This window comes from Lycium barbarum, chromosome 6 (assembly GCF_019175385.1).
Source record: "Lycium barbarum isolate Lr01 chromosome 6, ASM1917538v2, whole genome shotgun sequence".
In the NCBI taxonomy this organism is placed as follows: Eukaryota; Viridiplantae; Streptophyta; class Magnoliopsida; order Solanales; family Solanaceae; genus Lycium; species Lycium barbarum.
The window spans coordinates 45,059,533-45,131,621 of record NC_083342.1 but is presented as its reverse complement, the minus strand read 5'-3'; the positions used below and the strand labels follow the sequence as shown (position 1 = coordinate 45,131,621).

General features: G+C 38.1%; 1 protein-coding gene and 2 long non-coding RNA genes across 17 annotated transcripts; 1 reads left to right on the top strand and 2 right to left on the bottom strand.

The window, feature by feature from the left end:
• Positions 1-30,757: 30,757 nt before the first annotated feature.
• Positions 30,758-39,179, bottom strand: LOC132643862 (uncharacterized). 6 transcript variants are annotated; one of them, XM_060360385.1, is made up of 5 exons: positions 39,048-39,179; positions 36,522-36,588; positions 35,492-35,580; positions 33,760-34,868; positions 30,758-32,817 (listed from the first exon to the last, which is right to left on the bottom strand). In XM_060360385.1, exon 4 carries the CDS (start codon positions 34,864-34,866, stop codon positions 33,793-33,795), a length of 1,074 nt encoding a protein of 357 aa, XP_060216368.1. In that variant the 5' UTR covers positions 34,867-34,868; positions 35,492-35,580; positions 36,522-36,588; positions 39,048-39,179; the 3' UTR covers positions 30,758-32,817; positions 33,760-33,792. The 6 variants fall into 6 exon arrangements, with proteins under 6 accessions (XP_060216368.1, XP_060216365.1, XP_060216370.1 ...); XM_060360382.1 differs by lacking the exon at positions 39,048-39,179 and adding an exon at positions 38,685-38,826; XM_060360387.1 differs by lacking the exon at positions 35,492-35,580.
• On the top strand, positions 38,733-44,298 carry LOC132643863 (uncharacterized). Of its 10 annotated transcripts, XR_009583782.1 has the most exons (5): positions 38,733-38,872; positions 40,180-40,248; positions 40,376-40,924; positions 42,278-42,334; positions 42,442-44,298. It is a non-coding gene; the product is annotated as an uncharacterized LOC132643863 (long non-coding RNA). The 10 variants fall into 10 exon arrangements; XR_009583780.1 differs by having other exon boundaries at positions 40,180-40,924; XR_009583781.1 differs by having other exon boundaries at positions 38,735-38,872; positions 39,587-40,924.
• Positions 44,299-47,433: 3,135 nt separating this feature from the next.
• On the bottom strand, positions 47,434-56,780 carry LOC132643861 (uncharacterized). Its single transcript, XR_009583778.1, has 2 exons — positions 56,147-56,780; positions 47,434-55,984 (listed from the first exon to the last, which is right to left on the bottom strand). It is a non-coding gene; the product is annotated as an uncharacterized LOC132643861 (long non-coding RNA).
• Between the last annotated feature and the right edge of the window lie 15,309 nt (positions 56,781-72,089).

Here is a 72,089-nt window from a genome sequence, read left to right as displayed (position 1 = left end):
TTTAAGCCTCTAAGAGCACTAATACGCATCAACTGGTCGGGACAGTGGCCCCGACGTACCCATAGCCATAGTCTGTATATATATATATATGCACGCATCCTATTTAATGACTCTGACCAGCAACTCCGGAGAATGGAGTGCGAACATCCCTGCTGAACTTAGGTATCCTACTGAGGAAGGTACACCAATCCGTCTATCGTACCTGTGGGCATGATCACACCGCACAAAATGCGTCAGTACGAAATATGTACCGAGTATGTAAGGCGGTAAGCGTAAACATAACATAAGCATAAGAGATACAGATAATCATGGAAAGAGATCTAGAGACAACCTGAAACTCTGAATGAGGCCACTGAGGGCGACCATGATCATAACATAAATGTAAATGCATGCCCGTAAAATCATTCCTCACTGTGGAGGCATATATCATATCATATAACAATAATAAATTTGTCACGACCCAACCCCATTGGCCGTAACTAGTGCCCGAGATGGACACTCGTACATATTTATTAGCCAAAATCTACTTGCGTTTGGCTTATTAAGGGCTTTTATACATACAAGGCAATACGTCATTTAAAATCGTCACTTACATTATCGCACACAAGCCGGTCAAGCTATCGTAGTGTAGGGAAGTGCCAAACATAAACCATACTACCATAACTGGACAATAGCGACCCACGACCCACATACATGTCTACAGGCCTCTAAGAGTAACATCAACATCATATGGCGGGACAGGGCCCCACCGTACCCTAATTAGACATATGCATATACATATATATACAACAGAAGGATCTGTACCAAAAGTAGAGGCTCCGGAACAAGGGAGCACTTCAAAGTAGCAAAATAGATGTCCTAAGCTGGCGGATCACCGCAATGAGCGTCTGTACCTGCGGGCATGAAACGCAGCCCCTGAAGAAAAGGGGGTCAGTACGGAATATGTACTGAGTATGTAAGGCATGAAATACAGTAAACAAAGCCATAATCTGAACAAGGAATACAAAAGTAAGTACACTATCCAGAATACCAAAATGTATACTTTTAAAACACAAATCATGCATGTCGAGGGGATATGTCACATCGGGCCCATTATAGGACTCGGTGGACAAAATATGGTCGCCACCTCGTCACTGGCGCCATAGCACATCATACTCCGGAATAGGGAATAGCTCCGAAACACATCATACTCCAGAACACATCATACCCCAGAACACATCATACTCCAGAACCCATCATACTCCAGAACATATATATACATATAACAGATCCCGGCCCTCTAATGAGGGACACGGTGAACAATGCAGTGGAAGGCGCACGATAACGTATCCTGGCCCGGGCTCAGTGAAGGACATATTGAGGCATCCACGAGTAGAGTAGTGAGAAACTATATGCACACAAATCAATTTTTTTAAGACTCGATGGATAAGTACACAAAACGACACTTGAAGGATCGTAAACACGTTTCGGGTCAATCCGAATTTGCATAAGAAAGTTATGACCATCATTTACTACAGAACCCTCTACGAACATTTTAAAGCAATCCGAGACCGTTTACAAAAGTTAGGGACATTATTACTTATAGAACTCTTTATACTTTGCTTGTTATGCAATCAAACAATAAGCTCGACTATACTAAGTGTACTCATATTAAGAAGTGAAAAAGAATCGTAAACAAGCTCGGAATTAAAGATTAGAGTTACCCCAAGATACGTATCATACCTTACTTGGCTCTAGGACATGCCAAAGAAAGAAAGGGTAAGCCTTACATACCTTGCCCGCTTCCTAAGCTAATCCGAACTTAAGTCCCGGCTTTCGCAAGATCTACAACAATATAGTAGGTACCAAACATTAGCTATAGACACTTAAGAGTCCAATCCTAAACTAACACTTTGTTCACAGAAATTTCGGCAGCATTTCCCCTGTAAATACAACCAACCCCGAGAATCTAACTCGGCCAAATCATCAACAACAATACCAACAACCATATTTCCAACTTTCACAATCAATTTAAAATGCATTCTAACTCTAGTAACTCTCTTTTTACATAATTCAACAGCATTTCATTTACATTCATTTTACCCCCATACAATCAAGTCAACATTAATGCTCACACGTTCAAGTACTAACCTAAGACCTTTCACACCAAACTCAAGAACACTTCAAACAATCCGCGCAATGACCAAAACAGCCCAACCAATGTACAACACCACCCGAAACCTCACAACACCACCAAGGACAACAACACATTCTTTTCTTCCAAATTCATAAACTACACTAACAATCCGCACGTCAACAACATTATTCTCATGAATATGAGAAATGATATAAAAGTCACGTTAGCTTCTAAAACAGCCCCGAACGGTTACAACTTCAACTTAAATCATTAACTTTCATTTTAAACATAGAATCCATACCAAAAATACTAAATAAAAATTATTTCATCACTCCTATACAACACACACCTACACGGCCCAACACCAACACATAGGGTTTCATGAATTTCATTTATTTCTACATACTACAACATGCACAAACCACCCATAACATATGAGAAAGGAGATTAAACCTCACCTTTTTCCACTTATCTTCTTACTTGGCTAGGGTTGTAAATCGCCACAAGGAATGGTTTGATTGCTCCAACAACTACTCTACGTTAATAAGGGCCTTCCAATTGGTCGGAATATTAGAAGAAAATAATTTTTTGATCAAGATTTGAGGGCTTCAATATTTGGCTACCATGGCCGAATGGTGCTCTTCTTTTTTTCTTCTTCAAGTTTCTTCAAACTTCTTAAGTTGAAAATGATGAATAAATTGGTCATCTCTCATATATATATACTTAGTTACTACAAATACCAAGTGGACACATGTCCCCACCCATGGCTTGAAGCAATTAGCCAAGCCATGGGGTGGGGTCCACACGGCCACAAGTGACCTTATCATGAACCTTCTTGAATTGTTTGTGAATTTCCCTTTTTACCCCTAGCCTTTCTCAACATTTCCATACTAATAAACAACTTGTGTATTAAAATAAATCGGAAAATATCCTTGCCCTTAACTTATCGCGGTTATCTTGAAATATCCGAATGTACAAAATACGGGATATAACAAAATCCCTCTGTGGGGTGAGCTCATCATCTCTGCCCAACTGATTAGTGGCAATGCACAGCTACGTGCCTACCCGGCCGCCTACAACACGGCTCGGTAAAGAAGGAAACATGTCTAGGTGCACATATAAGTGCCTACCCGGCCGACTATAGCGCGGCTCGATAATGAAAATAAATTCATATATATAAGTGCAATGAAAGACTGACCTCAGAAGAAATATCATGGAAAGAGTCGGGGTGACCTATCGTCGTTATCCTCCGACTATCATTATTGTCGCTACGTTTATCATTATTTGATCATTGGGTCAAAGAAGTAAAAGTACAAGGAAACATCTTGTTATGAATTATTCACGAAGCCAAAGTCTCTTATGAAATATGATCGACACAAATTTTATCAGAAAGAGTGTGCCATCGAGAGGTTCGTCACCTTGGAGCAATAGACAAGCAGATAAGGATTAACTCAATTAGAGGAAGTACAATCAACTCAACTTTGACGTGAAGAGTACCATAACTAATATCATTCTTCATTCGATAAACAAGAGGGACACGAAATATGAAAGGTGCTTCAATACAAGCTACTCATGAGAAAACGGTAAACTTAACCATTTTGGGACATAATCGATGCAAGTTGAACGGAAAGTCTTTTAATCGATAGCCAAAAGGAGATGTGGACCATAATTTGGTACAAGTCATAGATGAGTATGTATCAGCTCAATTATCATGGAACGCGATCGATCCAAGTTAGCGGAATAATTTTTCAATGAAAGGTCATTTGAATTCTAGTCATGCCACAAAGAGAATAGAAAGCCCTACATACCTCGTCGATGGAGTTATATATGTTTCCCGAGTCCTCGAACGCCTTACGAATGATCTCCTACATAATACGGACTATTCAAGATAAAAACCAAGGTCATAGCTTATAGAGATCTTCATTTAGACATTTAATCGAGCAACTCATGGGCATGAATTTATAGGCCCTTTTGTAGCGAAATTTTCCCGTAAAACGCTACCAAATTCTACTTTTATACTTATCCTCTTCAATAAGATCCCATCTATATCACCATAACTCCAAACAACACAACAGTATCATATAAAACAGCCCAACAAATAAGCTAAGTTCATGAAAGTTTCATAAGAATATAGAAGAGCTTGTTCTATGGGGTTTTCCACTAATTTCTATGATCAATTACTTGTAGAAGTTCAAAGAGATCAAAAGGAAGTTAAAATATACCTTAGATCATGAAAATCACTTCAAACCCCAAGTTACTTCAAAGCAAGGTTTTCCTCCAAAAGGCAAAATAGTGAAGAAATCACAATTTCGAAGTTTCCATGTTGTTCTTCATGTTAAAGTTGGTATATTTTCTCTTGGTTTGGATTGAGACTGATGGAGGATTAATTGGAGAGGGTTTGAGGGTTTTATAGGTTGGGGATGGTGAGAAAATGGAAGAAAAATTCGTGCAAGGGCCTATATATACTTGGGCAAATTTAAAGCAGCAAACTGTTCCGTGACAGTTTATGTCCCTGAACGGAAACGCGAATATCTCTTTACTCCGATGTTGTATCGACGAACGGTAAAATGTTATGGAAACTAGACTTGTATACCTTCGATTTGGTAGGTGGTTCACCCCGTAATTCCAAGTATATTGAGAGAAAAGCTCTGAGACATATGACCCAAATTTCAGTGAAATTTACAAGCTTAACTTGCGACGCCCTTTGTCGACTTTCGTATTACAACTCATTTGACTTCCAAACTTAACAAGAGACCATTATACAATTCAAATACTTCATATCATTACTTACTTAGCATGTGGAGCACTCCTAATCTCACCCAAAAGTACAAGTTATCGTATTCCCAACTTGCTGACTTTTGACGAAACTCGTGCTTCTTTGATTCATTCACCCTCCAAATCTTCCGCTACTTACTAATATTATTTAGAGACTCTTGTAACCTTTTTTATTAATAAAATCAATCCCTTTTATCCTCAACATAATTTCTTTTGAACTTGTGTCGACTAACTCATGATGCGACTTTAACGTGCAAAAAAACATTCGGGGTGTAACATTGAACTTGCGACTTGGAATGAGTTGTTGATGCTCTTCCAAATGACAGTTCGTAGAATATTCTTGGATTTTTTTTTCTTGATTAGAAGCTGAGAAGATGTATCCTGATACGTTGGGCCGCCTTATGTGTCAAAGCTGACTCTAGCTGTCTTAGAGATTGAACATTCTTCTTTTCCCTAACCAGAGATGGAACTCCATTCTTGAATACCAATTCTGCGCTTGCGGACGAACCTGCAAGCCATCAAAGACAAACAAAAACGAAAAAAAAAAATCTGCCCCAGTTTGTACTAGGAAAATTTTGTGAGTATTAGCAAAATCATAAACCACTTGGGACTATACTCGGAGGATTCAACCCGAAATTTAAAAATATGACTTTATTTTGAGGTAGTCAACCTGAAAGCATGACTATATTCTGAGGTAGTCAACTTAAAATTTAAAAATATGACTGTATTTGGAGGTAGTCAACCTTAAATTTAAAAATATGACTTTATTTTGAGGTAGTCAACCTAAAATTTAAAAATATGAATTTATTGTGAGGCAGTCAACCTAAAAATATGACTTTATTTGGAAGTAGTCAACCTGAAATTTAAAAACATGACTTTATTTTGAGGTAGTCAACCTATGAAAATATGATTCTATTCAGAGGTAGTCAACCTGAAATTTAAATACGTGACTGTATTCTGAGGTAGTCAACCTTAAAATATGACTTTATTTGGAGGTAGTCAACCTGAAATTTAAAAAACATGACTTTATTCTGAGGCAGTCAACCTATGAAAATATGACTTTATTCGGAGGTAGTCAACTTGAAATTTAAATACGTGACTGTATTCTGAGGTAGTCAACCTATGAAAATATGACAATATTCTGAGGTAGTCAACCTATGAAAATATGAGAAAAGCAGGGATTGTTGTTTCCTAAAATGCAACCAGGGAATGTCGTACCTGTGAAGGCATGAAAAGAAATAGGAGTTTTTGTTCCTTAAAATGCAACCAAGGAATGCCGTACCCTGTGAAGTCATGAAATAAGATTTAGGGGTTCTCGTTCCCTAAAATGCAACCAGGGAGTGTTGTACCCTGTGAAGACATGAAAAGAAATAGGAGTTTTTGTTCCCTAAAATGCAACCAGGGGATGTTATACCCTGTGAAGTCACGAAAAAATGTAGGGGTTTTTGTTCCCTCAAATGCAAATAGGGAGTGTTGTACCCCGTGAAGACATGAAAAGAAATAGGGGGTTTTGTTCCCTAAAATACAACCAGGGAATGTCGTACCCTGTGAAGGCATCATAAAAAAAGTAGGGGTTTTTGTTCCCTAAAATGCAATCAGGAGATGTTGTACGCTCTGTGAAGTCATGAAAAAAAGTAGGGGTTTTTATTCCCTCAAATGTAACCATGGAGTGTCGTACCCGGTGAAGTCATGAAAAAAAAGTAAGGGGTTTTGTTCCCTAAAATGCAACCAGGGATTGTTGTACCCTGTGAAGTCATAAAATAAGATTTAGGGGTTCTCGTTCCCTAAAATGCAACCAGGGAGTTTCGTACCCTGTGAAGGCATGAAAAAAAAGGTAGGGGTTTTAGTTCCCTAAAATGCAACCAGGGGATGTTGTACCCTGTGAAGGCATGAAAAAAGATTTAGGGGTTTTAGTTCCCTAAAATGCAACTAGGGGATGTTGTATCGTGTGAAGTCATGAAAGAAAAAAAAAAGTAGGGGTTTTGTTCCCTAAAATGCAACCAGGGATTGTTGTACCCTGTGAAGGCATGAAAAGAAGTAGGGGTTTTAGTTCCCTAAAATGCAACCAGGGTATGTTGTATCCTGTGAAGGCATGAAAAAAATAGGGGTTTTTGTTTCCTAAAATGCAACCAGGGATTGTTGTATCCTGTGAAATCATAAAATAAAGAGTAGAGTTTTTTTTATTTTTAAATACCCCAGTTTTTGAAACTAAGGAACTTTGAAACTCTTTTTTTGGTTTTTTTTTTTTGGATCTTTTCTTAATTGAAATTTCTAAAATACATTGTCCCAATTTTGAAACTAAGGACTTTGAAATTCCTTTTTTTATTATTTTTCTTTTTATTTTATTTTTTGTTTTGTTTTGAAATGATTTTTTTTCAAAAAAAAAAAAAAAAAGTCCCAGTTTGGATCTTTTGGGGATATGAGACTTATTATTGAGTGAGACCGAGCCCCAGTGTAGGACTGCCTACGTATCTTGTTGTAGCAAGAATCAGGTCAAATGTAGTTCATAAAAACTACATTTTTTTTTTGTTTTAGCTTCCTCTTTTTTTTTTTTTCCTTTTTTTTTTAAGCATATCTTGACTTTAGTTGGCACCAACTATTAGTATTATGTATGGAAAATCACCACCGATTACTTTTGAATGAATCAGAGGTCAACTTGAAAGTGATTCCTATAGTTTCAAATGGTACCTCAAATATACTTTAGTATTAACAAGATCTATTCATCTTGCATCAATCAAAGGTTTTGAATTCTTCCTATCCTCGTGTTTCAAGTGCCCTTACCACAAGTAAAGTCCTAATTCACACTCAATAGAAGTATTTGGATCTTACTACGCTGCAAAAGCAAACTCACACTCAGAAGGATGTTCAATGCATGCAATTGAGATACCATATGCTTGGGCTTCATGTAAGTATCCACTAATGTGAGAACATTCAGAATGAGATCAAGTAGGACTTGTTATTGGCTTGTAATGTAGGCTTACAAATGGGTAGGATATATATTTGGGATAAAGTGACTATTCCCTCCTTGAGCATAACACTATACCTTTTTTTTTTTTGGCATTTTTGCACTTAATCTTCATTTGCTTTGTTGCTGCTTTTTTTTCTTTAACTTTTCTCCTCTTTTTTTTTTTTTTTTTTTTTTTGAGCTTTTCTCCATTTTTTGGAGTTTTTCTTCCTTTTTTTTTCTTTTTTTTTGCAGCTTTTTCTTTTATATTTTTGTAATTTCTTGGACTTTCACATTTTCACCTGTCCACTTTTTCAGCTTAAATTTTGTTAATGTGCTTAGGGAGGTGGGGCATAAAAGAGGGATAGTGCACTTATGCACTCGAAAGGATATAGGCTAAATTGTGGTTTATCCAAAGAAAAGGTTTTAGGCTCAACAGGGTAACACTAGGGATCATATGTCATTTGGTAGGCTTGAAGGACACAATCGGGTCAAAGAAAGCCTACAATCCTTTCTCAAACTAAGTGTTGCTCAATATTTCACCTCAACAAACATTCGGGTCAAGTTCTAGATCAACAAAGCAATGTCATTGAATTTTCAATCCAAAGATCACCACACAATTCACATGAAGCGATGAGGTCGGATTAATTTTGACTATAAATTTTAGCAAAAGGATTTCTCAAGCGTCACTTAGGTATAATCAAGAGGTACCAAAAGAATCTATGGTTCACAACAAAGTTGGTCTTCTCTATCATCCAAATTATTTAACATTTGTTTTTTTTTATCATGCACACTCCTAAATATGTTGTTACCAACCAAGTCAAGAGATTTTTTTAATTCCTTTTTTTGTGGGACCGAACCCAAAGCGAAGGGTTGCCTACGTATCTTGTTGAATCAAGAATCAAGTCAGACGTAGTTCATGAAAAAATTATACAAACATTTTTTTTAAAGTTTGGGATAAGGAAATAGAAGATCTTTTTTTTTTTTTTGTATAAGAATAACAACTCTTTTTTAGATTTTTTCTTTTAAAAAAAAAGGAATACTGAACCCGAGAAGGGCTGCCTACGTATCTCATCGGGATGAGAATCAGGTGTGCGTAGTTCGTGAAGATAATGGAAACGTATTATTTTCTTGAATTTCTCTTTTTTTTTCTTTATAAGAAAAGAAATTTTCTTTTTCAATATTTGAAGGAATGAATAAAGAAGGAATAAAAGAAAATATTTTTGGTATTTTTTAGAGTTTGAATTTTCTACAAAGAGTAACCCTAAAAAAATAAGGTAAAATCTTTTTGGATTTTCTGATTAACGAATAAAACTCTTTTTTTTTTAGAATTTTTGAATAATGATCACCGAACCCGAGAAGGGCTGCTTACGTATCTCATCGAGATGAGAATCAGGTGTGCGTAGTTCGTGAAGATAATGGAAACGTATTATTTTCTTGAATTTCTCTTTTTTTATTCTTTATAAGAAAAGAAATTTTCTTTTTCAATATTTGAAGGAATGAATAAAGAAGGAATAAAAGAAAATATTTTTGGTATTTTTTAGTGTTTGAATTTTCTACAAAGAGTAACCCTAAAAAATAAGGTAAAATCTTTTTGGATTTTCTGAATAACGAATAAAACTCTTTTTTTTTATTTTAGTATTTTTGAATAATGATCACCGAACCCTAGAAGGGCTGCCTACGTATCTCATCGAGATGAGAATCAGGTGTGTGTAGTTCGTGAAGACTACTACAATAAAGGATTTTTATTTTATTTTAAAAAGACTCGTTTTTTTTTTCTCTTGGGAATTTGTTGTGAAAAGACGAAGACTAGACTCTTTCTGGTTGTTTATTAAAAAAAATGGGTATATAATAAATCTCTTTCTTTTATTTTACCAAATCACCCTAAAAGCCGATCAACAATGAATAGTCATTCCAAATAATATTGCAGATAGCACATATGATGCACAATTTGGTAAAGAGAAACAGGTACCCGTCTTAGACGGACTAAGCCTCTGTGTCGAGCCCCACTAGGTCAAATGCAAGTGATGCAAACAAAGCATGGCCTATTAGGAGTACCATGTTTGTGTTCCAGTTCTACTAAGGTTAAACCTGAAAGAGAAAGGTATCTAGACTGGCTGTAAAACGAGCGGACAACTCGAGTCGGGCGAGGGACAACGTACCGGTAGCAGCGCTTTCTGGCTTTGTTATGGATCCTCCCCGTCCTAAACATGTGTGACTACAAATCCTTCACCAAGGACCAAGGGCCCACTGGCTTTATCTCCGCAGAAGTGGGGTGCGTAGTCGCAATTCCCGTTTTTTTTGGTAAAGTGTATTATTGAAGACTCAGAGCGGGTGCGCGAGAGAAGACAATTATATTGCAGTTCACCTCAAAGCAGTAAATAAGCAGGCATAGAGCACATTAGTCTCATATATACAAAATATCCAAGAAAAAATAACACAAGTCAAACATAAGTCAATATACAAAGCTCGAATTCTGGTTATCCCCAACGGAGTCGCCATCTGTCACACTCCTTTTTTCCCACCCCTCGCTTAGAGTGTTTAAAAAGAGTTTTTACAATTGAAGTGACAATTTGAAAAGGGACTAAGTTATTTATTCAGAGTCGCCACTTGAAATTGAGTTTTGGCGTTCCATGTCACCTTATGAATCCCTAATCAAAAGGAAGTTGACTCTATTTTTGTTGGTCTGCGAAAACAAAAGTCCGAGTAAGGAATTCTATTGACCGAGGGGAAGGTATGAGACACCCGTCGAGTCCCGTGGTTTTAGCACGGTCGCTTTTATTGACTAATGTTTGGCTTAAATTATTTATGGAAAAAATGTATTTACTAGCTATGCCTATGGTTTGCTAAAAATTGTTGAACTTTTATTAATCTTAAATAAGACGCATAGTTGCGACCTCAGCTTCGACATACACCCATCAAGGCGTGTAAACGCGACCTCAACTTGCATACCACACCTAGAATTTTGATCCTAATGAAAATATTATCATTATACCTTGTATCCTTATATATGAGATGCGAGTCCAAAATACACTCAGGTGTAAATTAAACATGATCCATTACGTTATTAACTAGGATTTTAATATATCTATTGATCAATATTTGAGAAAAGAGACCCTTTAACACCAAGGCAACATTTATTATCTTAAATACTGCAAACCCCCTTAGTTGTGTTAAGAAAAAAAAAATTACTGTACCACAAACATGAGATTGAAAAATATTAGTATTAAAGCTAAGCAAATTCTGAATGAACAAAATATTATGGAATCAACAAAAGGTCAATCCTTTTTACTCAACTTTTATTAAAAGAATCATTTTTACCTTTTACTTTTAAAAGGCATCAGTAGTGCTCTTTTCTTTATTATTATTATTATTATTATTATTATTATTATTATTATTATATAATATGTTTGTTTTTTGTGAGGGATCGTGTGAGAGGAAGGAGGAGAAAAAAAAGGGAATGGGGATAAGGGATAGTAACGTGAAGTGAAGGGTGTTTAGGATTTGGTTATTTGGTGAGAGTTTTAGAGGGGTGGGGGAAACGGTTAGATTAGGGATTTTGGTTAGGGTAATTTAGGTTTGCAGATATGTTAGTGTCTTTTTTTTTTAGATTGCTATTTTGATTTTCTTCATAAGATAAAAATAGTGATAAGAAATATTAACTAACTAAACATAAAAAGTTAAATGACTAAACATAGAAAAGTTAAATAGCTAGCCCAAAATAAAATGTAACTAGGAAAACTACTAAAAATCACTAGCTCATTATTAAATCCTAAATTAGAAGAAAACATATTTTTTGTAAATTTTCTTTTTTTTTTTTGAAAAATGAAAACCAAACTTATCCTAAAATGTGACTCTTATTTTTGAAGTTTTCAATTTCTAAAATAACACTTACTAAAAAAAGACATAAAAAATTAAAGTATCTAATCTAGACCTAAAACAAATATCTAAACGTTAAACTGGTGTAAAAACTTAAATTCGGTCAAAAATTAGGTGTTCACAATAAGTGAGATTATTGAAGAACAAAATTACACGAGTCAAACTAGAGATTCAAAGTCGTGCTAGAATATTGTTCAAACATTTCATTATCCTGGAAAATTCTTAAATTGGAGCCTGGAACAGAATCAACAGTTGTGCTGGAACAAATAATGAAAGCACTACATACACTCCTCTCTCGACCTCCAAAAGCAAATCACAAACCTACAAAACAAAGATTGAAGACAACCATAGAAGTATCTCACATAACCAACAGAAGAAACTCAGAATCTCTCTCCCAAGCTGTAACTTAAAAAAAAATCACTTCCAGCATCATCACATTCAAGCAACAAATCAATCAACAGAACCTTGCTTTAGCACATGCAGGAAATAGGTGAAAGTGCAAGAAGGGGGGGGGGGGGGGGTGAATTGTTAAAATTTTCGATCTGTTAGTCGACTAGGTTAAGCCAGCAGTCAACTATCTACTCAGTGAGTACTAAAGTAAGGTGCAGAAAATTAACGACACACGTATTTTATACTGGTTCAGATTCAATGTGAATCCTAGTCTAGTCCCCTTGGGTTGCAAGGGTGATCTCTGCAGCTCTTTTATAAGGTTTGGTACAATGAAGGTTTTGAATGAAGTTCCTACGTCTACACTCAAAACACTCTTATTCTTTTTGATACAAAGCCTCACAAACTATAACTCTCCTTTCTCTCTTATTACACTGTGAATCACTCAGACTAACAATGTTTATTTAAAAGTAAAGCAGAGCAATGGAGGTAATGAGACTGTTGCATAAAACGTGTGTTTGTGAAGCAGCCCCTTTTATAGAGTTTTAGGCTCTTCACGCAGAGAGATCAACCCAAAGGATTTGATCCTTGGAAATGGAATTAAAGATCCTATTTCCAAGAATAAGACTGAGCTTTTGCTGCTTTCCTTGTGCGTCGAAGCAGCATCAGAATTATTATGCTTCACGCGATATGCCTCTTAATGTTGGAGATGGCTTTTCCTTCTTTGAAAGATCTTGTACTGCTGCTGGAATATTGCTTCGTTATTGAGCAGATATCTTTTCCTTTCTGAAGGATCTTGTACTGCTGCTGGAATATTGCTTCGTTATGGAGCAGATATCTTTTCCTTTCTGAAAGATCTTGTACTACTGAAGAGTACTGCTGTTTGCATCGTTAGGGCTGGGAAGCGGTCTTCTCGCGTGAGCCCAGCTTGTTTGGGCTTGTTCTATGGGCTTCCATTTTGTTGGAGCTGTTTTGTGGGCTCCCATATATTCCTTGTGTGATTTAATCACTATACCTGCACAAGTAAAATTGTCATCATAAAAACTTGACACTAACAATCTCCCCCTTTTTGAGGATGACAATTTTATATAATATGTAGTCAACTTCCCTGTAACAGATGCTCCCCCTGAATGGTTGGAGACTCCCCCTGACTAGTCGACTAGTCCTTGTAGGCTCCCCCTGAGTAGTTGACTCTCACGACCCAACCCCGTAGGCCGCGACTAGTGCCCAAGCCGGGCACTCGTATACACACACACTAACCAAAACTAGCATACAAATGATTTATACAGATACAGAAGTCAAACGTCGTCTCAAACGGTCGCACACAACACACACACACACACACACACACACACACACACATATATATATATATATATATCATACGGAAGCCGGCAAGGCTGTCATCAAACACATCATCCCAAAACATATACGCAAGCCGGCAAGGCTGCCACGGCGGATGGAACTGCCCAAAACATAAATCACACAGACATAGCTGAGCAATAACCATACACAACCCACAAACATGTCTACAGACCTCTAAAAGCAACAACAGAATCATATGACGGGACAGGGCCCCGCCGTACCCCTGAATGGACAGATGCATATACAACGGAAGAGTCTGTACCAAAATATAGGATCCGGAACAAAGGAGCACTCCAAAACAGCAGAGGAGATGTCCTAAGCTTGCGGATCACCAAAATGGGCGTTTGTACCTGCGGGCATGAAATGCAGCCCCCGAAGATAGAAGGGGTCAGTACGAAATATGTCCTGAGCATGTAAAGCATGGAACACAGTAACTAGGATCATGACTGAAATAAGGAATATGGAAGATGAATACAAAATCAGTATACCAAAATGCTTACTTTTGAAACACAAATGATGCATATCAAAATCATGCATAGGGCACAGGAACATGGTCGCCACTCCTGTCTTTGACGCCATAACACATCATACTCCAGTAGATTTCATATCTCCGTAACATCTCCGTAACACATAACGCATCATAACATATACACGGTACCCGGCCCTCTGGCGAGGGACCCGGAAAATCGGACACATCATACTCCATAACATATACACGGTACCCGGCCCTCTAGCGAGGGACCGGGGAAACCGGACACATCATACTCCGGAATATATATATATATATATATGCCAACCCGGCCCCCAAGCAAGGGACTCGGCGAACCATACGCACGATACATACCGGCCCGGGACTCGGTGAAAGAGGTAATGACACATGCACGAGCAGAGTAGTGAGAAACTATATGCAATTTAAAACATTTTCAAGGACTCGATAGAGTAATCAAAACGAGCTAACATCGGAAAACCAAGGCAATAGTTAAATCAAGCTTCCTTCGAACGTCACTCGGGGACCTATCAACTAGACCTATATAAGGAGGGTCTCGGGGATCCTAGACACATCTCAAGTCAATCCGAGGTGGTACACGAAAGTTACGAACATTATTCATGACAGAACCCTTTACGAACGTATCGAAGCGATCCGAGCTCGTATATTAAAGTTAGGGGCCTTATTCATCATAGAACCTTTTAGGAACAAAAATTCTTTATGCAATATTTACTATCCGATCATACAAGAGACACAAGGCCTCTGACTCGACGGTATTGGGAAGGCTAGCATTAAGGAGTGAATAAGAATCGTGGACAGGCTCGGATCTTAAGAATGGAGTTACCCCAAGGCTCACATCACATCTTACTTACATCTAAGACATGCCAAAAGAAAGAAAGAGTAAGTTTTACATACCTTGCCCGCTTCCTATGCTAGTCCAACTTAAGTCTTTGGCTTCGCAAGATCTACAACAATATTAGTATATACCAAACATTAGCTATAGATACTTAGAAGTCCAATCCTCAACCAACACTTTATTTACAGAAATTTCGGCAGCACTTCCCCTGTAAATTCAACAACCCCGAGAATTCAACTCGGCCAAATTTATCAACAACCATACCAACAGTCATTCCAACAATCAATTTAAAACGCATTCTAACATTAGTAACCCGCTTTAACATAATTCAACGGCATTCCGTTTACATTCACTTCAACTATCTACAATCAAGCTAACACCAATGCTCGCACACTCAAATACTAATCCAAAGATATTCAAACAATATTCAAGAACACTTCAAGCAATCCGCATAATATTCAAAACAATCCAACCAATACTCCACTCCACCCGAAACCTTCCAAATTCAACAAGAACAATAACAACACATTTCCTTCTTTCAAATTCATGAACTACACCAACAATTCACATACTAACAACATTATTTTCCATAAATACAAGAAACTACATTCAAATCACATTGGCTTCTAAAACAGCCCACAACAATTTCAACTTCAACTTGAATCATTAAACTCTCATTTTCATCATAGAATCCATGACAACAACAACCAAAATGCTAAGTAAAGATTGGTTCACCATTCCTACACAACACAACACATACACGGCCACCACCCCAACACACCAAATTCATGGTTTCCATCCATTTCCACACACTACAACATGTACAAAACATTCATAACATATGAAAAAGAAGATTAAATCTTACCTCTTCCACTTAACTCCACAACTTGGCTAGAGTTGTAATTGGCACCAATAAGTGTTTTGCTTGCTCCAACAACTATCCCACGTTAAAGAGGACCTTCCAATTGGTTGAATTGCTAGAAGAAAATATTTTTTTGATCAAGATTTTTGGACCTCAATTTTTTCTCTACCATGGCCGAATAGGTCTCCTTCTTTCTCTCCAAGGTTCTTGAATTTTCTAAGTGATAAGATGATAAATATGATCACTTAGTCATCTTTTGTCTTATTTATTTTACATCCATGTGGGCCAAAGCCCACACCTTGTTGCACGGCCCACTTGGCCCTTTGTTGCAAGAATTTAAATTTTTCCATAATTCACTTTCAACCCCAAATTGTTCCTTAATATTTCCATGAGCCATCTTGTGAATTTCCCTTTTTGCCCCTAGCCTTTCTTAATATTTCCGCATCAATAATTTTCACAAACAACTTGTGTGTTAAACAAGATCAAAATATAGCCTTGCCCTTAACTTCTCATAATTATCTTGAAATATCTGAATGTACAAAATACGGGATATAACATTGACTGTCCTTCTCCCCCTTTGGCATCACTCAAAAATAAAAGCCAAGAACAGCAAACAAACCAACAAAACAGGCTAACCAGGGAGCAAATACAAAATAGCAAATAGCAACTAACAGCACAACCAAACATAAGTGCCACAAAAACATTGTTTAAACAGTTCAAAAAAAAACAACCAACTAAGAACTAGTCTTGACGACGGAAGACTGGACGACGAATAAAGTAAGCTAAAGTATTCACAATAGCATCCTTCATCTCAGTCAACGGAGTAGTAAGACATTCAGGCATGGCGGCAACACTGGCTTGAAGCTTGGCGGACAGTTTGACCGCTTCCTTAATAATAGCATCCAATTTCAACCGCAGCTTAGAGACATCAGCACCTGTTTCCTTAGTCACATCATGAATATTTTCTACTTGAAACAATGTGGATGCCATTAAAACAATGTGGATGCCATTAAGTCTTTGATGGACTCAATTTTTTCATCCATAGAAGAAAGTTTGGCGAGAAGTTCTTCAGAGCATTCAGTGGAGACAGCAGAAGGATCTGATTTTTTTCCTTTGGTGGAGGGACCAGGTTGAGAGGCTTCATAAACGTCCTTTAACAACCAGGAATCATTGCTCAAGATATATCCCATGCTACCAAATGCCCTAGAGTTGTAGCATTGCTTAACTAGAGTGACGGGATAGTCGACTAAGTCGATTTTATGGACCTCTAGGATGCAGGAGATAAGCATACCATATGGAAGACTGGAAGGATTTGAAGCACACTCAATCATGTAATTGATGATGATGGAGGAAAAATTGATTTTTTCTTGGAAAGAAGGCAAAATGCAAAAATGGCATCAGGCTGGGAGATAGTGGAGTAGGACCCAACACGAGGAACAATGGTAGTTGCAACCATATGTGCAAGCACAAGAGCCTCAAACGAGATATTGGACGGACCAATTTGAGCAGGAACAGAAGTGGAATTGGAGAGGGTTTTCATAACATCGTCAAAAGACACTTCAAGAGATTCAGGCCAAAAGTTTTTGGGAAGTTTGGAAAAACCAGAGCAGGTGCAACCAAAGATAGAGTCAAGGACAGAGCAATTTAGCACAATGTGAGTACCAAGAACCAATGTTTCGAATTCATTAGCTTTAGAAGACCTAAGATTGGCATAGAACATACGAACAGGAATTTCATACACATGAGGAGGGGTTTTAAAAAAAAATTCCCATCCTTGATAGAAAAATAAGTGTTTAACCTTACAACTAAGAGAGAGCATAAGGTCAAGATCGACAATCCTACCAGAAACGATGGTTTTGTCCTCAAGAAACGAGAACAGTGCTCGATGATGTTCATCCCAAAAACAAATTCGAAGATCAAGAGGTTTATCACATATTGTTTTGAGTTTCTTGGAGGAGGTGAAGCATGCACCCTCAGAGAGGGCTCGCTTTCCAAGATTACAAATGGGAATGGAGTCGGAGTCGTCAGAGGAAGCAGGGTCATCGGAGACGACGGCGTCATGAGGAGTAGAGGAGGGAGTCTTACCCATTTCCTGGAGCCTTGAGCTTTGACGTGTGGAGGGAGTAGGGGTTTTCGCGATTTTCACCATTGAAGAGATGAGAAGATGAACGGAAGTGTTGGAAGGGAAAGGTGGAGAGGAAAGTGGAAGGGGTTTATGGGGATACGGGTAAGGCAAAGAGATTTATGGGAAGGGTAAAAAGTAAATATGGGAAGATGGGATTGTCATAAATTTGATGGGAATACAAGTTATGGTAAAGATTTGAGAAGCCGAAAATCGTGGCACGGATTGTAAGAAAATTTAGACAGATTTATCAATAATTCCTAAAGATTTTCTTAGCATGCAGAAACGTTTCTCAAGAAGGGGTTTAGTAAAAATATCAGCAAGCTGATTTTCAGTGTTAACAAAAACTATTTCAAAATCTCCCTGAGCAACATGATTTCTAATAAAATGATGCTTAATATCTATATGCTTGGCCCTAGAATGATGCACAGGATTTTTGGACAGACAGATAGCACTAGAGTTATCACAGAAAATTTTTACAAGTTTAAAAAATAAGTCATAATCACTTAGTTGATAAGACATCCCAATTAGCTGTGTGCAACATTGACCAACAACAATATATTCAGCCTCAGTAGTAGATAGAGAGACTGATCCTTGTTTTTACTATTCCAGGAAATAAGAGATTTTCCTACAAGCTGGCAAGTACCACTGGTACTTTTTCTATCATCTTTATCACCTGCAAAATCTGCATCTGAAAAACCTTCAAACGTAAAATCAGTGGTGTTAGGATACCATAAACCATAGTTAGTTGTTCCATGAAGGTATCTAATGATACGTTTAACAGCAGTAAGATGAGATTCATTTGGAGCAGCTTGGAATCTAGCACACCTGCACACACTAAACATAATATCTGGTCGACTAGCAGTTAGATAGAGCAGTGATCCAATCATTCTGCGATACTTGGTTTCATCAACAGATTTTCCTTTTTCATCCTTATCAAGAGAGCAAGTAGGACTCATTGGAGTTCCCATAGCTTTAGAGTCAGACATCCCAAATATTTGAACAAGTTCTTTAGCATACTTAGCTTGACATATAAATATTTCAGTGTCAGTTTGATGGATTTGTAGTCCCAAGAAGAATTTTAATTCTCCCATCATACTCATTTCGAACTCGCTTTGCATAAGATCAGAAAATTTCTTACACATCGAAGGGTTAGAGCTTCCAAAAATAATATCATCAACATATATTTGTATAATGATATTTCCTAAGGAAGATTGTTTAATGAAAAGAGTTGTATCGATCTTTCCTCGGAAAAATTCATGACTTACCAGGAAAGAGCTTAAGCGATCATACCATGCCCTAGGTGCTTGTTTAAGACCATATAAAGCTTTACTTAATTTAAAGACGTGATAGGGAAATTTTAAGCTTTCAAAACCTGGCGGCTGTTTGACGTACACTTCTTCTTCAATGAACCCGTTTAAGAAAGCGCTTTTGACATCCATTTGAAAAAGTTTGAATTTTTTAAAAGAAGCATATGCAAGCAAAATTCTAATGGATTCTAACCTGGGAACAGGAGCAAAGGTTTCATCATAGTCAACACCTTCCTGTTTTGAATATCCTTGAGCAACTAGTCGGGCTTTGTTTCTGACCACTTCTCCAGCCTCATTTAGCTTGTTTCTGTATACCCATTTTGTGCCAATGATTGAAGCATTCTCAGGTTTGGGAACTAGATTCCACATTTTGTTCTTTTCAAATTGATCAAGTTCCTCTTTCATAGCTTTGACCCAGTATTCATCTTTTAAGGCATCACCAACTTTCTTTGGTGCGTATTGAGAAATAAGAGCAAGATTTACATTATTTTTACTAGATGCTCTAGTTTTCCTCCCTTCATGGATGTTTCTAATAACAAATTTCTTTGGATAGTCAGGTTCACTTCTCCATTCGTTTGGAACTGTACCAATAGTAACATCAGTCGACTGAGGTGCATCAGAAGTTGACTCACAGGGTGCCTTTTCTTCAGTGGGTTTTGTAACTACTGTAGTAAGTATTTGACTGTCTTCTTCATCTGCAATTTTCCTTTTCTCGACCAGGTGATTAGTATCATCAAATACAACATGAATAGACTCTTCAATAGATAAAGTACGTTTGTTATAAATCCTATAAGATCTACTAGTAGGAGAATAACCAAGAAATATACCTTCATCACTCCGAGGATCAAACTTACCAAGATTTTCCTTTCCATTATTGTGAACAAAACACTTACATCCAAAAGGATAAAAGTAGCTAATATTTGGTTTCTTACCCGTCCATAGTTCATATGGAGTTTTCTTAAGAATTGGTCTAATTAGGCATCTGTTCAAAATATGACAAGCTGTACTTACCGCTTCTGCCCAAAAGTGATGTGGTAGGCTTGTTTCTATGATCATTGTTCTTGCCATATCTTGAAGGGTTCTGTTCTTTCGTTCAACCACACCATTTTGTTGCGGAGATCGAGGTGAAGAGAAGTTGTGTGTGTATCCTTGATCATTACAGAATTCTTCAAAAGCTTTATTTTCAAATTCTCCTCCATGATCACTTCTAATGGAAGTGATGTAAGATCCTTTCTCACGCTGAATTTTCTCACAGAAAAACTTAAAATTCTTTAAAGTATCATCTTTATGAGCAAGAAATATTACCCAAGTAAAACGAGAGAAGTCATCTATAATAACAAATGCATACCTTTTTCCTCCAATGCTAGCAGTTCTAGTAGGACTGACTAGATCCATATGAAGTAATTGCAAAGGCTTTGATGTAGATACAATATCTTTAGAACTAAAAGAGTTTCTAGTTTGTTTACCTTTTTGACATGAATCGCATAAGTGATCTTTTGTGTAGTTGAGTTTTGGCAATCCTATTACAAGATCATGTCTTGCTAGTTTCTCAATTAGTCGCATACTAGCATGCCCAAGATTCTTGTGCCACATCCATGGATCTTCTCCCATTGATGCTAGGCATATATGACCTTTAGGATTTTTGACAGAGTCCAGAGTGTACACATTTTTATTTCTGCTTCCAGGAAGAATCTTTGTCCCAGAGGAGTCTTCTATGACACAACCTAATTTACTAAATCTTATCTCAAGATCTGAATCACATAGCTGACTTACACTTAACAAATTATACTTAAGTCCTTTTACCAACCAAACATTTGAAATGTCACAGGAATTATCAAAAGAAATAGTACCAATACCAATTACCATTCCAGTTGAATTGTCTCCAAAAGTTACCAATCCTCCATTAAAGTCAGCGACTGATTTGAATAGACTTTTGTCGCCTGTCATATGTCTTGAACACGCACTGTCTAGATAACATTTTCCCTTTTTTCTGTTCTTGTGGTGTTCCTGCAAGACAAATATTTTATTCTTGTTTAGGTACCCAAGAGTTCTTGGGTCCTTGATGGTTAGTTTCAAAATATTTAATTTTCTTGGGTTTCCATATCCAACCAGGTGCAGTTGAAAATCGAAATCTACAGTTATAATAGTTATGACCGAGTTTTCCACAGCAAAAACATGTTTGAAAAGGTTTTCTTCCCACAATATAGGAATCAGTTAAACTATGCGTTCCAGATTTCCTTTCAGCCCTTTTAAGAGTTCTAGTCGACTTATCAATGTTTAAAGAACCAGTTTTCTTTCTTTCAAAGTCGCTAGTTACTTGCACAACCTTTTTTTCAGTGAACTTATGTGAATAAGTTGATTGGTTTGACTTGACATGGTTGTGGTTGGAAGGTTTCAATAAGATATCTAATCTGGATTGTAAATCGTAAACTTCACTTTGAATTGAATTTTTTCTTTTTCGCAGATTTCTAATCTTGATTCCCATTCCTTTTTCTCTCTCTTCAGTTTTCTATATTCATCAAAAACATTGTTTAGATCTATAAGAGTTTGATCTAATAATTCTTGAGTTTCTTCACATTTAGCACAGGAATGAGAACTTACCTTATTGCCTCCTTCGAGAGCCATGAAACACATATTTTCACTTTCTTCAGATTCTTCATCTGAGATCTCATCTTCACTCCAACTGCTGAATGCTCTTTGTTTTTGATAACCTCTGGTTGGTTTCTTTCTTGTCTCGGGACATTCAGATGCAATATGACCATATTTTCCACATTCATAACATTTTCCGTCATTCTTTTGCTGTCCAGTGGGAGTCTTTCCTTTTCTAAAGTTTGAGCTTCCTTTTCTATTATTTCTTGATCTTCTCATGGCTTCTATCACATGCCTCGAAATCATAGCTACTTCTTCTTCTTTAAAATCATCATCAGATTCTTCAACTTGAGCCTTGAAAGCGACCACTTTCTTCTTTTTGTCCTTCTGGTATCTTTGTATATGATTCTTTTCAAAGGCTATTAGATTTCCTCTTAATTCATCATAGGTGAACTTATCCAGATTTCCGTCTTCAAGAACAATGGCTTTGGTTTCCCAAGTCTTTGGCAGACTTCTAACAAGATTTCTAACTTGTTGTGAGTTGGTATAGGTTACTCCAAGCGATTTGAGTTCTCCAATAATTTTGCTGAATCTTGTGAACATTGATTCAATGTTCTCATCGTCTTTCATCATAAATGCTTCATAATCGTGTCTTAGAGCATCAATTTTTGTTTCTCTTACTTTTGATGTTCCTTCATAAGTAATCTCAAGTTTGTCCCACATTTCTTTGGCAGTATCACAATTTGAAATTTTTGCATACTCTTCTCCACTCACTGCACAGTAAAGCAAGGCTATTGCCCTTGCATTTATTTGCAATGTCTCTTGTTATTCTTTAGTAATGTCGTGTGACTCTAGATCAATTGTTGACGTTTCTGCATCTTCTTTGTTTTCAGTGTCCGCTCTGGCAATGAGTTTAGGTCCTTTTTTAATCACGACCCAGGCTTGATAATCAGTTGATTGCACGAATATTTTAAACCTTTCCTTCCAGTGGCAATAGTGTTCACCATTAAAGTATGGTGGTCTTGTTGCGGAGTGCCCATCTTGCAATATTGCTCCAGGAATTTGATATCCAGCCATTTGATCTTTTCTCACGTGCGGTTAAGCACTGAAAGTGAGACCTTGCTCTGATACCAATTGAAAGTGCAAGAGGGGGGGGGGGGGGGGGGGGGTGAATTGTTAAAATTTTCGATCTGTTAGTCGACTAGGTTAAGCCAGCAGTCGACTATCTACTCAGTGAGTACTAAAGTAAGGTGCAGAAAATAAACGACACACGTATTTTATACTGGTTCAGATTCAATGTGAATCCTAGTCCAGTCCCCTTGGGTTGCAAAGGTGATATCTGCAGCTCTTTTATAAGATTTGGTACAATGAAGTTCCTACGTCTACACTCAAAACACTCTTATTCTTTTTGATACAAAGCCTCACAAACTATAACTCTCCTTTCTCTCTTATTACACTGTGAATCACTCAGACTAACAATGTTTATTTAAAAGTAAAGCAGAGCAATGGAGGTAATGAGACTGTTGCATAAAACGTGTGTTTGTGAAGCTGTTACACCTTGGAAAAGTCCCCGTACATGTACAAGGAATAGAACGACAAGGATATGAGTGTGGGGTGTTTTACTAAGCAAGGGGTGATGATTCGTGAATTTTTGGAAATGGAAAAGTTGTAGAATTTCATGCAGCCCAGTGGTCGTATAGTGATTTACGGCCCGTAAAGTGATTTACGGACCGTAAACCACCATCGTCCTCCAGCCTTTCAAATTCCAACTTTCTGTTAAAGTGTGGGAATGCTTAAATACGACTTGGAATACGGCCCGTAAACCTCGATCGTAAACTGCAATATTCTTCAGCCAACTTCTCTGTTTTGGACATGCTTAAACACGACCAGGGAGGACGGCTCGTAAACCAGTTTACGGCTCGTAAACTGTGGCTTACAACCACTGTTCACCCCGACTGGAATTCATTAAAGATCAAACTTTGAGTTATTAAAAGGGACCAAAGCCTCATTTTATTTCATTTTTCATCCATACAACCTTCAAGAACACTCTAGAATCTCTCCAAATATTCATCCACAAAATTCAAGAGATCAAAGGGAAACCAAGATCATCAACATCTAATTCATGAAAGCAAGTGCATGAGACTCTATTGGAAGTCATCTTCTTCAAGAAATCTCAAAAGGGTTGAAATAGGGTTTTGGTATAAAAAGAGTATTGTTGCTCAAGGCTTGTTCCACCATCATCCAAGGTATGTTTCATGACTATACCATATGGTTCAAGGTATTGGAAGTCTTAGATACTTGAAGTGTATAAGGACATAGAAAATGGGCCTTGCATGGGTGAATAGTGGCACAATTGAATAGTAGTTGAATGGAGTCATGAATGTTGATAAGCTACGGTTGTGAATATGTTATAAATAACGTCTAGACCAGGAAATAAGTATTATATACGAGAAAACGTGATAACGAGCTATAACCATGGATGTGGAGAAATTGGAGGAAAATGGTAGATTTTTCTTAAAGTGTATAAGTGATGATTGTTGAAAGTAATATTGTGAGTGTCGTTACGAATGTATGAGAGTTGAAATGAAACATGGGAAAAGTATTAGAAATGAAGGAATGCTATCCAATTTTCCTTAGAAATAGTAGTCCGTTCTTATAATTACTTAGCTAACGACGACATGAATTCTCTTGAAGGTATATACGAGTGCATTAAGGGAGAATGAGCAAGCAATAAGAATTGTAAACGTCGAAAGTATGTGAGGCTATTCCCTTTCTTTCAAAGGCATGATCCCTAGCTTACGATTTCATAAATGCTCCCATCTTTTCCTTGCTATCAAAGGTTAAATAGTCTAAGATTCCGAAGCACGATTTCCTTCTTGATATTCCATAAATGTTTTCCAAAGTACTCCCATTTTCCAAAACCAAAGGTTGTGATTATGTGAGCGTTTATGATAACGACCGTGGATATTGTTTTCAATAACAATGATGATGTCAAAAATGAGAATATTATTACGCTGACCATGATGAGAGCAAATCTTATGTTTAAAAGTTTCAAGTTTACGATTTCAAGGACTATATGAGAACGTTGAGCTATTTACTGATTTCTCAATTTATTCATGGACGGTGACTTTATTTCTAAATCTTCCAAAGTGTATGAATGGATGCCTTATGAAGTTCATGATTTTATTCTATGTTTTCTTTTAATGTTATTCTTCATTGATAGTCTCACCTTATAATAATTATTCCTTCAAGGTGAGACAAAGCGACAATGATTACTCCATAACATAATCGGAGGCTTTCGCCCTTACGTCACTCCGACGTACTTACAGCTCTTCCTTGGGCTCTCATGCATGCTAAGTATATGGTATAAGTATATGATATGTATATGTATTCAGGGGATATGGGGAAGGTGAGGCGCTATAGACGCATAGCCACCTGGTCAGCTGACATATCATGATTTCATCCCGGACGCGGGATGCCCGGACGCGGGATATATGGGTTATGGATCGGGCCGTACGTTCCTCGGCACTAACTTATTATATTTATGGATCGGGTCGTATGTTCCTCGGCACTAACATATGATGACATATGGATCGGGCTGCGCGTTCCGCAACAATTTACTATATGATGCTTTATGAGTATGCATGCATGGATCCGCCTTAAGAGGCAAGCAGTTATCGATTATCTCCTTGTACTTACTTTACTTTCTTATTCTTACTTTATTTCTTGATGTATGCCTTACATACTCAGTACAATGCTCGTACTGACATCCTTTTCTTTGGATGTTGTGTTCATGCCCACAGGTAGACGGGAAAGCGGTCCAGACTGATAGGAGTCACTAGCCGAGCTGAAGAGCACTCCATCTTCCGGAGGTGCTAATTGGTTGTTCCTTTTGTGTATATATTTGTATGTCACTCAATAGAGGCTCGTAGATGCTCGATGTGGGTTGTGTGGTTCCACAACGTGGGTAGTACGCATGTGTATAAGTATATTGAAATATGTTTTTGTATTAACGCGTTATATTTTTGTAATGAAAAGCAAATCCTCTTTTTAAAGTTAACCGGAAATAGATGAATGATTGTTAAATGGGTTAGGTAAATGATAGCACGAGCGGTGCTCGGTGGTTAGCCCCGGGTACCCGTCGCGGCCCCTAGCCGGGTCGTGACAGAAGCAGCCCCTTTTATAGAGTTTTAAGCTCTTCACGCAGAGAGATCAACCCAAAGGATTTGATCCTTGAAAATGGAATTAAAGATCCTATTTCCAAGAATAAGACTGAGCTTTTGCTGCTTTCCTTGTGCGTCGAGGCAGCATCAGAATTATTATGCTTCACGCGATATGCCTCTTAATGTTGGAGATGGCTTTTCCTTCTTTGAAAGATCTTGTACTGCTGCTGGAATATTGCTTCGTTATTGAGCAGATATCTTTTCCTTTCTGAAGGATCTTGTACTGCTGCTGGAATATTGCTTCGTTATTGAGCAGATATCTTTTCCTTTCTGAAAGATCTTGTACTGCTGAAGAGTACTGCTGTTTGCATCGTTAGGGCTGGGAAGCGGTCTTCTCGCGTGAGCCCAGCTTGTTTGGGCTTGTTCTGTGAGCTTCCATTTTGTTGGAGCTGTTTTGTGGGCTCCCATATATTCCTTGTGTGATTTAATCACTATACTTGCACAAGTAAAATTGTCATCATAAAAACTTGACACTAACAATAGGAAGTACATTGAAGTTACCCCCCCCCCCCCCCGGGGTCAAATGATATATCAAACTTGGGTGTTGCACATGACCACATGAAAGTTCTCAAAAGAAGATAAAATAAAAAGCACATCCCCATTCGAACACATCATTGCGGGCACATCCTTGTCTATTGAACTAGCAACACCTATAAGTTGGGCATCCTTTTTCTTTCATTCCTTTTACATGAAGTAAGTTATCTCCTCTAATATTGGTATCCTTCCAGAACAGCAGATATAATGACTCCTTGGACCAAAAAACTTGATTGATAGCACCTATGCTTAGGAGATACAAGTTTTCCTCAATGCATACACTTCTAGAAAATCACATGGTATTATGTCCCTTTCAACTTCTCACCTTTACCTCACAGTAAAGGACTGTTGTGCAAGCAACTATGCGAGCTAAACGATCATCCAAACACTGGGGGAGCAGCCCCCAGCCTAACTTCATGATGCACTTCATTCCCTAAACAAGACAGACTTCTCTGCCCGCAGAACAGGAATCAACAACAATGGATACGATATGACAGTTCCTCCAAAAAAAAAAAACCAACAAATATCGAAAACCTGAACTGTTGGACTGCAATGAGCATCCACGGGACAAAACAATAATTGTAACTTCACATGAAGTAGAAAACTTCTGGGACCTCGCAAGTTAGAGAAAAGCATGACCTCAAATGACAAGATGTTAGCAGCTAAAAATAAAAACGCCACAGCTCCAGCCCAGAACAATACCTTAGAGCTTTACTTGGAGATATAAAAGGAACATGTGCCACACGTATAACATTTGAGGAACTCCCGGAATTGATAGTTCAATTCCTTCCCTCAGAACTGTACTGATCAATTCCATCAGGCAGTTGTCATCTATTTTCATTGTTCAAATCTTCGAAAACGTGAAAACCCCATAAATGCCCTGTCCAAGCCAAGGATATGTTAGCTGTATTTTGTCCTAGTCTTTGAGATCTTACAAGAGGTAATTGTGCATTGACCACTAAGTGAATCAATTTATGTAACTCAAAATTTCATACCAAGAAGAAGACGCATTTGAAAACCCCTATTTCACAGTTACATAGCAACTTGCGACAACTAAATATGATATCGAGAAATCAGATTCTCCAATTCAGGAAATATCTGTAAAAATCAGAACTAATATATAACATGCAACCAGCTATAACTACTCAGCAGAATCCCAAATCGACCATTACGGAATATTATCTCCACTTAGAAGATAACTCCGGCACAATACATTAGCTAACCAAGGCACCATTTAGCAAGCACATCCAAAGCTCACTCATAATGCTTTTTACCTATGTGTATGTCATGCAGCAAAACAAATACTTCAAATACCAGAATAAAAATAAAGCGTGAACTACTCTGCAAAACAAAACAGATATCTCTGCCAGAACACTAATTGCCAAAGCATAAGCTTCCTCCACAGCTCTAGTCATTTACTCTTCTCCCTCTAGTGCAACTACCATTTCCCTGAAATATATGTGATGTGCATTAGACAATTACCGAGAGTCTACAGGGAACTGTTTGATGACAATATCAACTGACTATTGATAAACAATAAGCAATCCAAAAATTACTTCACCCGTAACGTAACACGTATATACACAAGAAATGCAAATTACTAAAAGAAACTGCCAATGCCTCCGAAAAGTACGTCAAGTTCAAACATAATTAAAATGCTTGAGCCAGAGTTAGGTGATGTTCCCCATCAGCCCTTCACATAATATTCTACCTTTCATTCTGAGTACCACCTTCAAAAAGCAAAGATTTATATGCAAAAGACTATGTAGTAGATTAAAGCCCTATCACATTCGATGTCAGCACAAGAGCAAAACAAAGCCTATGGATACAAGGGGATGTCGGCCGCCGATAATCCCTGCCAATTTATCGGAAAACCATCAATGAATCAGTAAAGATTAGAGATATGAGAGCCTCTACACCAAGCATTCCCCAGATATTGGAAACAGAACATCCACATCCTTCCATATAAGCCAAGCTCCAATACTAAGGACAAGGAACCCCTGTCCTTCTCTGTTCTCAGCCAATGTTGTGGCGAATCCTAGATCTCAAGCTTATCACACTCCAAGACATCAATCCACAGATAACAAAATCAAATCATCAAAGAGACCAACTAAGCATGAGATAAGCCAAAGCTAAAACAAGAGATATCCAGCTCATCTACCAAATCCGACTTCTAATGCTCCACACAAACTAGACAAAGTTCATGGCAAGGTCAAAGAAAGAATCATGATAGCCAGAAATATAATGCTACTCCACAGCTATACTTCAAAAATTTCACCTTTAGACCACCAACATTCGCAGTCCTGCCTCACCAACTGCATTTCATACACGTGACAGGATTGAAATTGAATTGATCTCAACATTATTGAATTAAGGCAAATCTTAACGCAAGGAAACCTAAAGGCAGAGGAACTCACCGACCAAGGGCGACGTTGCCCCTTTAAAATAAGAACTGAAAGTATCCTCTTACTGCTTTATGACCCGGTGACTGAAAGCACCAAAGAAGGGCCCCAGTAAGTACGTAGTGGGCAAAACCCATACGACCGAAGAGATCGCTAGAAACGCCAGAGACGAGATGCCGAAACCCCCTTTTTCTCAAAACTGACACGATCCATATGACAGTACGAGTACCAGAAAATAAGCAACAAGGCCCAGAGTGCATCTGGATATTGCCTTTTCAAAATCTTATTCTTTATTATGGTCACCATGTAGCCTACCAGATATTCGACAAACAAAATCAAGCTGGTGTGATATACAACAGAAAACAGAAGGAAAGATAAATGCGAGAACTCCAAATGTAGACGATCACTTTACATGGCTTTCAAAGACGCCAGCGAGAACACCAAATGCAGGCACGCTGTATACTGCTAGCAAAAATGCAGAATTCAATATTTATCAGGCATCCAAAATTGCACCAGCTTTCGTCTGCTGGATGATTGAGTATATAAGCATCTGGACTAAAAATAGCAGCAGAAGAAACTTAAATAAGAATCGTAGGTTTAATTGAGAAATTCTACAAAACAACAGTTTAAAAGCATCAACATACGGGGAAAACAAATCCTGATAACTACAGCCAAAGGACAAAGGGCTCGCCCCCAAAGGACAAAAAGCTCGCTCTGCATCTTCCCAACACAATCACCACTATGAGACACCCATTACAGTAGAATTACTGCAAACCAAATAAGCAAATAGCATGCAGCCAAAACGCAGATGTCCACCATCTATCTAGCTTTGATGACTAAGCCTGCACTTGGATAGTTGAAAAATATCCAGCTAAACAAATGCCTCCAAGAAAGTACCCAAAAAAGTTTAGGTAAATAAGATGATGTCAGCAACAACATACCCAGTATAACCCCAATAGGTGGGGTTTGGGGAGAGTAGAGTGTACGCAGACCTTACCCCTACCTTGTGAAGGTAGGGAGGCTATTTCCGATAGACCCTCGGCTCAAGATGATGTCATCTTTTTTTTTTTTTTTTTTTTTTTTTTTTGAGGAAAGGTAACAATCTTGTCATCTTAAATTTAAGAAACAGAGCCAACTAAATTAAATTCAAACCTCTCTCCATTAACAAGTTGAAATTCTATGGACGTCATCAAACCACCATCCAAAAACCCAAGAGAATCACGTAATCAGAGATATGCCATTGCAACGACACTAACAGAATCCAGACCTACCCAAGTCTACCAATACTGACAAATTATCAACCATCTCCGATCATCAGAGAAACACACAAAACTAATTGCATAAAACCTCAAAGCAACTCAACCTCTCTGCTCGAACTCCTAAGAGAAACAGCCACAACCAAGGATCGTAAAGCAGACCAAATCTATATCAGGGAGAAAACAAAGCCAATGAATCGGATAGACAACTTGCAAAAGAAAACTGGAGTTGCCCCAACGATGCTTATAGAGGGTAGCATGTGAAACTGATGAGTACAAGATTAACGGATGAATGTAAACAAAGAGAGCAATGATATCAAAATCCAAACCACTACAGACTAGTTGCAGCTATGCATAATTATATCAGCCCAGCTTTCCAGCTTCCTCACCTTCCCAAATATACAAGCCATCATGTAATCAAAAGTACCATAATGTTCTTATTATCACATTATACAGACATGATTAAGATCTTGCATACGTTGACCCACTAACAACCATCTCTAACCGCAAGGGTTGGGGCGGAGGAGAGGAGAAGACAGGACCCAACCATCTCTAACCATAGTTGGATCCCTCTTTTTCAAAATCGTGTATCTTGCATCTGGTGATGCAACAGAGAAAATCGAAGCCCATTGGAACAGACATCATAAAAAGTTAATCATGCCATACATAAAAGTGCAAAAACCACACATAAAGTGTAGCAGGTGGGATGAAGAGCTATACTCAGCAGTATGACGGGGCAAAGGCCGCAGCATTATTCAAAGCGATCAAGCTGCTCTGTCAGGGAAGCTGGATGGCTTCCTAAAATTTCCCTTTTATATTACTCAGAGTGCCTAATCAATCAACAATATAAGAAAACCATGTAACCAAGGGGCAAATTTTAGGAATACGAATGAAGTATAGCTGGTATTAAAACATGACCGAGGAGCCATCAAGTTGTAACCGAAAGCTCCAAGACGCCTTAGGCTGTACTGTAGCATATCATGACCAATGGAGGAGGGGAACAGTTCAGTGGCAAAGCTAGCAAAACCCATACCACCGATGAAATCACACTAGAGATGACACACAAGATTGAAAACTCCCTGATATTATGCAGATCGCAGTCCAAGCACCAAAATGGCCAAGAAGCAGAATGCACAGGAACACACACTGGACACCAACCTCCGAGATTTGCAAATCTAATCCTCTAACTGTCAGCACACGTCCATCCACCAAACATAATTGAGCTGGCATGAAAGAGAAAACGGAAGCAGAGAAGATAAGCAGCGCGAACACCCAAAGATAAGAACACTTTACGGGGCTATCGAAGATCTAGAATAGAGTTTTGAGTACTTATCAATGTCCATAAGTATCAACCACATGTCCATAAGTATCAACCATCAGGACCATCAAAGAAAACATAAGCAAGCATCTAGATCAAAAACTAGAAGTGGCAGCAGCAGAATACAACACACACTAGTGAAAAAAACAGTTCTGACAAAGAGAGAAGGGAACCACCCTGATTAGGGAAGAAAACTGAATTGAAAATCTCAGTACTCATAAAAGTCTGACCTAATGAAAGCTCCAACACAAATGGACAAATATGGCTGCTCCATAAAAAGAATAAGTCACCACTCTACAAGACCTAATGGCTGCAAACACCGAAAGAAGGGAACAGTTACGTGCAGAGCTGACGAAACCCATACCACCTAAGAACTCACTAGAGATGCTAGAGACAAGATTGAAAACCCCTTTTTTGTCGAAACCAGACAATATCCAGAATGCAGTGCAAGCCCCAAAAAGACACAGAAACTGGGTGCACAGGAACACATACTAACCTTCGAAATTTCCAAATTTTAATCCTCTATTGCTGTCACCATGTGGTCTATACATCCATCCGAAATCAAGCCAGTGTGATAACCAAAGTAGAGGAGCACTTCACGTCGTCAAAGATCCAGAATTGACTTTTGAGCACTTACTAAGTGTCCATAACCATAAGAGACTTCATAAGTTGGACCATCAAAGAATTTAAGCATCTGAACTAAGTACTAAAAGTGGCAGCAAAAAACACTACACACACACACTTGTGAAAAGTATTTAGTTGAGAACTTCCATATAGCAGCAGTTATGACAAAAGCTTCGACAGCCCGAAAAATCAAATGCCTAAAGCCAAAGACCGGGGAACTGTTCTGCATCTTCCCCTCCACAAACACTGAAGACTCCTTGTGTCACGACCCAACCCCGTAGGCCGTGACTAGTGCCCGATCTGGGCACCCAAACCCATCTATCAAATGCATTCAAGTATATACCAGAAGCCGACGAGGCTATATTCTAAATTTAGACAATTCCCAGAAAAATTTTGGCAGAGTTTCCTCTGTTTTACAGACTATCCAAAATAACCCTGTACACAGCAAACACCAACAAAGGCCACACAGGGCTAGCAAAGCAACGTATAAACATATGCGGACCGGCCGCCTCGGCGTATGGGATCGCCCAAACAACATATACACCTATCAATACAGAAAGACCCTAACCCACAAACATGTCCACAGACCTCTAAACAGACCGACAGAATCATATGACGGGACAGGGCCCCGCCGTACCCATGAACGAATATATACAAATGCACTAATAAATATATATACCAAAAGTATAAGCTCCGGAAAGAGAGGAGCACTCCGAATAGCAGAAAGGGTGTCCTAAACAGGTGGATCACCAGGCTGTGCGTCCGTACCTGCGGGCATGAAACGCAGCCCCCGGAGAAGGGGGTCAGTACGAAATATGTACTGAGTATGCAAAGCAGAAGGTACAGAAATAAATCTGAACAATAATCGAATCAGATATATAGAAAATAATACATATCAAAAAAAAAATATCAAAATGTTTATTTCCAAAGTATAAATTATGCATAGGGCACAGGAAAATGTGGTCGCCCGCCGGTCGATGGCGCCACAACACAGCATAACACCAGAAAGTTTCAAATCTCCGAATCCCCGTCACACATCACAACACAGCATAACGCCAAACACAGCATAACGCCAAACATAAGTGGAACCCGGCCCTCGAGCGAGGAGCACGGTGAACCATAATCACAGCATAACACCGGAATGTATCACAAAGCGCACGACAACAGAACCGGCCCGGGAACCGGTGAACGATATCACAGTAGGCACGAGCGGAGTAGTGAGGAATCATATGCATAAAATCATTATTATAAATCTGAAGGATAAGTAAAATAGACATATTCGAAATCGGAATAATAATTATCACTTTTTGTTTCAAAGTTGTCGAATTTCAAAAAGGGCGTCGCGGGACCCACGGACGAGTATAGACCCGAACTGAGCCCGCCTATGAAAAACATACTCATTTTATATCATACAAACTCCTACGAAAATTTCAAAGCAATCCGAGCTTTTCTGAGGAAATTATGGGCGTTTGAAGTTTTGGAATCGCTAAAGAATGAACTTTAAAACAAAAATCAGCTTTCATGTAATCTTTACAAATTATGGATTCCAAGAACATAAGGATCAATGTTTTGCCATGACAAGGCAAGGATGCCAAAGAACAAATGCGATTCATAAACATGCTCGGATTGTGAGAATAGAGTTTCCTCGAGGCTTATATCATAGCCTATTTTAACTAAGGCATGCCGAAGAAGGAAGATTACTTTACATACCTCAAACGCTCTCCAATACGATCCAAACTCAAGCTAAATCCAACCTGATGCTCTGGAGCTCTGACCGGCCCCAGACTGTCCTGCACTGTCAAATCTCCTACCGGCTGGTTGTGTACCCCGGCCTGACGGAGGAGGATGTCTGCCTGACTGCTGCTGCTGAGGCTGTCCGCCTGGAGAATCTCCAGAATAACCTGCGAATCTGGCCCTCTTGGGCGGCCTCCTGTCCCGATCTCTGCTAGAATAATCAGCTCTATGTCGGTCCTCCATACCCAGGGCATAAGCCTGTAGTCGGGCAATATCCATGTCTGCCTGCAATGCCACCGCCATACAGCCATCAATCAAATAGCGGTCTAACCCCATCACATATCTGTGCATCCGATCGGCCATATCTGCTACTATGGCAGGTGCATACTGGGACAAAGAATCAAACTCCATATTATACTCACGGACGCTCCGACCCCTCTGCTGCAGATGCAAAAATCGGTCAACCCGCGCCCGCCGTAACTCTGGGGGAAAAAAGTGGTGAGTGAAAGCAGTCACGAACTCGTCCCAAGTAGCTGGGGTAGCACCCTCACCCCTGGATAGCTCCCAGGACTCATACCAGTGAGCAGCAACATCCCGTAGTCTATGTGAAGCCAACTCAACATACTCAGTCTCTGAAGCCCTGACCAAATCTAGTGAGCGCCGCATCCCCCGAATAAAGTCATGGGGGTCCTCGTCGGGCTTAGACCCGTAAAACTCTGGAGGGCCACATAATAGAAACTCTCGAACCCTCAGGCTGTCACGCCTATCGTCATCATCATCATCTCTCCGCCTGCGTCTGCGAGCCTGTCCCGCTACCAGAGTGGTCAATAACTGCAAAGCCTCTCTCAGTGTCCTGTCCTCCGCCCCTGGCTGAGGAGCTGGAGGCGCGGGAGCTGGAGCCCCTGGAGCTAATGGTGAAGCTGCTCCAGACTCCTCTGACGATGAAGACGTAGCAGAGTCGGCTGGCCGGGACGTAATATCACGCATCATCTGAGCAAGGGTCCGAGTATCCTTCTGAGCCCGGCTGGTCTCTCCTACTACGCCCTTTTTCTTCTGGGCGGCCATCGCCTTTTTCGGAGGCATCACTGAAAGAAAAACAACAACAGATCAGAACAGAATCATCCTAATAGCACAGCTCTATAGCACGATCTAAGATTCAAAGAAAGGAAACATCCTAAATGTCCTGTAGCTTCCTGTTTATAGATGTGGTGCACAACACACCGATAAACAAGACTCTACTAGACACGGTCTGTAGACATTCCGAGGACAAACCGCTCTGATACCACTTTTGTCACGACCCAACCCCGTAGGCCGTGACTAGTGCCCGATCTGGGCACCCAAACCCATCTATCAAATGCATTCAAGTATATACCAGAAGCCGACGAGGCTATATTCTAAATTTAGACAATTCCCAGAAAAATTTCGGCAGAGTTTCCTCTGTTTTACAGACTATCCAAAATAACCCTGTACACAGCAAACACCAACAAAGGCCACACAGGGCTAGCAAAGCAACGTATAAACATATGCGGACCGGCCGCCTCGGCGTATGGGATCGCCCAAACAACATATACACCTATCCATACAGAAAGACCCTAACCCACAAACATGTCCACAGACCTCTAAACAGACCGACAGAATCATATGACGGGACAGGGCTCCGCCGTACCCATGAACGAATATATACAAATGCACTAATAAATATATATACCAAAAGTATAAGCTCCGGAAAGAGAGGAGCACTCCGAATAGCAGAAAGGGTGTCCTAAACAGGTGGATCACCAGGCTGTGCGTCCGTACCTGCGGGCATGAAACGCAGCCCCCGGAGAAGGGGGTCAGTACGAAATATGTACTGAGTATGCAAAGCAGAAGGTACAGAAATAAATCTGAACAATAATCGAATCAGATATATAGAAAATAATACATATCAAAAAAAAATATCAAAATGTTTATTTCCAAAGTATAAATTATGCATAGGGCACAGGAAAATGTGGTCGCCCGCCTGTCGATGGCGCCACAACACAGCATAACACCAGAAAGTTTCAAATCTCCGAATCCCCGTCACACATCACAACACAGCATAACGCCAAACACAGCATAACGCCAAACATAAGTGGAACCCGGCCCTCGAGCGAGGAGCACGGTGAACCATAATCACAGTATAACACCGGAATGTATCACAGAGCGCACGACAACAGAACCGGCCCGGGAACCGGTGAACGATATCACAGTAGGCACGAGCGGAGTAGTGAGGAATCATATGCATAAAATCATTATTATAAATCTGAAGGATAAGTAAAATAGTCATATTCGAAATCGGAATAATAATTATCACTTTTTGTTTCAAAGTTGTCGAATTTCAAAAAGGGCGTCGCGGGACCCACGGACGAGTATAGACCCGAACTGAGCCCGCCTATGAAAAACATACTCATTTTATATCATACAAACTCCTACGAAAATTTCAAAGCAATCCGAGCTTTTCTGAGGAAATTATGGGCGTTTGAAGTTTTGGAATCGCTAAAGAATGAACTTTAAAACAAAAATCAGCTTTCATGTAATCTTTACAAATTATGGATTCCAAGAACATAAGGATCAATGTTTTGCCATGACAAGGCAAGGATGCCAAAGAACAAATGCGATTCATAAACATGCTCGGATTGTGAGAATAGAGTTTCCTCGAGGCTTATATCATAGCCTATTTTAACTAAGGCATGCCGAAGAAGGAAGATTACTTTACATACCTCAAACGCTCTCCAATACGATCCAAACTCAAGCTAAATCCAACCTATGATTCGGGCCGCCCACGATCTATAAACAAGCCATAAAATGCCAAACATTAGCTAAAGACTCTTTGGGCATTAAATTCCAATTTCGCCCTTAATTCTACAGAAATTTGGGCAGCATTTCCCCTGTAAATAGGCTACCCCGAGAATTTAACTCGGCCGTATCAATCAACAACAACAACAACAACAACCAACCTAACAACATTAATAATCAATCTGAAAGGTAATACAACAATAATAGCTCTCTTTTCCATCATTCATCAACTTTCATAAATTCAATTCGACGACTTACCTTCAAGCCAAAATCGACGCTTATACGCTCACATACTAACCCGAACCCATACCAAAAACATTTCAAGACATTCTAAGCAATTTATACAATTTTTCCAACAATCCATAAATTTTCCCAAGCTACCCGAAACAGCCCCTAACCGAGACAGCCCCCCTAACTTTTTCTTCATTTCCAAATCATGGTTCGTATCTACAATTTACATTCTAACAATGCTATTTTCATCAATACACAATTTACATTAAATGTACAACAACTTCCAAATCAGTCCGCAATATTTACAACATCAATTTGAGTCAATAAACTTTCATTTCCAACATAGAATTCATGGCGACGACGGCTAAACAATAAGCGATACTAATTCAATTCTTGGCACATAAGGTGACCCATTTTCGGCTAACACTACACATATACATATATGGATGATTCTCAATTGTTCTTCACCTTACAATGATCATAATCAACTAACTATGCATTAATTCATAATTTCAATCACAACACAACAACACCCATTTACACGACTCAAGCTCCATATATACAACTCACCTCCAACATTTCATATTTCATGTTTTTCCTCCATTATAACATACTACAAGATACAAACAACCTTTATAACACAAAAGCAAGATCAACTCTTACCTATCCTCTTCAATTCCACAAAATGCTAGGGTTTCCAATGGATGAAAAATAATGGGTTGATCGCTCCAACGACACTCTCACGCTACTTAGGGACCTCAAAATAGTGGGTTTGTACCAAGGAAATAATTTTGGAAGAGCAAGAAATGGGGGTGGATTTTTCCTTGGGCTGGCCGAGAGCCCCCTTATTGTGGTGCTCTTCAATTCCTTCTTTTTTTTAAGAGTTGGAGTGAAGTGAAATGAAGTGGTCATCTTTTTTAACAATGCAAGACCTAGTCAAGGGTGCCTTGGCCCACATAATGAGTTGTTCCACTTAGAAGATGACACAAAGTTGTGTGGGCACCACATGGAATTTGTGGATGACTTTCCACTTCAAATTTTATCACCTTTGGTCCCAAATTTTCCTAATTGTTCCATACCAATAAATTCATGCACAACTTATATCTCAAAATAAATTCGAAGGTCAAGAATCCCGACTTTGTATCCCAAAATAATTTTGTTCTTAGCTTATCATAAATAAATCCGGATTATTCCACTGTACAAAAATACGGGTTCTAACACCTTGCACCCACAGATCAAGTTTTACAAGCCCATCCATGTATCTTTGACAACTGAAACCACGCCTAAAAATGAAATCCACTGACAACCGAACCCAAATAAGAACGTAAAAGAAGATGATGCGAGGAATAAAACAATATTAGCATAAAGATGAAAGTCATTATATCAAATCCAAACTGATAGGTCAGCATAGGTAGCGAAATTGCATAGGTAGCGAAATTTCCAGTTCCATTTGTATTCTGATTCAACGAAAAGGAAATTGCGAGTTTGCAGGGCAGTGATAGCTCAGATAGTGGGGCAAAACAGCATACGCCAGCACACCTTTCAAAATAGGAGCAGCTTACGTAAATCAGAAATACAGAACCTCCCCTAAATACCGGAACCTGATCGGTAACATAGAAACATCATCACCAATCATCAAGGGGAAACATAAACATGGAAAAGGAATATCTCGCAACCAAAGGCCAAGACCTGAAAGCAAGGCTTTAATCCTCCACAATTACATCTAGAATGGACCTCACCAGCTTTCAATTTCTTACCATTGAAAATCAATCAAAGAGATTGCAATCAAAAAATGACATACTGTAATACACAAGAAAACAGTCAAGGATGAAAACACAATAAATAAATGAACTTACAAATTGAAGGAGAGCAAGAATACGAACATTGAGACCAAGGTTGGTAGAAGGTTACAGCAAGAAGGTGAAAAAGAGAAGTCCTCAAAGACTGTTCATGGATGATAGTGGGTGAAGGAACAAGCTGCAATTCCATCAGAAAATCCCCCACCCACAAGAAATAGAAGAAGAATCATGAAATCCACTGGAAGGTATACCAATAATCATTCTCCTATGATCAGTACCCATGCCTGATCAAACATTGGCCACGTTGACATACAAACAACAGTCACTAATCATCAAATCAGATATGGTTACTTAAAAACAATTGCACTTTGATAAGTCATAACTAGTTAACAAGCTAATTTTACCGCTCCTATAGTATACCTCGTAGTTACTGTTCTCCTCCTTATGACAGTTGCGGCAGATGTTCGCAGAAGGTCCTTAATGATGCTCTTTTGGACAGTCCAAAAGTATTTTCTTCCTAGATAGAGAAACAGAACTAATTGTGAACTGAGGGTGCTTTTGGTATGGAGCAAATTCCAAAATTCCCATGTTTGGTTGGTTCGAATGTTTTGGAAAACGTTTTCTCTGGAACTAAGAAAAAATGACTTCCCTAACGGGAGTAGGCTAAACAAGTTTCATAAGTGGCATTCCAAAGTTAGTCTCCTCCCCATATGCTCCAAACCCCACACCTTGACGAACCCCCACTCCCCACTCCACCCCCACATCCCCAAAATGTTATGCTAAAGTACATATAAATGCTCTCGCGATAATATTGGATAATTTTATTGCTTACTTACCAAACACTGGAAAATAAGTAAGAAACCCACTTATTTTCTAAGAAAACATTTTCCTCCTTACCAAACACGCCCTGAATATCACCAACTGTCCAGATAATAAATCCAGAAGATCCTTGTTCGCAGGCTGGCTAAACACGAACGAACGTTGGAGTCATTCAGAAACATCATTAACGAAACAATTTCCTAATACAAAGAATATTGGACTGGATCCGGGAAAAAAAAGAGTACAATCGCTCCATGCTGGAAATTCAGGCGTGGACTGCAAGCATCCGTGAAGACCACACATGTTAAGATCATATCCACAGTCTTGCAAATGATGAGATGTTTAATCGCCACTGCAAACTGATATTTTGACAGTGTAACATCGATGAAAACCTCAGAAACAAATAGCACATATTAAAAAGTGTTGCATCAGGGAAAGAAATCATTTTTATATGCATTAATAATGGAACAATTTTCCAATGCAAAGGTCGACCATCAATAAATTGGAGACATGCAAGAATACAGACTCTGCAGATAGTTCTGCGCACTGAAACCTCACATATGCACCGTGTTTCTTGGCTTTTTTGGTGCTTGTACTGCAATCTGGATATAGTTTGGCTTAGACAAGAAGGGTTTCTTTTTTTAATCTCGTCTCTGCATTTTTAGTGATTTCTTAGGTGGTATGGGTTTTGCCAACTTTGCACTTAACTGTTCCCTTCTCTCTATGCTTGCAGCCTTTCGGTCTTACAGAGCCATGCATTCTTCTTTTCATGGAGCGGCTTTGTTTTTCGATTTCTGTTCAGGTTTCTTTAGTTTAGGCTTTTATGAGTATGGAGATTTTCAATTCAGTTTATTCCCCTAATCAGAGTGGTTCCCTTCTCTCTTTTGTGAAAACTGCTGTTCTATCTAAGATTAAAAAAAAATTCACAGGTGTGTTGTATTCTGCTGCCATTTTTAGTTTTTAGTCCGGATGCTTATGGTCTTGGATGATCCAACTGATGTGATTCCTGATGGTTATGGACACCTGATAAGTACTCAAAGCTCAATATGGATCTTTTGATAGCCCGTGAAGTTTCGTGTTCTCGCTACGTATCTTTCTGCTTCCGCTTACTTTTGTTTATCACGCCTGCTTGATTTTGTTTTGTTGGATGGATGTGCGTAGACCACATTGTGACGTGATAGAGGATTAGATTTGGAAATTATGAGGGGTTCTGTGTGCATTCATATGCATCCTGTTTCTTGGCCATATTGTTGCTTGCATTGCAATCTGGGTAATCAGGGTTCGAGGAAAGGTGGTTTTTATTCTAGGGATTTCCTAGATGGAGCAGTGAATTCTTCTTGTCATGGATCGGCATAGTTTGTCGATTTGTACTGGGGTTTCTTTAGTTCAGGCTTTTATGACTGTCCAGACTTGCAATTCAGTTATCTCCCCAGTCAGACTGGTTCCCTTTCTCTCTTGGTGGAAACTGGCTCTTCTATGTAAGTTCTCAAAGATAATTTTTTTCGCTAGTTTGTGTTGTTTTCTGCTCTGCCATTTTAGTTTTTAGTCAAGATTGTTGTGTTCTTCGACAATCCAAGAACTGATGAGATCCCTGATGGTTATGGAAACCTCATAAGTTAGATACTTATCAGGACTTCTGATAGCCCATATAAGGACTCCCCTGCTTTTGGTATTTTCGCTACTTATCTTCTCTGCTTCCCACTTTGTGGGATTTCATTGGATATGTTGTTGTTGATGTATCTTCTCTGCTTCCGTTTTCTTGTTGTTTATCCTGCCAGTGATAGAAGGACTAGATTCGAAAATTTCAAAGGTTGGTGTTCTTTGTTTGTTCCTGTGCATGCTGTTTCTTGGTCTTTTTGGTGCTTGCATGGCAATCTGGATATTGTCAAGCTACAAGAAAAGTTTTTTTTTTTTTTCTATCTTGTATGATTTCCTAGGTGGTTTGGGTCTCGGTAGCTTTTACAGTTCAACTGTTCCCTTCCGTGCTTGCAACTGTTGGGTCTTAGAGAAGTGAATTCTTCTTTTTTCATGCCTTGTTTGTCGATTTGCGTTGAGGTTTCTATAATTCAGGCTTCAATGAGTATTTAGATTTTCAATTCAGTTTTCTTCCGAGAGTGGTCCCCTTCTCTCACCATGCTCTTAGAAGTTGTGCTCTTCTAGTAGCTTTTTGCAGAAAATTTATCATGTCTCTGGTTGTTTCCTTGTGTGGATGCAGGTATGAAGATTTTGTTTTTTTTTTTGTGAAATTGGTAAAGGCTTATTGGGTGATTTATCTGTAAGCCATAATCAAACCTTTTCTATTTTAAGGTGCATACTTATGTCTGATCAAGCTACTGTCAACATGTCTCTTTCATTCAATTGGCAGGACTTGTAGGGCTATCTTGTTGTTCTCCTATCCTGAAGTTAACCATCTGTATATATTGACTAGAAGAGAAATATTGTAGTTCTCAATAGATTTTGATCAATAAGATACTTCACTTGGAAGCAAAGGGTTTTTAGTTTACTCGTGGATCTGCATCCAAGATAATTGCTGTTAGATATATCATGTCTTTTTGTTTGGAGCTCTTAGCGTATGCATATTCTGTTTCTCATTTAAGACTTGCTTCAAAGTGTTAGTTACTAGGTAAAAGCTTTTATGAAATCCACAATTTTTTCTCCACAAGCACTGTCATTTGAGCAGTCTTTGCACCAAAAGGGCTATCGTTGATCTAAAACAGATCAACACTACCTGCAAAAAAAACTTGGCTCATCCATTATAAAGCACGTCAAGTATTCTCTTGTTTTATTCATGTACGTGAACACAATGGTAACTATTTGGTTCATTTTAACAGATCTTCTCAAGAGTATGTTTTGAAACCCTTGTAAACCATCCCATATCTGTTCATCGTGTAAGTCTACAAGTTTTTCAATTATAATCCTTGTTTGGAGTTTATTACCTTTCGTTTCAAGTACTTTCAAAGTAGTTTTTATTCTCTGTATTCTTTTCTTCCATCAGGTATGTTTAGTTAAATGTCGCTTCACAGATATTATGTTCAGCCCAATTTGGATCACCAACAATGGCTGGGGGTTCTCTCAAAAGCAACATGGCTTGTTTATGTAAGTGCAACCAGGCTCAGTTTCTTTTCACACAAGCCTCTTGTGGTGTTAGCTTTTGGCTTCATTACAAGAATTCTCGGTTAGCTCTTCTTATTTCTGCATGCTATCCTGGTTTGGAATATTTTTCCAACAGGCAGAATTAGTATGTCTCTCTAGGGTGATGCTGCCTCCTTCCTCGATTGAGTTATGATGCTGCAATGCATGGCGTCAAGGCATCTTGATATTGAACGTTTTCAAAAAGGCATCTTGATATTGAAGCTTTTGGTTACAACTTGATGGCTTGGTCAATTTGTCCTCGGTCATGCTTTAATGCCAGCTATTGTTCATTTCTTGTTTCTGAAATTGTCCTTGGTTCGTTGGTTTTCTTTTATTGTGATCGATTTGGCACCTTCAATAATACAAGAGGAAATCTTCTAGGAAGCAATCCATCGTCCCTGCAAAGATTGCTTTGAATATTGCTTTGGCCTTTACCTTCATTTATCGAGTATAGCTCTTCATCCCCACCTGTTGCACTTCAAGTGTAGCGGTAACTTTACGTATGACATGATTTAACTTTTTATGATGTCTGTTTTCCCGGGCTCTGATTTTCTCTGTTGCATCAGGGATCCAACTTAGAATTCAGCGCATTCAGGGGTTCTTGTGAGTCCTTTTCTGGATTTTTTGTGTAATCCAGTTTTGATCAGACCTAACACCCATTTCGCCAGTTGGTTAGATATGCTTGTTGGTCCCCTATGTCTGATGGTGGTTACAGATGGTTGGTCGCGTGCGAGAATTTAGTCAAGTCTGCAAAATATGATTAATGACAATGTTCTGGTGCTTTTGATAACAAAATCGCTTGTATTCTTGGGTAAGTGGGAAACTGAGGTGATATAATTTTTCAAAGCTGCAGCTTGTCTTCGGTGGTTTGGATTTGATATCTCTGCTCTCTTCTATTTAGGTTCATGAATTAATCTTGTACTCATCAGTTTCACCCGCTACCCCTTTATAAGCATCCATGGGGAAACTCCAGTTATTTTCTTTTGCCAGTTACCTATCAGATTTGTTGGGATTTGGTTTTCTCCCTGCTATAGGTTTTTCTGCTCTGCAGTCCTTGGTTCTTAATGTTGCGAGTTCGGGCCGAGAGGTTGAGGTGCTTTAAGGATTGAATTAGTTTTCTTTGCTACTTTCTCTTGATGATCAGAGATGGTTGATGATTTGTCAGCGTGTTTGCAGAAGTGGGTAGGCCTGGAGTCTGTTAGTGTTTTTGCAATGGTGTCACTCTGATTCATGCGATTCTTGTGTTTTTGCATGGTGGGTTGATATGGCTTCCACAGAATTTTAGCTTGTCTATGGAGTGATGGGTTTGAACTTTAATTTAATTGCCTCTGTTTCTTAACTGAGATAAGATCATCTTATTTTTGCATCAGTGTCTTCTTTTACATCAATTGTTTTGGGTACTTCTCTCACTATGTAGGCTTAGGCAGACTATTTTTCCAACTGTCCAAGTGCAAGCTGTGAAAGCCAGATAGATAGATGGTGGGCATCTGAGATTTGGTTGCATGCTATTCTGTTCATTTGGTTTGCAGTAGACTTCCATTTCCTGTTGTAGTTCTATTGATATATTTGTGTCTCGCACTGGTGTTTGTGTTGGGAAGATGCAGAGTGAGCTCTTTTTGTATTGGGGCTGTTTCCTATCGTATCTCAAAGCTCTCCAGAAACTGTTCTTGAATTTCTCAGTCAGATTTACGACTCATGTCAAAAGTTTCGTCTGCTACCATTTTTAGTCCTGATGCCTATAATTTTTAATGATCCAGCGGATGAAAGCTCATACGGTTTCGGATGCCTAATAAATATTAGATGTTGCATCTTTGCTTGCAGTGTAGAGCGACCAACTACATTTGGTGTTCTCACTAGTATCTTCAATAGCCGGGTAAAGTGATCCTCAACGTCTGGTGTTCGCGCTATTTTATGTTTTCTGCTTCTGTTTCCTTTTATATATATATATATATATATATATATATCACACCATTGACCATAATAAAGATTTAGATTTGGGAAGGGAAATATCCAGTTATGCTCTCCTGGACCTTGTTTTCTCCTTGGGGCTCATAATGTGGTTCGTGTCAGTTGTGTGGGAGAATCTCGTCTCTGGCATCTTCTGTGCTTGTAGTCGCCGGGTCATAAAGCATTTTTTGTTTTAATGAAGCAGCTTTGTTGTTGGCTGGTGAGTTCCTCTGCCTTTAGCCTGGCGTCAAGATTTGCTGTAATTCAATACTATTGGGAGCTTCAAGTCAGCTTCCTCGCGGTTCTGTTCTAGCAGATATTTTGCAAAATTCAGAATTCTCGTGGGTCTAAATTATATCTGCTTTCTAAGTTCGTACAAAAAATCGAACTTCTCTTTGAGTTTTGAAATGCAGATGTTCTTCCTCGTATCTTAACATCCAACCGTTGACTAAAACTTCGGTAGAAACAGAAACAGTTCTGCTGCTACTTATCATCAGATTCTCACACTGTGTAGGTTCTTTATTATCAAGTTCCCGCTTTCCTAAAATCACAGAAATCTGAACATCCAAACATTTGCATAATAATTTAATTTCTGTACTTATAGTAAATTAACTTTATTCTTCATTGAGTTAGCGTGTTACCAAAATCGTAAGTTGTAAAACACAGAACATTAAGTATTTATTTTCATTAGCACTTCCATCATTATATCATCAGGATCTCTTTTTAACCTCACCGCGATCTCAGTTCCTTAAAACTATGTTCTTCTATTACGTTTCAAGCACTATTTAGTTGATGGTATTCAGCTAACTTGATTTTAGTTTACATAAATATTTAATCAAGCAACAGGTAGTGTATATCACTCCCCTTTAACATTTCAACAGTAATTCATCTCTCCAACCCATTATCCGTACTTGCCATTATTTTGTAGCATTATTTTATATTTGTGTCATATTTTCTTTTTCACTTATTTTCCTTGAATGCAGGTACTAGTTAATCTGTTAGCGCTCATTTCATGGAAAGATATCAAATTTTTGCTAAATAATTGTTGTAGGTTTATATTTTAAGAAAATTAATCTTTACTAATCAAGGAAGCAGCTTGATAGATACATACGATTTGTGAAGTTATGGTGCTTCAAGATTGACTAAATGATACAATCTTGTATTTTAATATTCTCTAATGAGTACCAAAAATAATATCAAATGGATGCAATAGTAAATTAAGCCTACTAAAAATAGAAACTTAACATTCTGCAACAGTAACACGATCAATTGTTTTATATAATTGCATTGCTAGATTAATTGCTTCTTTCTAAATATCAAGTCCTGCTTTCACCCTTTATTTTTAAAGAGTTTGAGAAGTATAGAACATTCAACTTCACGATGTAAGACGGTGTTTCCTAATTTTTAATTATATAAATGCTTGGGATGCAGTCTGAAACCTTTACCTGTAAAATGTGTCTCAACAATGAACGTGAACTATGACTTTGGTACCTTCTTGTCCTATTTGCCATAACTAGATAATATCTTGTATGTTAACACAAACTGATGCTATCGCAATCAAATAATTATGTTTTAAAAACAAATGAATTGCAAAGTAATCATATGCAGAAAGCAGCGAAGGAGTTAAACAGATAAAAAGTGAAAGGCAACTTGGGTAACATTGTGTTGAATGCTGATTAATTTGGAATCCGAGAAAAAACGGCTGCAATTGTAGCCTGTCGTTTCACTGTGTGCATTAAGATGATGAATGAAAATGAAATTACAATGAAGAGGCAAAGGCAATTATAGTCAAGCCCGCCGTTTGAGTGTGTGCATAACACAATGTTTGGACATGGAAATTTGTGTTTGCCTGTCATTGTCAAGTCTAAATACTTCCTAGACTTCATTTCTGTTTCGCTTTGTATCCCTAAATGTAGTCACAGTCTGTTCTTCCCAGTCTCCATTTCTTCTCTCTGTATAATTCATCTTATTTACATGTCTCGTCTCTGTGTCTTGATTGTTTGCAGTATGGTCTTGTCTTGACACTAACATTAGTTTCTCCTTGTTTTCCTTTCCGTGGTTTTGGTCCATTTGTTGCTACATTTTGTGTTTAGTTGACCCTTGTAACTCCGCCTGTTAAATCAGCCGGTCCCAAGCCCGGACTAAGGAGGAGGGGAGGTATCAAATGTGCAGTTAGTCTATATGTTTTTTGTAATCAAATAGAAGTGTTTTCTGGAGTTGCCTTTCAGCGTTCTACTTATTTGTCTTGAGCAATTCAGATGACACATGTATTTCATAGTTTGATACTGTTGTTTTATAAATATCTTTATGTCATGTCTGATTACAGTTAGATATTGAGTATCAGGAATTACATGCTGGATGTCATGAGATGGTTTAGGGGCTGTATTGTCAAGTTGACTGATAGGTTTCAGGCAGGTGCTTTTGCTTATCATGCAATTGGTAATATAGAAATTGTGATGACTTATTTTTCGCTGCTTCACTGATTCGCTCCAACGTTTTTGATGATTCAAGGGATTACATTCGTATCTTACATTTGCTGCTATTTGTTGATGATCCACCTTCACACGAGAAATCTTGTTTCATTATTGATGTATATGCATATATTGTGTTCAACTCAATGTTTAACTAGAGGCTCGTGTTTTGTGCAGCTTATTCAAGGATCATGTGTGTGCCATGCAGCATATTGTTGTCTGTTCAAGAATAATCCCTGTTTCTTCCTACATATTAGACCCAGTATCTTTCCTAAAAAAACAGCTGATACTTATTGCTTGGTTGGAAGATAATACTCTTTAACTGTTTGCTGTTGCTACTGGGTTTTCATGGATGTTGCAGACTATAATCTAGATATCAGTTTGCTATACTACTTGGAAGCACTAGCAAGGTTCTGATGGCACAGGAACACACAATGGACACCAACCTTCAAATGTCCAAATCCGATGCTCTAACTGTCAGAACACATCCATCCAACAAATAAAAACAAGCTGGTGTGATACACAAAAGGAAACGGCAGCAAGCCAGATGAGCACACCTTTTCAAAATAGAAGAAAAAGCTCACATAAATCAGAACTACAGAGTAACACTTGAAATTCATAACTGGAACCGACAGCTAACGTGGCAACATCATCTTCAACCATCAAGGGAGAACATAAACAAAGAACTAATTGCATAGAGGGATCTCAAGACAAAGACCTCAGAATCATCCAAAACCTGAAAGCAAAGCTTGATTCCCAGAATTGCATCTAGAAAGAACCACACCAGCTTTCAATTCCTTACCATTGAAAATCAATAGAAAGATTGCAAATAGAAACTCACATAACTGTACAATACACAAGAAAAAGGTCAAGGATGAGAACAAAATATATTAATGAACTACACACGAAAGGAAAGCAAGAAGGCGGAAAAAGAGAAGTGGGTGAAGGTACTAGCTGCAGTTCCATGAGAAGAAATCACCCACCTTCACGAAATAGAAGAAGAATCATGCCTATCGTCAGTATCCGGACCTAATAAAACATTGGCAGCGTTGACATACACAAACAAGAGTCACCAATCAACAAGTCGGATCAAGAAACAGAACTATTCGCAGACAAAACAAAGATCAGAAAGAACACCCAAACCCTAAGTGCTCCCGCTTGAATCGCTCATCCTGAGCTTTAACTTTTCAACAGAGATGATCAAAGATATGCAAATCAGAAACCTACACCCCAAATTAAATACAGAAAATTAAAAACAAATAACATGAAACAAATGAACTACCAATTGAAGGGAAGCACGATACGCAAGTGGAGGGAAGGGAGATTAGGGAAGAAAACTGAATCGAAAATCTTGATAGCCCCACTAATGAAACTTCAAAACAAATCGACAAACAGGGCCGCTCCACGAAAAGAAGAGTTCACGGCGTAAGACCCAACAGCTGCAAGCCCAGAAAGAAGGGAATAGTTAAGTGCAAAGCTCACGCAAGAGAGAACACGAGATATGCCAAGACAAGATCGCAATACGCCCTTTTCTCGATGCCTGGTTGTATCCATTTGTAGTGCAAACACCAAAATGGCCAAGAAACAGGGCGCACAAAGACGCACACTGAAATCAGACTTCAAAATTCCCAAATCTAATCCTCTATCACTATCACCATGTGCCCTACAAACACCCATTCAACCAAACAAAATCAACTCGCATAGCTTAATAAAAGAAAACGAAAGCGGAGACTATAAGTGGCGTGAAAACCAAAAGCAGAGGGGTACTTTACAGAGCCATCAGAAGATCCAAAATTGAGTTTGAATACTTATCATGTGTCCATAACAATCTGGGATCTCATCAGTTGGACCACCAAAGAACATCAGCATCTAGACTACAAAAATAAAAAATGGCAGCAGAATGCAACACACTAGCAAAGCAGTGTTGACAAAGAGAGAAGGGAACCACTCTAATTAGAGAAGAAAACGGAATTGAAAATCTCGATAATCATTAAAAGCAATAAACCTCAACACAAATCGACACACAAGGCCGCTCCATGAAAAGAAGAATTCACTGCTCTGTGAGACCCAGCAGCTGAAACACAGAAAGAAGGGAACAGTTAAGTGCAAAGCTGGCGAAGCCCATACCACGTAGGAGATCACTAGAAATGCCAGACAAGATTGAAAACCCCTTCTTCGATAATACCCAGACTGCAGTGCGAGCAAAAAATGGACAAGAAACAGGGCACACAGGAATGCATACCAGACACCAACCTTCGAAATTTCCAAATCTAATCCTCTCAACTGTTCACCACACATCCATCCAGCAACAAAATCAAACAGGCTGATCACAAAAAGAAAAGGAAACAAAGAAGATATGCAGCGAGAACACCATAAGAGAGGAGCACTTTACGGGGCTAGCAAGATATCCTGAGTTCGAGACATATCAGGTGTCCGTCACCATCAACCATCTGGAATATCATCAGTTGGGCCATCAAATAACATAAGCATCTTAAATGGCAGCAGCAGAATAATACAACACATACTGGAGAAAAAAAACAATTTTAGTTCAGAACTGTCATACAGCAGCAATTTTGACAAAGAACGAAGGGAAGCAGTCTGATTGAAGAAGAAAACTTAAATGAAAATATCAGTACTCATAAATCCTGAACTAAGGAAACCTCAACACAAATGAACAAACAAGGCCGCTTCATGAAAAGAATAATTCACTGCTCTCTAAGACCCAGCAGCCGCAACCACAGAAGGAAGAGAATAGTTAAGTGCAAAGCTGACAAAACCCATACCACTGAAGAAATCACTAGAAATTGGAAAACCCCCTTTTTCGTCGAAGCCTAACAATGTCCAGATTGCAGTGCAAGCACCAAAAAGACCAAGAAAGAGGGTGCACAGAGATGCATACCAGATACCAATAACCTTTGAAAGTTCCAAAATCTAATCCTCTATTACTGTAGCCATCCAACAAACAAAATCAAGATGGCGTGATAACAAAAAGAAAACGGAAGCGCACAGAGAAGATAATAAGTAGCTAGACAACAAAAAGTAAAGGAGCACTTTACGGTGTTTTCAAATAACTAGAATTGACTCTTGAGTAACCATAAAAGACCTCATCAGTCCGATTAGAACTAAAAATGGAAGCAGCACACACTATACACACTTGTGAACAGAACTATCTTGGTTGAACTTCCATATAGCAGCAGTTTTGACGAACCTTCGAGAGACCAGACCGAAGTATCCAATACCTATAGCCAAAGAACAGGGAACTGCTGACACTTAAACCTGAGAGAACTACTTGCACTTAGGTATTCTTGACAACTGATGCCACATGGCCACACCTAAGAATGAAATCCACGGATGACCGGACCAAATAAGAAGGTAAAAGAAGTTGATGCGAGGAGTAAAACAACAATATTAGCATCAAAATTAGCAGATGGAAGTCAAGATATCAAATCCAAACTGATCACTCCACTCTGTGATTGAGCCCTCCTTAGGTCTAGAATAGATGACGGACTCATTCATCTGAAGATCCAAGTCCGGCATAGGGATCAAAATTTCCAGTTCAACTACTTGTATTCTGATTCAACAAAAGGAATTGTGAGGTTACAGAGGAGTGACAGTACACCTTCCTAAAATAAAAGGAGCTCACGTAAATCAGAAATACTGAACAACCCCTAAATCCACCACTGGAACAGCATCTCCAATCATCAAGGCGAAACAAAAACGCAGAACTAATTGCATAGAGGAATTTCACAACAAAAACCTCAGACTCCAAAACCTGAAAGCAAGCTTTGATTCCCCCAAAATTGCATTTAGAATGGACCTCGCCAGCTTTCAACTTCTTAACATTGAAAATCAAATGAATGATTGCAATTAGAAACTCACGTAACTATATAATACACATGAAAACGATAAGGATGGGAACAAAATAAATAAATAAACCACACATGGAAGAGGAAAGCAAGGATATGAACATTGAGACCAAGATAACTGGCAGAAGATTACAGCAAGAAGGCACCCAAAAAAAAAGTCTCAATGGCCATTTCAAGGGCAGTGGGTGAAGGTACTAGTTGAAATTCCATGAAAAGAGACCACCACCCACCTTCACAGAAGAAGAATCATGAAATCCACTGGAAAGTACCTATAACCATTCTCCTATGATCATTATTACGAAAACCTGATCTAACATTGACAACGTTGACATGCAAACAACAGTCACTAACAAACAAATCAGGAAAGAAACAAACTACTTGCGAACTGAATCTCGCATAAGAAAAAACTCAAAAAGAACTCCCAAACCCTAACTGCTGCAGCTTGAATTGCTCGTCCCGAGCTTAACTTCCCAACAGAGACGATCAGGGAGTTGCAAATCAGAAACCTACAACCCATATTAAATGCAGAAAATCAAAAACAAATAAGATGAAACAAAGTAAATTACCAATTGAAGGAAAGCAAGATTGCAAAGTAGAGGGTAGGATGAGATCTATAGAACAGATAGCCAAGAAATCAAAACCAAACCAATTGCTCCACGGGACAAACTGCTACTTAACAAAAGTAGGCATCACCTCATCTTCCAAAGAGAACCATGTAAATTTGAAACACCAAACAGTCTCTACAATAATTATCCAGATCTCTGATTAAACGCTGCGAACACCCACAAGACATCAACAAACAATCTCTTGATTCTCAAAGGAAAGAGCACAAAATCCAATAGAAAAAGTGAATCTCAAACCCTAATCTCACGGCCCGAACTCAAATTATCAACAGAGACAATCAAAGGGATTGAAAATCACAAAACTATGTCATCTACAGAGAAATCAGAAGCCCAACGACTGCAAGCACAGAAAAAAGGGAACAGTTAAGTGCAAAGCCGGAAAAACCCATGCCACATAGGAGGGATCACTAGATATGCAGTATGCCAGACAAGATTGCAAAACTCTCTTTTCTTGGAGCCTGGTGATATCCAGATTGCAGTGCAAGCACCAAAATGGCCAAGAAACATGGGGCACAGCGCATTTCAAAAACCGAACTTCCAATTTTTCAAATCTAATCACTGTCACAATGTGGACTACAAACATGCCTCCACCAACCAAACCAAATCAAGTGACGTGATAAACAAAAGCAGAGGAGATAAGTACCAAGCACACCAAAGTAGAGGAGCACTTAAAAGGGAATATAAGATCCAAGATTGAGTTTGAGTTTGGGTACTTATCAGGTGTCCATAATCATCATCATCAGGGATCTCATCAGTTGGATCATCCAAGAACATAAGGATCCGGACTAAAAACTTTATGGCATCAAGGATACAGCAGACACTAGTGGAAAATAATATCTAAGTTGAGAACTTCCATACAACAGTAGTTTTGACAAAAAGAGGAGGAATCAGTCTTTATTGCGGAAGAAATGAAATGAAAATCCCGCTACGCATAAAAGTCTGAACAAAAGAAACCTCAACACAAATGGACAAACAAGGCCGCTGCATGAAAAGAATAATTCATGGTTCTGTAAGACCAGTGGCTGCAAGCACAAAAAGAAGGGAACAGTTCAGTGCAAAACTGATGAAAATGCATACTACCTCAGAAATCACTAAGAGACAAGATTGAAGACCCCCATTTTTGTCGAAGCCTAACAAATATCCAGATTGGAGTACAAGCACCAAAATGGCAAGAAACTGGGTGCACAGGAATGCACACTAGACACCAACCTTTGGAATTTCCAAATCTAATCTTCTTAACTGTTACCACACATCCATCCAACAAACAAAATCAAGCTCGCGTAATAAACAGAAGATAACAACAGCAGCGGAAATAAGCAGCGAGAACACCAAAAGAGAGGAGCACTTTATGAGGCTATTGTTACTTAATCAGGTGTCCATAACCTTCAACCACCGGGGCCTCATCAGCTAGATGGCCGAAGAACATAAGCATCTGGACTAAAAATGGCAGAACAACACAACAGACACTAGTGAAAAAAAACTAATTTAGTTGAGAAATGAAAATTGCTGTACTCACAAAAGCCTGAACAACCTCAACATAAATGGACAAACAAGGCTGCTCCATTAAAAGAATAACTCATGGCTCTGTAATAACTCATGGCTCTGTAAGACCCAATGGCTGCTGCAAGCACGGAAAGAAGGGAACAGTTAAGTGCAAAGCTGATGTAACCCATACCACCTAAGTGATCACTAGAAAAGATGCAAGAGACAAGATTCAAAAACCCCTTTTAGTTGAAACCAGACAATATCCAGACTGCAGTGCAAGCCGAAAAGGACCAAGAAATAGGGTGCACACGAACATCTTGGGTTTGAATTTTCCAACTCTAACCCCTTTATCTGTCACCGTGTGGTCTACACATTCATCCAACAAACAAAATCAAGCTGGTGTGATAACCAAAGAAAACGGAAGCAGAGAAAATAAGTTTAGCTAGAAACCCAAATGTAAAGGAGCACTCCACGGCGCTATCAGATATTCAGGATTGTCTTTGAGTTCATAACAGATGTCCATAACCACAAGAGACCTCATCAGTCGGATAATCAAAAACGTAAGCATCTGAACTAAAACCTAGAAATGGCAGCAGACCACACTTGTGATCCAACAAAAGGAAATTGTGAGGTTACAGAGTAGTGACACTACACCTTCCAAAATAAAAGGAGCTCACGTAAATCAGAAATACTGAACAACCCTGGATCCATCACTGGAACATCATCTCCAATCATCAAGGTGAAACAAAAACACAGAACTAATTGAATAAAGGGATCTCACAACAAAAACTTCAGAGACTCAAAAACCTGAAAGCAAGCTTGATTGCCCAGAATTGCATCTAGAATGGACCTCGCTAGCTTTCAATTTCTTAACATTGAAAATCAATCGAATGATTTCAATTAACTCGTAACTGTATAATACACATGAAAACGGAAAGGATGGGAACAAAATAAATAAATAAACCACATATGGAAGACGAAAGCAAGGATATGAACGTTGAGACCAAGAAAACTGGCAGAAAATAACAGCAAGAAGGCGGAAAAAAAAAAAAAGAGAGAAGTCCACAATGGCTATTTTAAGGGCAGTGAGTGAAGGTACTAGTTGAAATTCCATGAAAACAAACCACCCACCTTCCCCAAATAGAAGAAGAATCATGAATCCACTAGAAGGTACCTATGGTACCTATAATCATTGTACTGTGGTACCTGTAATATTCTCCTATATCATTGTTACCCAAACCTGATCTAAAATTGGCAACGTTGACATGCAAACAATAGCCACTAATCAACAAATCAGAAAAGAAACAAAACTACTTGCGAACTGAATCTCGCATAAGAAAAAACTCAAAAGAACTTCCAAACCATAACTGCTCCCGCTTGAATTGCTCGTCCCGAGCTTAACTTCTCAACAGAGCCGATCAGAAACCTACACCCATATTAAATGCAGAAATAAAAAATTAATAAGATGAAACAAAGTGAACTACCCATTGAAAGAAAGCAAGATTTGAAAGTAGAGGGTAGGGTGAGATCTATAGAACAGATAACCAAGAAATCAAAACCAAACCAATCACTCCAAGGGACAAACTGCTACTTCCCAAAAGTAGGCATCACCTTATCTGCCAAAGAGAACCATGTAAAAATCAGAAACACCAAACAGTGTCTACAATAGTTATCGAAGATAAGGGGGCGAAGGATATTGGAAATTGATTTGGTCAGCTTCGAAAGGAATAAAGGAAGGAGTCAGACGCATTGTTTAGCGATTTAATGCTTCCAATTTTGCCAGGTCCCTCGCCCAGGGGCCAGAAAGGGCAACTTCCTTTCCAGCCCGGGCTTCCGCAGCACTTTCCTAATCTGGCTTCTAAAGCTATTATTAGGTGCCTTCTCAACCTTTCCAACGATGTTCTAATATAACCCTCCGATTCTATGGTTCTACCTGGCTGATTAAACGCTGTGAATACCCACAAGATAGCAACAAACAATCTCTTGATTCTCAAAGGCAACAATACCAAATAAAATAGCAAAAGTGAATCTCAAACCTAATCTCACGGCCCGAACACAAATTCTTAACAGCGACAATCAAAGGATTGAAAACCACAAACCTACATCCGTCGTGTACAGAGAAATCAGAAGCCCAACGACTGCAAGCACAGAGAGAAGGGAACAGTTAAGTGCAAAGCCGGCAAAACCCATGCCACATAGGAGAGATCACTACCCTTTTCTCGGAGCCTAGCGATATCCAGATTGCAGTGCAAGAACCAAAATGGCCAAGAAACATGGTGCGCAGGGCATTACAAAAACCGAACATAGAAATTTCCAAATCTAATCCTCTATCACTGTCATCATGTGGTCTATAAACATGCCTCCAACCAAGCCAAATAAAGTGACGTGATAAACAAAAGCAGAGAAGATAAGTACTAAGAACACCAAAATAGAGGAGCACTTAACGGAGAAGATCCAAAATTGAGTTTAAGTTTGGGTACTTATCAGTTGTCCATAACCACAACCATCAGGGATCTCATCAGTTGGATCATCCAAGAACATAAGCATCTGGACTAAAAACTTTATGGCATCAAGGATACAACACACTAGTGGAAAATAATATCTTAGTTGAAAACTTATTAAATTAAGGAATCAATCTGATTGGGGAAGAAATGAAAATCCCGCTACGCATAAAAGCCTGAACTAAAGAAACCTCAACACAAACGGACAAACATGGCCGCTCCATGAAAAGCATAATTCATGGCTCTGTAAAACCCAATGGCTGCTGCAAGCACAGAAAGAAACAATAAAAGATTCCAGAGACAAGATTCATGGCTAAGTGCAAAGCTGATGTAACCCATACCACCTAAGAGGTAACTATAAAAGATTCCAGAGACAAGATTCAAAACCCCCTTTTAGTCGAAACCTGACAATATCCAGATTGCAGTGAGAGGACCAAGAGGACCAAGAGATAGGGTGCGCACGAATGCATACTGGATACCAACCTTCGAATTTTCCAAATATAATTCTCTTATCTGTCATTCATCGAACAAACAAAATCAAGCTGGTTTTGATAACTAAAAGAAAACGGAAGCAGAGAGAAAATAAGTTAAGCTAGAAACCCAAATGTAAAGGAGCAGTTGACGGCGCTATCAAAGATTCAGGATTGACTTTGAGTAATTAAGAGATGTCTTTACCATTTGTAAATGGGTACACAGGATACGTGCTTTGTTCTTCTTGATTGATGTGTGTTGGATAAAGAAAATAAATATTTGAGAGCACCTTAGTAAAACAGCTAAAGATGATAGTTGGCTAGTAACACAAATGTCTGTGTATAATGTATGATATTCGATGGATGGAATGCAATAACAACAATAACGAGTGGCCTTGGCCGAATCAAATAATGAGAGAGATTGTATATATGGATTCTTCTATTGCAAGTGTTCTTGAAAAGTAAAAGGAGTCAACCCCTCCTTTGGATATGCCCTATTTATAGTGACACTCCCATGGTTCTCCTACAATATGAGTTAATAAAATAATGACAACAAGGACTGTTCTGCACGGATTTGGTGGGATTGGACTGACGGCGCCGCCTGACACACGCAAGGTAGGTAGTTGACTATGGCAGGACGCTACTGGCGCGTGGCCCGCATACACCGGTCACACGGACCAACGGCTACTCGGACTAACGGCCACGAATGCTCGGGTCATCGGGCTTGGAAGTTCTAACGATGTCGAAGGCAGACCTGTCGGTGCTCATGCCCAGCTCCGGTTCAAGCATTACCCCGGTCTAGGGCGAACGATATCGCCACCCCATTCCCATTCCTTGCTCCGGCTTCATTCCTCCGGTTTGTCTCGTATCTGGTATTCACCGTATACAAGATGTCCATAACACAAGAGACCTCGACCCCGTTTGGATTGGCTTAAGCAACTTATAAGCTGTTTTCAGCTTTTTTGAGTGTTTGACTGGCCAGCTTAAAGTCATTTTGTGCTTAAAATAAGCTCAAAAAAATAATTGGGCTCATTTGACTTAGCTTATCTAAAGCAGCTTATAAGCTGAAAATATAAGCCAAAAAAAATAAGTTAGACATCCAAACAGGCTCCTCATTAGTCTGATCATAAAAAAAAAGCATAAGCATCTGAACTAAAAACTAGAAATGAAAAGAATTTAATGAGAACTTCCACATGGAGAGACCGTTGGCAACCACAAACACGAAAGAATTGTAGAAAAACTTGCATTTAGATGCCTACTCTATGTATCTTGACAACTGACGCCACACCTAGGAATGACTGGACCAAATAAGAGGTTGATGCAAGGAGTAAAACTCAAATTCAGTCAAGATATCAAATCCCTCCAGTACTTGAGCATATTCTGATTCAAGAAAAGGAAATTGCGAGGAGTGGCAAAACAAGCTACACCTTTTAATCATAAATACAGAATAGAGCCTAATAGCATCTCACAACAAATTAATTGATAAGGCGGAAGGTACTAGTTAGTTAATAAGAAACCAGGGACCCCGCCCTTCAACAGTCAGTCACTAATCAACAAATCGGAAAAGAAACAACTGAATCTCACACAACATACAGAAACAAACCAAATTGGAGGATAGGGCTCAACCAAACCCATGGCCTCATCTTCCAAAATAGAATCATGTAAATCTCAAACACTCTCTATAATAATAATTATTATCCACGTCTTGACTAACAATATCCCCAAACAACAATCTCTGATTCTCAATAGCGACAATCAAAGGATTCCATAATAAAGACGTTGCGGCCTGGCCTGTGACCGAATATTTCGAAGGCGGTGCCTTTGGGTTTCACTACTAGTAGTAGCATATAAATGCTCAAATGTTTCCAGCTTATTATTCCTATCTTTTTTTTTTCTCTCCTCTCTTGAGCCGAGGGTCTTTCGGAAACAGCCGCCCTACCTTTCAAGGAGGGGGTTAGATCTGCGTACACTTTACCCTCCCCAGACCCCATATAGTGGGATTATACTGGGCTTGTTGTTGTTGTTGTTGTTGTTGTAGTACTAAAAATGATTATTTTATTATTCAATTAAATAAAATTAATTCAAAAAAAATAACTACATTCAATTTGAAAAACGTTTATCTTTCAAATCCAATTCAAAAATTAGCTACATTTCATGTTATTTCATTGCTCATTGATAGTGTCATAAATAAACAGCAGTCTATTCACCCTGTCACATTAAATAGCAAAGTGACCACAATATTTAAATTACATCGGATAAGAAAAGAAATAATCTTATGCAATTGACTAAAACTTTCCTAGTATAGTGTGTGCTGGAGAAGCGCAAGAGTCCAGCTGCTATTGGTGAGAAATAAATTAAGCAAATGAATCCAGTTGAAAGAAGAATCGCTAAACATATCATCACACACCTCTTTGTGTAATCTTTAACATTTAATTCACAAACACATATTAAAAGTATTGTTTTCAAACACTGTCCTCAAGATGACAATTGAACATGTTTCTTTTTAATAATCTAACTGATGCTTTTTTTGAACATATATCAGGATATTGGCTCCAACTACCTACATATTTTTTTGCATCGGCTCTTCCAGTAATTGCCTTTGGATAACAATTGACCAAAGATATAGGTTCTTTGTCTTGGGAAACATCTTGATGGTATTCAGGTTATTATCTGATGATGTCCTGCAATTTTTCTCTAAAATTCTTTCCTGAAGCTTGTCTGAATTAGAATATTTTGTTATGAAGCCATATCAGCTCTAATTGAATGCTTACTTTATTTTGTGGATAATGCAGAGGTCGAAGACAATCGCAAAAAACATCTGATGTCTACATTCCGCTGGTGTTGCCATGACGATAAGAATTTACACCATCTTAATTAATGTATTAAGTATACATATCCAGTAAACGTATATATTCGAACTAAGATTTCTGCTGGCAGTGGATTTTCTCTGCGAAAATTGGTTAAAACAGCAAATTGCGGGAAAATTATGTTTTATGGGATTGTTGGCCAGTCTTTTCCTCAGAGTTGTTAACATGGATCGGGTTCGAGTAAAGGTAAGTTCTTTGGTGCTTTCATCAATATAGAAACTTGAATTTTTCTTACAATAAATATGTGGAACTTTTGTTCCTAATCTAATATCATAAATGTTTTAAAAATATATTTTGATCTACCTGATAATTAAAATAAAGTTCGAAATTTGTGCATTAAACGGTTAATTATTGGGATGAGACTCAGCTTCACTCCGATTTTTCTTGACCATTTACTGGGGTATTTCATTTTTGCTATGAATCTTCTGGACTTTTTAATTTGTTGAAAGAATGTAAACATTTGATTTTTGCAGTTCAATTTTTTGCCGGACCTTCGCTAGATGATCCATTTTTAGTTTTGAATTGTCCACCAGTGCGGAAAATGCTTCTTCTTGGCCATTTTCAGAATCGTCGGAACTTCATACTACTGGTATTAGCTCTATATATTTATTATTTTAAGCAATAGTGAATGGAGTTTTGTTTTGTACAGACGTCGCATGGACCAGATGATCATGATCAAACACCTTGTTCTCGATTTAATTTATTTTGTAGGATGAGTAACGTACAACACTTTTGTACAGTGATCAGGTCAGGCAGTTCCTGGGCCATTAAGCAGAAGAAAATCGATAATTTGGACTTGCACTTGCCGTTGTAATTTGCTTCATTTGTAAAACCACACAATTGACGGTAACAGTATGTATTCATAACCTATATCCAAAGAAAAATGTCCAAATCAATACAACATGTTGAACAAAATGTAAAGTTCATCTTCCAAGCGAATCCATCTTTTGTATTGCACAATTGACTATATTACACATGATTAGAATTGAAAGCTTTTCTGTTATCGAGGACATCCGTAGCTTACCTTCTTAAAATTTGTGACAAAGTTATCAATTGTTATGCAGGTTGGATTATATAGCTCTATTAAAGGATGGCCTACCATATTTACATTACCCGTTATGTTAATAAGAATTCACAGTTCACCACTGATTTTTTAATGAGAAGAGAGCTTTTTTTGTGTTAATATATTTTTTCGATCTGTTAGGATGTGGACAGTAGAAATAAGCTTATCTTCTTTCCTTTCTACGGACATGAAAAGGAAAGAATCTATAGTGCCTCTGTTAAAGGCTTTACCATAGGCGCTGGCCTCAAAGGTGGCCTCAGCTATCTTTGTAGTTCTCTCTCGGCTACGACGCAAAAAATTGTTGTCCTCTGTGAAGTAATGTTGTTTTTGAATCCTTAAAGCCTTTAGATCTAAATTTCACAGCTATGCTTAGCTCATTTGATTTTGTTTTTTCATGTCTTAGAAAAGCGCAAATGGTCTCGAGCAGCGAAGATGCAGTTCTTGCAGTAAAAGAAGCTCTAAGATATGGTTTATTCCTTGGTACTTTCCCTGGTACATTGTATCAGCTAATGAAATTGTATCCGCTTGGGGAAGTCCTTGAATGTAAAACACTATCTATATAGATATATGTTACGCCTTTATTTTGAACTGGGTCCAATATAGTTTACAACTTCCCGGTTCTTCTAACTGGTATAAAAGGATTAGAGTCGCCACCTTATTTTTAAGAAAAAATAAGAAACCTATATGTATTTATGTGTCTACTCCATTTTTAGTCCACGAAACCTATGAGATTCTAGATAAGGGTTTTATTTACCCCGAGGGGAAGGTATTAAGCATCCCTCAGAGCCTGTCCGAAGACAATCCTTAAACTTAGTTTAACTGAACACTAGAGGGGGATTATCTATCCGTTTATCATTATTATTACATGTTTTAAAAATGTTATGACTGCATGAAAAGCTACACTAGGTGATAATATACTAAGTATATACAGTGTATAAAAATGTATTTATATCAAGTATCAAGTGTTTATAAAGAATGTATATTAAAAAAGAATATATAAAAGAGTATAAAGAGAATGTACCTCGTAAGTATAAAAGTGTATTTGTTGGTATAAAGAATGTATATCCGTTAGTATAAAGAATGTATACAACTATATAAAGAATGTATAAAAGATATAAGAGTATGTAAAATAGGTCTATCAAATATAATAAAGACTGTGTGTCTATGTATAAAAAATGTATGTATATTAAACATATAAAAAATGTATTTCAATTATAAAGGCGTATATCAAACATAAAATATATGAAGAATTGTATAACTAGGTATATCAGTGAATAAAGAATGTAAAAGGAATCCCCGAGTATTCATCGGTGTAAAGAGCTTATATAATAAAGGAATTCAGAAAAAGTGAAGTCGATTTGACTTATTTCTACTGTTTCGTAAAAGAGTATTTGTTTAATGAATATTCTATCAAAATAATAGGGAACAAATGAATTGTAAAAAAAAATATTGGTAAAAAATAAATATAAGAAATTATGTATAAAAATGAGTGAAAAGATATAATATCTTTAAAGAATAAAAGATTGTAAATGGACGGCCTAATAATACCTAGCGTCAATAATGTGGATTTAACTTGAATAAAAGGTATATTAGTGTGTACGAAAGAATGTAAAATGTATGTTGTAAAAAATGTGTGTTAAAAGTGTGCAGAAAATGTGTATTAAAATTGTATAAAAAATAAAGGATGAACTATTATCTTTGCCTAAACGCCAAAAGTGTGAATTAATTAACAAAGTATTTATACCAAGTCAATTTAATCTATTTATGAAAGTATTGACGGCCTAATTTTTACCTAAAGCGAACGACAAGCTTTAAATTAAGCATGCAAGATGACAAGTAAATAAATATCTCCACCGGACATTCAAAAAATAATATTTCCACTATAGTACGAGTTTATGTTATGTACAAGTTATAAAAAAAATGCGGAAAGTAAATACAAACAGTGATTCGATGAAGTCTTCGGGTTTCTTCCGAGTGTCGTCTTCGATATATATCTCCGGGTACCTATATAAACACTTAGTAAAAGTGTTAGTAAGAGAATAAATAACTATCGAATGAATTAAAGAAATAATGAATATACTTAAAATAAAAAAACTCGTCTTTTGTACATGGGAGGCCTTGGAAATCGACGGAAATTTCTTCATCAGCCATTTGAGTTTAGTATTCGCCCAAATGAATTTAAATAAATGGTAAAAAGGGTAAAAGTGTCATTGACCGCCAAAAGTATTTTCCGGGCACAAAACCAACATGAAATAAACAAAAGAAGATGATGTAAAAAAAAAAATAGTCCGAAATAATCAGCCCAAACAGTGATAGTGACGAAAACAGTAGTAGCAGGAGAAAGCCAAGAAATATCACAAAATATTCCCAAACAAACTAGAACAAAGCAGCGAGCAAGAGCGCCGGAGTCGAAGCTCCAACGAGAACATAATAATGAACGCAACAGTTTCAACGACAATGGGACTTCATCGGAGTTTAATCTCAGTTCAAAAATCTGGACACAAGCACACACATAAGAGATTACACAAGGAGAACAAACAAACAATAGCAGAGTATAAGTGTCATCGCCAGAGCTCTATTTTCTCAGCTCGCTCCATAGTTTCCGGCGTAAATCAGTTGACAAAAACAATATGAAAACACAAGCACGCATATACAAAATTCATGGAACGAAAAGAAGTCGTCGGCCATGCCTCGATTCCGACCAGATTTGCACTTTTTCTGGTGGAAACTTACAAAAATCATAAACATAAAAAATGAAAATATGGGGAGAAAGGAATAAGGTGGTGGGAGGCGGCGTCACTGCCAGTGGTGGTGGTGTTTCGTTCGTGGTCGGAGCTCCGGCGTTTGCTGGTAGGGGAAGCAGTGGACTAAGGGGAAGCAAAAAGGTTGGTTTTGTGGTTATTGGTGAAAACGAAGGGACGGTGGTGTTGCGGTGGTGGCTGCTCCGGTTCACCGGAGCTAGAAGCTCCTCACCGGAGCAGCGACGAAGACGAAGACGAAGAGGGGGCTGTTTTGTTGTCGTTTGGTTAATGGGTGCGTTGTTGTGGTTGCTCCGGCGTCGTGATTTCACTGGAGCTGGGCAGTGGGGGTGGTGGTGTGGTTGGCGTTCACCGGAGCTCGGAGCTCTGGTGTAGAGGGGCTGGACGTAGGGGTGGTTTGTGGTGAAGGAGAAGAGAGAAGTGAGGAGAGGGAGTAGAGGGCTGTGGGGGTGGTTTGGTGCGTCGCCGGAGCTCCGAGCTCCGGCGTGGAGGGCGGCGGCGGCGGCGGCTTTTTAGAGAGAGAGAGGGGAGAGAAAAAATGTTTAGGTTTTTTTTAGAAGAGGGAGGAGTTAAAATTCTGAAAATTAGTGTTGTTTGTTAATTTAGCCCCTCCCCTTTTCTTAAATAAATACCCTCTTTTTTCTATAAAATAAAAGAACTCCCCCTTTTGTCCCCTTGATGCTACTTTTAATTCTTAGGTTATTGTCTAATGGGATTTCACCCTTTTAACCAATGTATAAAAATTTATTAATCAATGGATCAAGAATCCAATCCATCACCTTAAATGTTAACTTTTAAAAAGGTGACGAGACCTTGACTTGATCGAATTTTTGCTCTGCGTTTAAAAATTAATTGCTCCGATTTTCTCTGCACTATCGGACTGTACTAAAATATAGTTAATTAATACATGTATAAATAATAACGTAAGTATAAAATATAAATATTAGTGTTCAAGATATGAAAAATGTATTGCTATAAAATTAAAAAGCAATTATTAATTGCACAAAAATGGTAGTATTACGTTGTACATGTGCAAAATAATGATTCTTGAAAAATGACAATAAATTGATAAAATTCTTAAAATAAGGATAATCATCAATAAATTGTTGAAAAATGTAAAAATGTGTAAAAAATGTATTTCGTGCTCTTTAACGAATCAGGGCCCCCAAAAACGTTAATTTTAAGCACGTCGAGCCAAAATTAGGTGTCAACAATGTATACACACCTTTGTATATGTATGTGTGTGTTAATAAATTCGGCTGTTTTCAGTTTGTTAAGCATAATTATGTTCTCGCGCAAATAGATATAGTACTTTATTTGTTATCTACGTACATATGCATGTATTTATTGTATTGTATGAGTGTGTGTTTGTATGTATGTGTGCAAAAATAAAAAATAAAAAAATGTGTTTTTTGATTTGGTGAGATGATTAACCTAACAATAGATTAAGCAGAAACTTATTTGAAATTCAGGACAGCTAAGTAGAGAGCACTGCTAGCGGGTGCAATTGCAGGGCCATTAATGCTTTTTACTGGTAACACGCATCATACGTGCTTGGCGATTTACATTCTTATGCGTGCGGTTGTGTTGCCATCGGGTTTTTGTAGAATAAAAAGTACAGCGGTTGGGGCGCATATGCAAGCCTTTAACTTGGGCTCATGGAGACTTTTTCTTTATGTGTGTACCTTCTTCACAGATCCTGTAAGCATTATTTTTTCTTTTCTTTTGTGGGGACCTAATTTCATGTAAAAACATACTGCGTAACGTCTTTTTTCTTTAATTACGAGCCATATACTTCTTATGCTTTATACATATAAAATCTTATTACTACTACGGAATCTGTTTTCTTTCTTAACAATGTAAAGCTGCAATTTTTATGCATTGTTAGCACTGATTGGTGAGAAACTTTAAAGTCATGACAAGTAAATGTTTCTTCTTTTATCTTTATATAATCTTAATTCTTTGTGTCCTTATTTTATTCACACATAATATTTTCAATGATTTTTTGTTTTTGTGGTATTGTCCGCGCATCGCGCGAGTAAGTATACTAATTTTAGTTTAGTAGGACTCTTATTCATCTAGAGGTCCAAGGTCTACTAATTATTGTAGGAAACAAAAGTTATCAGGTAAACTTAATTATTTAGAGTGATGTCACGACCCAACCCCGTAGGCCGTGACTGGTGCCCGAGCTGGACACCCGTATACACACCTGTTAGCTATATGATCAATCAACACAAACATAACATGGAACTTATGAAGGCCAAAGCATAGTCTCGGAGCTGTCACATAAAAGTATAAATATGTGTCGCAACCTGTCTCCTGAGGAGTCACAACTATCAACAGATAACGCAGTACGTACGCCGACAAGGCTGTCATAACATGTGGGAACGTCCCAACTATATATATATACGCAAGCCGACAAGGCTGCTATCACAACATGACAATATAAGCAAGCCGGCAAGGCTGCTACAACGATAGAACACGCGTACTGATCACACATACAACTGATTCCATCTAAATACAACCCACATACATGTCTACAGACCTCTAAGAGTATCAACAGTAACATATGACGGGACAGGGCCCCGTCGTACCCCTGGACAGAAACATATACATATATATACATATCAGGAAGGCTGTACCAAAATCGGGGCTCCGGAACGACGGAGCTCTCCAAGACCGCAGAAAGGGAATCCTAAGCTGGCGGATCACCCAAGCGAGTATCTGCACCTGCGGGCATGAAACGCAGCCCCCCGAAGAAAGGGGGTCAGTACAGAATATGTACTGAGCATGTAAAGCATGAAATACAGTAAAAGGATCATAACTGAAATAATGAGTACGGGAAACAAGTACAATGTTTAGAATACCAAACACTTGCCTTTAAGTCATAAATCATGCATGTCAATATCATATATCATATACATATATACCGTACCCGGCCCTCTAGTGAGGGACTCGGTGAAGGAAGTCATCATATGCCCTCCTGGCCGCCATAACATGTCATCATATCATCATATCGTCGTGTCATCATATCATCATATATATATATATATATATATACCGTACCCGGCCCTCTAGTGAGGGACTTGGTGAACAATGCAGTGAAACTGTGCACGATAACATACCCGGCCCGGGACTCGGTGAAAGACATATTGAGGCATGCACGAGCAGAGTAGTGAGAAACCATATGCAATTTAAGACATTATCAAAGACTCAATGGAATAATCAAAACGAACTTATCATTTGAAAATCAAGACAATAGTCATATCAAATTCCTTTGAATGTCACCGTAGATTATATCAAGTAGAACCCTGGAATCATATGTACGTATCGAAACATAATAAATTAAGTTCTGGGGACCAAGGACACTAGCCATCCTAGTGGCTCTAAGAATAGAAACTTTTTGGAATCATATACATATCGTCTATTCGTTTCATAAGGATCATGTCAAAGAGAAAGAAGTGTTAACTTTACATACCTTTAGCGCTTATTCACCACACAATACGTATACGCTGCCCAATAATATCTCAACCTATATTAAGACGTCAAGAGCTACGGTTAACTTCGGGGAGATTCAAAACGCACTCTAACGTTAGTAGTTCCTTTCTAGATAATTAGACGACGTTTCCCTTGTTTTCAAACCAACCACATAACAACCAAACCAACATTAATAATCACACGTTCAAGTGCTAATCCGAGACTACTCAAGACAATATTCGAAAGCGTTCCGGACAACCCACACAATATTCCAAATAGTCCACATTCAAAATGTTCGAATACAATTCACATACGACTACTACTTATTCAAGTTATCTTTAATGGTCCATAGTATTAACGTTTTCTTCGAAACAACTTACAACAGCCCAACCAACATAAACACAATGTATAATCTTAACTATCATAAATTTTCCAAGCTCAACAAGATCAACAACAACGTGCCAAAACAGCCTCTAACTATCACACAAAAGATGCTCGGAATTCTTGCAAACGCTTACAAACATACCAAGCAACCCACATACGATTCTTACACATTATTTCATATCTTCTTTTCATATAATTTCAGTGAGATATGACCAGCAGTCACACGACAACTACATCATCAATTCATACGCAAATAAGCTACATTATTATCACTATAATCCTTACAACAGCCCACAAACAAATTCAACTCCAACTCTAACCATTTAATACCTTCATTCTCATCATAAGATTTATGACAACAACAATCAAAATACCAAGTAAAATTAGTTCACCACCTTCTCCACAAAACAGTCCCTACACGGCTTCAACCATGCTTCAACATCAACACACATAATTTCATGGATTCAATTTATATTCATATCAACACAACTTCACCTTTAACTTTCTAATTCTTTTCATTCTTTTAATATGTAATTTATGATAGCAACAACCATAATTACTAAATAAAATCAGTCCACCCATTTCAACTAAAACAGTCCCTACGGCCACATTAACATTCCAACACCAACATTCATAATTTTATACATGCAATTCATGTTCACCAAGTTACAACCATACTTCAACATCAACACATATAATTCCATGGCTATTATCATGCTCCAACATCAACACACCTAATTGCATGGATTCAATTTACATTTGTACATCTTCAATACGTTCAAACCACCCTTAATACATGCAAAAGAAAGTTAAACCTTACCTTAAACACTTGACTTCTCAACTTGACTAGAATTTGTGAATTGCAAGAATGAATGTTCTTGTTGCTCCAATGGTTACTCCACGTTGCTATGTACCTTCCTAAGGGTTGAAACACCTTGAAAAATATTTTTTTGGATCAACATTTCAAGAGCTCAAGTTCAGCCATTCTTGGCTGAGAGCTTCTCTCTCCCTCTCTAGGTTTTCTTGAGTTTGTGAAGATGAAATATGAGTTCCTTAGTCATCCATTTGATTAAAATATGATGCGTACAAGTTGGATACATGTCCCACTCATGACATTGAGCCACTCAAATAACCTTGAACTTAATTTCATTTTTTTTCTCCCACTATTCTCGGCTACTTTGGCCGAGCCTCACCTTTCTCTCCTTTCCATTTAATTGTTTACAATACTATTGCATGTGTAGTAGATGAATCAATATTTAAATGCATGCCTCACACTTTCTCTCCTTTCAACTTAATTGTTTACAATACAATGAATGTGTAGTGGATGAATCAATATTTAAATGCATGTTTATATGTCTCCCATAAGGTTTCCACGTGAACTTTTGTCAATTGCATTCATACAAGAATGAATTGTCAATATTTAAATTGTGTAATGAGTCTTCCACTAGCATGCTTTCATAAAATAATGAATTGCCAATATTAAAATGAGTAATAACCTTATTTTAGATGACTTTGAGTCATCACTAGGCATTGATACGTTAATGTTAATATTAGCCCACTAATTTTTAATTAACACCACAATTAATTAGTTCCTAATCTCCAATAATATTTTATACTAAGTAAAATTTATAAACAATTTGTTCTAATTTAGAAATTAAAAATTAAAGGTTTCTATCTCACGTCGATTCCTTCGCGAATAACTCGACGTATAAAAATACGGGGTCTAACAAGTGATGCCGTGTAATTATGTTTTTGTGGAATCCAAATAAAAAAACAAACATCAAATTGTTATCACAACTAATACATGTAACCAATTCTACTTATCAATAATTTCTCCACCAAAACACTTGAAGAAATATGTCGTATTTTTATTTTTGTGGAATCTAAGTAAAAAAACAAATATTAAATTGACATTATAGTTAATAACAGTAACCTAACCAATTTTCTTCATTGAGAGACTTTAACAAATCCTATAATTTTCTTTTTTTTAGAGTCCAAGTAAAAATTACATTAACATATTGAACTATCCTAAATGATGGAACAATCTAAAATTTAATTTTGAATAAGAATTTGGTCATGAATCCATTTAGGATTAACTAAAATTTTACTTTATATAAATCAGGTCCTTATATAATTTATTTTGTTTTTTTACATTAGATAAAATTGTAAATAATTATTTTGCTAATATTTAGGACTTTGAATCAACTAACATTTTGATTATTAAAACTCTCATTATTTAAATTATGTAGTTAATAATCAAATTTAAAGTCAACTAGAGGAAGAATAAGAGAAACTCCTAGTATAATTCAGTTCCAAATTAAAATTTGATACTTTTCCTTTCAAATTCCAAAGACAAGCCCATATAATCTGATCATTGAATTCTTAATTACACAATAGATATAAAGCAAACAAACTAAAAGACAAGTGATGTTAGCACTTAGCACTATGTAATAGCCTATTTAGCCAAGATCATTTTTGTCCAAAAGTACTTATTTTTCTCAAAAAGTGCTTATTTAAAAAAAAAAGTGAGGTGTTTAGCCAAACTTTTGAGAGAAAATAAGTGATTTTGGGGAGTAGTAGAAGCAGTTTTTCAGAAGCTAAAAAAAGTAATTTTTTTCCATAAGTACTTTTTTGAAAAGCACTTTTGAGAAAAATACGCTTAAAAACACTTTTTAAAAGCTTGGTCAAATACTAATTGCTGCTCAAAAGTACTTTTTAAATTAATTGGTCAAACACAAACTGTTTCTCACTGAAAGTACTTTTTTTGAAAAACACTTTTGAAAAAGTATTTTTCAAAATAAGTTGATTTTAAAAGCTTCGCCAAACAGGGTCAAAAAAACTATACATAATAGATAATTTAAATATTTTTAAAAATATAAATAACATTTAGAATTTTAAAGTCAAGTATGATTTTACGTTTTTATTTTCCTAGAATGTTGATAAATAATCAATTTCATATTCTTTTACACATTAAGTTATTTCACTTTTAAATAAACAAGAAGTGTCGACGGAAAGAGAAAAGTTTGTCACTAATCCAATTTAGCGACGAATTAATAACAATTTATTAAAAATAAATTAGCTATGAGCAATTTAGGGACGGGTTAGCGACGAAGTTCGTATCTAAGTCCAACTTTCCTTTCCTATATAGTGTTCATTGTCAAATGAGGTACGCTCTTTGGTCACACGCAAAGCGTGTACACCAAAACTAGTCATAAAATAAGATAGAGAAGAATTTAGAGTCGGCTTACTCGGTAAAATATTTAATAACGCAAATTTAGTTGGTTTTGAAGTATTAAATATTAGGAGAGTAATTAAATGTATATTCTAAATAAATATTATGAAAATTATTAAATTACAATTTGTCTAAAGTGAAATTTATTTCAAAGGGTTACAAGGCGAATAACATTTCGCTAAGGGCTTCGTGTCACGACCCGACTCGGGGCCGCGACGAGCACCCGATGCTAGCCCACCCGGGCACCCTCTTAGCTTACTCTTATGCTTACATCTAGGTGAGCCACATAATTATACATGCATTTCCATTCATTCGTCAACTAGTCCCATTTGGACAACAACACATTTATATCATCATAGGCATCTATGCCACATCAATGTACATGGGCCAACGTGGCTGACAAAATGATATACAAAACATAGGCCGACAAGGCCAACCACATCTACCCACACACACACATGTCTACGAGCCTCTAAGAGTATAACATATCACATTAGCGGGACAGGACCCCGCTATGCCCATAATTATATACACAAAAGAATGAGTACTCAAAAGATATGGTTCCGAAGGAAATGAAACTCTCTATGTAATCTCCGAATAGGCAGCTATGGATCAAGTCTGTCTCCCTGTGCACCTGCGGGCATGACGCAGCGTCCACAAACAAAAGGACGTCAGTACGAAGAATGCACTGAGTATGTAAAGCATGAGCAACATCAATAAATAAGCATCATGAACAACATATGAAATAACATAGGAGGGGGAGACAATAATATAATCGTCATAGCACTTACCTGCCTTTCGTAGGACTTTCCATTTTTCACACGTATTTGTACACCTACGTCATCATCCGTATTCCGTACTAGTACTCGTACCATACTGTAACACCCCGTAAACTTGAACTAGGTGTGAGTATGTAAATATCTAGTGTCAATATGATATTTTATCTATGTGAACCCATTCTTGATGATTTCGGGTGGAAAATGGTCGTTTTGAAGTCAAACCAACAATCGAGATTCTTGAGGGCTCTTAAATTCGCCTAAGTTTTGGTAGGTCTGTCTTCTGGGCGATTTTCGTGAAAATGTGTTAAGACTTTGGAACAACTTCCTCAATGAAAGTTGTAGGGCTTTGAAATATCTTTCCAACGGTATATTATGAGGGTCAAACGAACATCTGTGCAAAGAGTTATGCCAGTTTTACTAACGCCTGTCCGCACTGGAAATTTGGTCTGCGTTACGCCCACGTTACGGGCCGTAACACGCGTTACGGGCCGTAACTTGGGGCCGTAATGTGCCCAAAATTTCCAGTACCTTACTGGAAATTTTGCCAGTGTTACGCTCCAAGTTACGGGCCGTAACACGTGTTACGGACCGTCCCTTGGGGCGTAACACAGTGAAAACAGTACGTTTTCAGGCGATTCTGACTTCGGGAGGCCATAACCCCATTATTTATTGGGAATTTGGGAAAACTCAAAGAACGAAAGTTGTAGATAATTGAAATACCTTTTCAACCATAGGTCGTGGGCCTCCATGTGATATCGGGATGAGGAGATATGGGCGTTTTAAGACAGGAAGGTCAAGCTGTTGGCCCAACCCAATTCAAAACCGGGTCAGGCCCATTTCCCTTGGTATTTAAGGGAAATGTTCAGCCCTAGCAGCCACATTTCCCCTACCAAACCTTCAGATTTTTAGAGAGAGAGAGAGAGAGAGAGGAGATTTAGAGAGAGAAAGTGGTGAATCAATCAAGTTCAAGGTCCCGAATCCCGAGGCTCGTGAAGGATAAAGTGTAGAACAAGTTGTTGCCGTCGTTCTAAGCTAAAAATTGAACTTGGGGGATGTTGTTTTCGTGGTATCTGCTCACATAAGGTATGCCTAAGATTTTAATGATGTTTTTATCCTTATCATTGATAGATTTGACGAGTTAGAATAGAGAAAATGACATTTGAAGTTCGGTTATAATTTTTGGACATCAAATGGTTTGTGGGCTGTTTTGGTATGATTAAATGGGTAGGATTAGTTGGATATTGATATAAAATAATTATTGATATTGTTTATAAGCTGTTGTTCTTGAAATTTGGAAGAATAAAGTGTATGAAGATATTGTATACAAAGCGTATACCGGGCTGTTTTGTGACGATATTTTGGGGGGCTGTTTTATATGATTTTCGTGGTTGTTTTGTGATGATATTTTGGGGACTGTTTGGCGGTTGTTATGAGCTGTTTCGTGGGTTGGATTATCGTGGGATTGGCTGTAGTTGTTGTTATTGTTATACTATGGATATACGGAAATAAAGAAGTGTATACAAGCATTGGCATATAAGGTATATTGGGCTATTTTGGGAGTAATTTAAGGATGGATTAAATTTCAAG

What these genes read in the sequence shown, in the direction of transcription:
- LOC132643862 (XM_060360381.1), bottom strand. Translation starts at nt 38,817, where the DNA reads ATGGAATTGCAGCTTGTTCCTTCACCCACTATCATCCATGAACAGTCT. An exon ending in TTCTTGCTCTCCTTCAATTT is followed by an intron (nt 34,869 to 38,684) that starts GTAAGTTCATTT and finishes TTTTTCTTTCAG; the next exon opens with TGATGCCTCCGAAAAAGGCG.